The following is a 65236-nucleotide window of genomic DNA, read 5'->3' on the forward strand; positions in this document are numbered from 1 at the left end:
CATTAGCTGGATCCTCGTCAGGCGATTTCGGTGGTTCCTCTAGACCACGGAGAAGGAGAGGGAGAAGAGGAGGTATTCAGGTAAAGCTCAGGCTTTACTGGCGGCGGGGTTTGGCTGGTAAGCGACGTCGAGTGTGCGTTGTCTCCTGTGTTCAGAAAAGCTCCATGGAGGGGGACTTGTTTTCCACAGCCTTGTTTGGATACGCTGGGCCCGGCTCTTTGAGACCGTGCCACCTTAGGAGGGTTTATCCAGACTCTTCTTCGGGCTGGCATTTTCTTCCCTCGGTGAGCTGATTCTAGGAGCGTGACTGCTCGAACCCTGTGTATTTATGTCCCTTAACTCGAGCCTCTGCAGATAATGAGGCTTCTAGCTCACTGAATATGGCGCTTTTTAACGCTCGATCTCTGTCTAATAAATCATTCTTGTTGAATGGTTTTATATTATCTAAAAAACTGGATTTTTTTTATTCCTGACTGAGACCTGGCAGCGGGATGTAGACTACTCGTCACTTGTTGAACTCTGCCCGGATGGCTATACTTTTATTACCCGGCCTCGGTTATCTGGTTGGGCTGGTGGGCTTGCCGTGGCTTTCCAGGACCATTTCTCCTGCCGCTCCGTTAAAATTGGACATTTTCTTTCATTTGAGCTGCAGCTGCTTAAAATTGGTAACAAGGATCCTTTCTACTGTGCTGTGGTGTATCGTCCACCTAATAGGTTCTGATAGATCTAATAGGTTATTTTTATCAGAGCTCAGTGACTTCTTATCCGCTACTATGAAGCTGTCTAGGGTGCTCATAGTTGGGGACTTTTTTTTTTTTTGCCTGTCCCGTTTGGCTCTTTTGCCATCAGAATTATTGTCTAAAGGCAAAGAAAGATGCCCAACGGATTTACTTTACCAAATTGACCATCCCAGCCTTGCCGTAATGGTCCATTTGATTCACCTTTTATTGTTTATTTTATTTTCACTTGCTGAATACGGGACAGACTTGACTGGGGGAAAGAAGGGGAGAAAGAAAGAGGGAGAAAAAAAAGCTGAGAAGAGGGACGGGGGAGAAGGGCAAAAAACAAAAACCAACAGAATAAGCAGAGAGAAAGAAAAAAAAATGCATATATTGATCACTTGTTGAGACAACACGTTCTCACTCCCAACTCGTCAAACGTGTGACGCATGGCCAGGCTCCCTCTGCTTCACTTATAGACGCGCAGGGTACCCCCCTCGCGTCGGGAATTGACGTGAAGGGTCCTCCGATTGAAGAGATTGCCGCGGAAGTGCCTGTTGTCGGTATATTTAGACATTTTCCAAATCACATTGTAGTGACGTATACAGAACACAATAAATTATATAATGTAAACAACTACCTGAAAAACAGGTAGAACGATACTTTTGTATCGTTTATTGCATTTATGGAGGGAGTGGTGTATGCTGGGTAATGGCACAGCTAGCTACTGGGTGACTTTATTCACCCGCTTCGGCTGTTATCAGTCCATACAGTGGGCGTTATTAGCACAAATCAGTCCCATAGATATGGGCCATCTCCTGCTAGATTGTTCAGAATGTTGTTATCATCCATCCAGATGGAGGATCACTAACAGGAGCGTGGAAGACTCCAGAATCCACTCTGGCTGGAATCCGGTGGATATGCAGTGTGTACAGGTAAGACCATTTAAACGGACAGCATTTATAGAATGACTATTAAAAGTCAGCGAGTGTCAGTAATGTTAATGTGGTTATCTTAGTAATACACAGAGTGCTAATATAACAGCTTTAAGATGCATTTGTAGATATTATTACGTGTTTTACCGTCTTTATGGTGCTAGCTTAAAGTTACGGTGTAAACGTTAGCTTATATTGGAGGAAAGCTGTTACTGGTTAAACGATGTTAGCACAGAAATATTAGCTTCTGTCATGACTGATGAAGTTACTAGTTAATAAAGTTTTCAGTAAAGTGTTTAAACGCAGCCACAGACTGACAGCAAATATCTCGATTAGCTTCAGTGCATCTATAATACATATGTGCAAGTTTCAGTGCTTCGTTTAAACTGTATGATACTTATACTGACCCAGGGTCAGTGTAAAATACAATCCTAGCTGTGTGAACAAAGCCTGGCTCCTTTAATCCTGCATGACAAACCTCAGGATGCAGGTTATTATTACTCTTTCCTGCTGGCACACCTGTCACACCTGAGAGTCAGCTAGAAACTTACAGTGACGTGGACATCATGCAAAGACTGCCAGACTCTGTAATACTGCAAATGATCAGTGACTCAGGTTATCACTAAACTTTAAACGGCACCTTTGTGTCTCTGTGTGTGTGCTGAACATTTAGGATTGAGTCAGGCTGCATCAGCTGAAGCTGTTATTTGTATATATCAGTATTTTTTTAATTCAGGTGTGGGGAAAATACGTAAGACTGCAGTGAAGCGATGCACCAGATTAATCTCTGGCCAAAGGTATCGTACTTAAATCAGACTACTGATCCAGCCACATCAGCCTTTTGTGAGGTCTGTTTAAAGTTGACTAAAAGTGAACTCCAGGTTCCTGAGAGGTGGACTGTGAGCACAGAAACACATGTTCATACATACAGCTGCAGCAAACTTACATTAATTTTTAATAGATTTGTTACTCTGATGTCTGTCTCTGTGTTAGTCCTCTGACAGACTGGTGACCTGTCCAGGTGTGCTCTACCTATGACTACTGGGACAGGCTCTAGCCTTTTTTAATAGAAGTTTTCTGTTATTCTCATTTAAAGTATTTAAGTGCTTATGCATATGCTTAGTTGTGACACTGTTACTGTTCAGTGAAAGTTTCTAAAACTAGATGAACTTACTTCAGCGTCAGCAGTTTGAGAAAACAACTCCCTTTACAGGTGCTGATAAGGCCAAGGGCACAAAACAGCTTAACCATTGATCCGTTAGGTTTCATAGCGAGACACGTGAAGTGTGGTGCGATCAGTTTGTAACTTCCTCCCTCTTCCTTGGAATGCATAAAGGAGTAGGAGCACAACTTCTGTGGCAGCGCTGACATGACTGAACTGTGATGTTTGATGTGTGTTGGCGCAGTAATAAATAGCTTGATCACAGCTCTTTCTGTGTTGCAGACTTTATTTAAAAAATTCCACGACACCTCCCACCCTCCCACTGTGAACCTGAATTGAATATTCAGAAGACATTTGTTTAAATAGTTCTACAAATCTGAGCTGTTGGTGTGTCCGTGGATTGTGTGGTAATAATATTAGAGCTAGCAATCTTTCTTACTGAATCTCTACTATGAGTCATGTTACCTGAGATTAATTCTATGTTTACCTGTCAGCCTGGACAAATGTGCTGTGTGAAGGAAATTAAATTAAATCAGATCTGAACTGCGTACATTTAAGGAACCTGTTCATATTTAATTGAAATATGAACCAGTGATTTTTTTGATTGCTGATTCCAAGAGAGTCTTTGTGGAAATCCTGTTTGGCTTTTTGTTATTTTAATTCTCTTCTCTGTTTTCCAGAACAGTTCTCCACAGTCACTGTCCACATGGGTCAGTGGGACCAAGAAGCACTCTGCTAATGTGTGGACTCTGACCAGCAACATCCAGCAAGGCCCAGACAGCGTTTTCTATCTCCCAGCTGGAGTTTTTTGTTTGTCTGTGATGGGAGAGTCAGATTTTTGTTGAGCTTAACACTTGCAGAGGTACGTCAGTTTGCAGAGATCCCTCCCACCCTGGCTTTTATGTGCTAGATTTCTTATCTGAAACAGTAATATTTCAGTGACTGCTGCTTATACCACAGGTTAATACACGCTACTGATCCCTGATAGGAGAATCATCAATTTTGGCAACAAAGAAGCCTGGTGGATGTTTGTTTACAGTCTGATGATGGGACATCATGCTCTGCATCTTCAAAGTTTGCCTCCTCATTATTATTCATACCCAGTAATGTGAAGTATGCTTATATCTACTATAACTGAACCAACCTGGTGCTCTTCATTTATGGAGGCTGTTGAGTCTGAATGTTGGATGTTGTGTATCTCGTGTTCTCTGGGCTTTGTTGTCCTCAGTCTTTTCGCAGGATCAGAAAACAAAACCAGGAGGCGCGTAAATGTTTCTTCTCCATGATGTTTCTTCAAATGTTTCTTCTGGATGATGATAAGACTGTGACACGGGATGCCACCTTTGGTCTTGTGATGAAGCAAAGCTCAGGAAGAAGTGGGATTAAATGGTACCCACATGTGTGCTGCTGAGAAGGATGTACAGGGGCACCTGCAGCCAAATCCAAGCCTCAGGTTAGTTGTAGTTGCAGAACGCTATAGGACTGAGACAGCTGAGGCATCAAATGTTTGATTAAACGGATGAAAAAGAGAAGTTTCTTCCCTATAATTATCACTTCTTAAAATCTGTAGCAACTTCAAGTCTGTCAGCGTGCTGAGCATGCTCAGAATGTGACAATATATTTTTGTTCAATATTTAATTTCTTTCAGTTGCAATTGTTAAATGAAAAAAAATTAAAAATATATTCTTATAATTTAGCAAACTAATTTATCAAAACAAAATATACACATATCTGTATTAGTTTTAATAAATTAATTTGACACCTGTATTGAAAATACCATATTGTATTCATACAGAATCAGTTTGGTATCATTGTTTGTCTGCTCACCGATTGTTGAAACTAAGAGCTACTTTGATCTGTTAAGATCTAAAGTATCCAAAGTTGAGCTCTGATGTTTCTTCACCCTTGTGTGTGTGTGTGATATGTGATTTCGTACATGCTGGCAGAGCAGCAGTTTGTGCTCACAGATGGTGACGGTGTGGAGAGACGATGGTGTTTCCTCAGGAGAACCAGCAGAGTCACTTGCTAACTGATGTTCGTCTGCACTGCACAGAGGAAATCAACTGACCGAGGTTTGTCCAGTGACGTGTTATGAAATGTATATTTGTTTTATGCTTACAGTTATGTTTTTCTTGACAGAGGCTCTGCAGAGGTTAGACAAAGCAGAGAAAACGTGCTTTACATTTTACTGTGATTTATTGAGATATTTGTTGCCTGATGTTCAGCAGGAATGGAGAAATAGAATCAAAGGGAGATGTTTTTGTAATGATGTAAGTAAATCTTCAATATTATTTATTTGCTTGGTTATATTAGGAGTGTTTCTGAGTGAGGGGGAGAGGAGTCATCATCCAGGTAAAGTGACGTAGATCAGTGGATACACTTGTCTCCCCTTTAAAGGAGACGATCCAAGTCATCCTTAAATGTTAGTGCTTTCAAATACACAAACATTTTTAAAGGACAAAAATGAACATCCAACTTTGACTGTAATACAAAATAAATCTTTGCATGTGTGTTTTCAAACTCTCAGATGGGCAGCATATCAGTCTTGGACTGTCTAACCTGCAGCACTGAATGACCACCACACATGAGCATGTTCCTGCAACATTCAGCATCTGATCCTTCATCTGTGTGCTTCTGCTTTTGGTAAGTAGAGTTACCCAACTCCAGTAACTCTAAACACATGCCATCCATTTCTAACGGCCTGGTTATGTCACACAGTGGAAATTTGTGTTTTTATGTTTTATCAATCTGTGTATTGGTACATAGTGTTGATTTTATTGTGATATTTATATTGCATGGTTTTATCCTCATATTTATATTGTGTGTGTTAATGTTGTACCATATTCCTTTAATCCATTGTGGACTAAACAGACAATTGTAGGCACCTGTGAGGTGGGGGCGTTCCCCAAGGTGGCCTATCAGCCGCCAGGTTGACCTGTTAAAGGGGATAGTGAGCGCAGAGACAAAAAAAGCGACGCACGAAAGGTGAGCAGGAGAAAAAGGAACGCGTGCAAGCCCGCACGTGTGTGGAAGGAACTGCTGCCTGACTGTGGGGTGCCGCGAGTCGTTCGGCGATCCAGTCCCAACGGCAGGAACGGCAACAGTGGGTGGCGATGGCCGCAATTCACAACAGGGCAGGGATGCCCCTCTGCCTGCATCTGACGGTGAGACAAGGGAGGCCGTGTTCAGGTGTGGAGTGGGACGGGACTGTGCGGCGACGCGCTGTCAGGAGGAGACAGGTCTGCGATAGGAGCCTCCTCCCTGGTCTGCTGCTGGCGAGTTTTACCATACCGGAAGAGAAGTTCCTCTCCTGTCTCTTTCAGATAAGGACCATTCGCCCATGTGTGGCTGGACTGTGGGATTATGGGACTGTGGGAGGGTAATTTTAGCATATGGAAAACATTTTTTAGCCTTGTTTTAATAGTGTATAGTTATTTCTGCCGGCAGGGTTTTTAGCGGGTTGCAAACACTATTTTTATTGTATACGGGGAATTTTAACTTGTATTTGTGATTCTGGCTGTGTGTGGTTTTTTTTTTTTGTTTTTTTTTTTTTTATGGAAATAAATGGTGTGTTTGAAGCCAGCTAAGTTTCTATACTCTGAGCGCTGACCCACTCACTCCCCTTTTCGCTTGTATGTATACAGGCGTGGTGGTGAAGATTTAGGTCCACCAGTCTTAGCGGCTACAGTTACTTCCTGTCAGTTACTTCAGAAACCATGTGGTCACCTGACCTAACACTGTTTCTTCTTCTTCCCCTTAATGTTCAAGTGTCACATGTCAAACAGCTGGAGAGGAAACTACACCAGTGTACTGGGATGTTTCACCAACACGTGCCAGATGCTGTTCCTTCATGGTGACATCACCAGAGACAGCCCCACCCACCTCAGGACCTCGCCATTGATCATGATGATTATAATGATGACAGCGAGCGGAACTAAGACTGTAAAAATCCACGACCAGAATTTTTCTTTCTAATTATTAATGAATACTGAGAGCCTCTTTCTGTGTTTTGTCTGTTTTGGGGTTGGTTTTTTTTTTTTTTTTACCTCATTTGTTACTAACAAAGTTCACCAAACTCACACAGTTTACATTCTGTATGTTTCCATCTTTACCAGCCACACTCTAACTGCATTTAAGAAAATAATCCTTAGAAATTGTTGTTTTTCTCTTTTGTAATTGATGATAATTCAGTGAATATACTGCGCTGCTTCCTTTTATTGCGTCACACATTGCTTTAAGTTTTTCAGTGTCCAGTTAGTTCTTACTGCTGTTTGAATTCTCTGTATGTTTGACCCTGTAGACTGTTTGATGGACTGCTTGTCTTCCTGTTTGTTACCGCTGCCTGTTTTTGAATAAAGATTTGGATTTCTGACTTCAACACAGCCTCTGCGTGTCCTCCCTTTGTGTCCTCTTCCTCTGTGAATGTGTTGCATGTGTCACAGATTCATTTTATTAACAGCTTTCCCACAGTGAGTTGCATCAGCATTCATTCACAGCACATTTCAGAAGGATTCAGATTAATACAGTGATCCTACAGTCAGAATTATCCTGACAGACTGCCACTGTAAATGATCTTTCATCAGGTAAATTTTAAAGTTCAGTATTTCAAAGCAGGAGTTATGAAGAATCATACTGGCATTAGGACTAATAATATGTACTTACAAAGTCAAAGTTTTTAATTATGCTAGAATATTGGAAGACAATCAACTTTTAGTGTTTTCCGCATATTAATTCTGAAATAGAGACGGTGACCCTAACTGTACAGAAGCACTAAACAACTGACAATCTAACAGACATCATTGGCCTGAGCTGTCATGCACAGTGAGTCTGATCCTTTGAACTGTGAGAGTCTGACAAGCATGTTTCTGGTCAGTTTGGAAGAAATAATATCACAATGTTGATCTTTCTTTCCAATATTCCTTCTCTTTTACAACATAAACTGTGATCAAAGGTACTTATGTTCACAGCATGTAATAATACTGACAGTCCAGGGCATTGTGGTCTGTTGAGCTAGGGTTAGGGTTAGCAATTCAGACATATGTAATCAATATTAAATGTCTCTGACGTGGGCCACTGTCCGCAGTGTTGGGAAATCCATACCAGGCTGGAACGAGTCAAGGTAGGTGAGCATCCACGAGAAGACACAGCAGATGCATCCTACTAATACTGACAGGACCAGGAGACTCCAGAAACCGAGCATCTTCTCTTCAGTGCCATCCTCTCCTGTCACCCTCTCTGCCCGCAGCTCTTTGAGTATGGGGTAGATAAGGGCGCAGAGAAACCCTTATTACTAATTTGTATTATAATTCAATTTTCATGAAATATTCATATTCAGTATTGGTCCTTTTATATTAATAACCATGTATCCACCCAGGCTCATGGTGGGGCAGGGCTCTGTCCTGGGATGCTTGAGTACAAGGTAATGTACACCCTGACCAGGTATCCAGTCTGTCAGAATTGTTTTCAATATTTGGTTCAAAAACATGAGTGACAACAAAAATCCAACTAGGATTCTTGCATATGATGAATGAAGTCTGTCTTTGACTGTATTGTCCAGCTGATCCATCAAACCCCCAGCAGGTGAACCTTATTCATGACATAACACGGCAACAATGTAAAAAAATGAAACAGCAACAGTCTAAATGTAAAGTGCATTCTAAACTCCTCTTCAATAAATCATATGCAAAGAGTCATTCAGGACTGTAAAACGTGAACTACAGAACCCAGAGTCTTCATCATTAAATCTCTGGTTGCTTCATTTTTCTATCCTATATCAGATACTTTAAGGTTAGGTTAGGTAAACTTGCATTCTCATGGTGAGGCAAAGTGCTTTATGTGTGTGTGTGCGCGTGTCATGAACGGCTATAAAAGGCCTATAATTAAAGAACAAAGCGGGGTTTGAGTTCGAGTTGCGGCAGACTGTCACTACTTGTAAATGGAACGCAGCCTTCCTACGGCGGACAGCTAATAACAGGAATCGGACGCGGTCCACCCAAGTCCACAGCAACCACCATAGCAACCGCCTAGCATGACCTTAAAAACATATTCTGTCTTCATAACTATCAAAAACGTGAAATGATTTGCAAAGTGTTTAAGTGTTACAGCTGCAGAGAGCTATGACGGTATCTTTGGAAGCTGTTTACATAGCTAATAATATACGATGTAACCATGGAGACAGTCAGTCACGTGAGCTAGCGGTGCATGTTTACTACAGTGAATAAGGTGATTGCGTGCACAGCGTCCACACGCTGCAGAGGGTAAAGACATTACTTCAATATTGTTTTATATTGATATATATTTGCCTTCTGTTGACCATCACCTCAGGTTCACCATTACAGTTTCAGCATACAGATGCACACTGTCTAAATATCAACACATTCAAAAACTCATGTCTCAGAAATAAGCACAGCTGTTCATGTTTGTCATTAGAGTTTTATTTGTAAGAAAATTATGAACTTCATATTGTGTATCAAATAAAAGAACATTTCACAACTCTGAGTCAACAGAAACAGGTAACAGAAATGTCTCTAATGTAGACATGTACAGTGTAGTGTAAGCATTAAAAGATCATAAAGGAAACACTAACATTCATGTGAAACTAATTGTAATAAAAAATGAACAGGTGGTTTATAGATGTAAAAGAAAGAATCTGAAAACAACACTTTTTTGGTCTAAGTGATCAAAGTAGAAAACAGAACTGATGTTCAAGAACAAACCGTAGCTGCACTAATATTACACATCTCCATTGTTGTGGTGAACAGACATGTTGCTTTTAAAACCACATGCAGTGTGTGACCATGACTGTTCACTGAGACCATGAACGCCACTTCGCTGAAGCATTCTTCTTCTTCTTCTTCTTCTTCTTGCCATTAAAATGGAAGCAGAAGGAGCACGAGGTGCTTTGATCTACTGAAAGGAAAAAGCAGAACATCTGAGCTGAAAGCAGTCAGCTGAAATCATTAAGATAGAAACAATCATTCAATGCAGTGTCTCACGTATCTTAGCCTGTTACAACTGTTGATACAAGCTAAATACGGTTAACACACAGTGTCAGGGAGCTCCAGTGTGGGAACTAGTGGCTTTAGGTTTGTAGTCATTTAACTTTCATCCATTCATTCATTTAATTCAGGAGGAAGAAATGTCAGGTTGGTGCAGGCTGGTTACATGCATTTGGTCCCATGCTGTCTTTAACTAAATGACTTGGTTCACTTTATGGCTGGGCTGTATGTGGGGTTATATCATGTTATTTGGGCAGGAGTACCTGTCCCCTGTTAGACTTAGAAAGTTTCTCCATAAGTAGAGTTTCTAACTCTTATAGCACATCTGTGGCTGACAGCTTTGCTCTTTTTACCCCACACTGGTTGTGAGTGTGTAAATACCACTAGTACCACTAGGGTTGCAGTTAACTTGGGAGGAAGGGGTGGGTCTGCCAGGACTAGATGTATAACAATTATCTGGGATACATAAATTTCATAATGCATGCATATATCTCTATAAACCTGGCCTGAGGGCTGCCATTTTTACATTCAGTTATTTCTCTGTTGGAACTAAATAATGAATGTGTTACAGTTAAAGTGAAACACTGGTCAGTGTAAATGGCTCATTGGGACACAGAAACCTTTAAATTAAACCCTATCACCTGATATCGAGTGTCAAACAATATCAAAGCTGTAAAAGCTGTTTACAGTCAGAATTTATAAAACTATGATTGTAAATAAATTCAAACAAGTGAGCTTTTCTCTTTGTGCTGAATATCAACACTGTGATTTCTTAGACTGTAAGCTTTACTTTAGCGCAACCACTTGTAGAAGCTGCCACTCCAAATGTCTTTTGATAACAAGAAAAAAATACCTTTTCAGTACACGGCCTGAAGTTCTTCTCTGACATCTTCTGCCATCGGCTTTGTCTGCTGGTTTGAAGACAATAGACCACAAAAAAGATGATTTAGTCACTTTGTCTGCATCATGCAGCTTGAATGTGTCGTGTAACAATGTTGAATAGCCGTTGTTATCCCTCTGCTGTGTCAGTAGGATTGTACTGTACAGCATCTCATTGATATGTGAGGAATGCTAATGTAACACGATAACAGACTTACATCATTAAAACATAAAGGACAGGAGATATTTAGATATTTTTATATTTATATTACATTTTATAGCTGACGGATATTACTAAATAGATAGAATTTACTAAATAGCTGGATGAACATGAAAAATATGTCCATAATCACAAATGACCATGAGAGCCAGTAGAATTAATTCAACTGGACACTCAAAAGACGTCCTTAAATGCTCTTTAAGTGGCAGAACAAATGAACAAACAGTTAATTGCTTACTTGAGATGAAATCTGCTCAGCTACTTTGAAAACAGCTTCTAACTGGTTCCTCCTTTAACAGGATGACTGCTCAGGGGTAAGGCCATCATGCAGTCCAGCAACCTTTATGGTTCTGCTTTGATTCACCAGGAACTATTAGGGAAACCTTCCAGCGCCTCCTGTGAAAGACACAGGCATAAACACACAAACATTTATTAACATGTTCCACAGTCTTCCAGTTTGATTTTCTCATCCTGTGGACAACAACGTACATGGATGCAGGTTTATTGTTAACTTTTGTAAGGTTTATTTAGTGAACATATCCAGCTACAGCTCCACTGTGATCCTGAACTGGATAAGCACTTAAGAAAATGTGTCAATAAATGGACGTACATCAACTTACTATATTTATCCAAACAGACGGGACCAATAATGCTTCACTGAGTTAGAGACTTTAACAGTCTCTTCTATGTAAGAATGTCTCGTGCTGATATACCTGCAAACTTGACAACAAAGGTTTTTCAGACTACATGTAGCTGTCCTCTATGTCAGCTCACACATTTACATTCATGTCACACTTATTTCTGCTTTCCCATTTTATAATTATTACTTACATTTTGATTAGATACCTTGAGTTTGTAAATGATCAGATTACATAATTGGAATACAATGTATCCAATTCAGGGTTGCGGGAGGATGAAGCCTATCCCAGCTGATACAGGACAAAGACAGGCTGCCAGTTTATTGCAGGGCTAACACAATATGTGTAACAGAAAATCCACTTAAATGTTTGATATTTCTTATAATAATCATAATTATGACTATTATTTAAAGGTTTCTTTATAAATACATTTTGATTTTTTATAACCTCTAAAATATAAACCTGAGCTGTTTCAGATTCTGACCTCTGACCTCAGTGACCTGGCTGTGTCCTCACTGCAGCTCCCTCTTGGAAGTACGTCTGCTTCTTGTCTTCCCCCAGTGATGACCGCCTGCCCTTAATATCACGTACTGTACCTGAGGAACAAAAAAGGACAAACACTTGCCTTCATTTAAGAAGTACATTCATACAGAGGTAATCTATGGAAACACACTAGTTCAACCTTTGGGAGGAATCAGTTCCTGTGAAACATTTCTGTAAATGAACATCATGTGGAGAATGAATGAAATGAGTTCTTCAGGTGACTCAGCAGTCCCACACTGACAAATGAAATCTAGTTAAACTATTAAGCATCTTTGCTCTTCTGAAATCTGTGTTAAACAACAACAAACATAAATTAGTAACAAAAATACAGCTGAGTAGAGGCTTTACAAACCACCAGCAGCCATAATGCTAAATATTAATCTTCAAATGTTTCTGAGCAGTCTTCAAGCTGCTTTTAACACATTAAAGTCCCACAGTCAATGCAGCCTGACTCAAACCTAGATGTTCAGCACACAGAGACACAGAGGTACCGTTTAAAGTTTAGTGATAACCTGAGTCACTGATCATTTGCAGTATTACAGAATCTGGCAGTCTTTGCATGATGTCCACATCACTGTAAGTTTCTAGCTGACTCTCAGGTGTGACAGGTGTGCCAGCAGGAAAGAGTAATAATAACCTGCATCCTGAGGTTTGTCATGCAGGATTAAATTTACAGTGGCTTTGTTCACACAGCTAGGATTGTATTTTACACTGACCCTGGGTCAGTATAAGTATCATACAGTTTAAACGAAGCACTGAAACTTGCACATATTTATTACAGATGCACTGAAGCTAATCAAGATATTTGCTGTCAATCTGTGGCTGCGATTAAACACTTTACTGGAAACTTTATTAACTAGTAACTTCATCAGTCATGACAGAAGCTAATATTTCTGTGCTAACATCGTTTAACCAGTAACAGCTTTCCTCCAATATAAGCTAACGTTTACACCGTAACTTTAAGCTAGCACCATAAAGACGGTAAAACACGTAATAATATCTACAAATGCATCTTAAAGCTGTTATATTAGCACTCTGTGTATTACTAAGATAACCACATTAACATTATTGACACTCGCTGACTTTTAATAGTCATTCTATAAATGCTGTCCGTTTAAATGGTCTTACCTGTACACACTGCATATCCACCGGATTCCAGCCAGAGTGGATTCTGGAGTCTTCCACGCTCCTGTTAGTGATCCTCCATCTGGATGGATGATAACAACCTCCTGAACAATCTAGCAGGAGATGGCCCATATCTATGGGACTGATTTGTGCTAATAACGCCCACTGTATGGACTGATAACAGCCGAAGCGGGTGAATAAAGTCACCCAGTAGCTAGCTGTGCCATTACCCAGCATACACCACTCCCTCCATAAATGCAATAAACGATACAAAAGTATCGTTCTACCTGTTTTTCAGGTAGTTGTTTACATTATATAATTTATTGTGTTCTGTATACGTCACTACAATGTGATTTGGAAAATGTCTAAATATACCGACAACAGGCACTTCCGCGGCAATCTCTTCAATCGGAGGACCCTTCACGTCAATTCCCGACGCGAGGGGGGTACCCTGCGCGTCCATAAGTGAAGCAGAGGGAGCCTGGCCATGCGTCACACGTTTGACGAGTTGGGAGTGAGAACGTGTTGGACTGGACTTGTTACTGGGAGGTGGAGTGGAGAGGGGAAGGAGTTGATGTAGCAGTCGCATACAAGAATATCAGCAGAAAAGGATGGGGTAATGAATGCTGGTTTGGACATAATGCCAAATCTTGGTCATTAGATTGTAACAACAACAGTTATACATTTCGGTACAACAACATTGAAACTCCTGTCTCAGGTCCTTGTTCCTCCAGAGTAGGAGTGTACCTGGATCACAGAGCAGGTATTTTGTCCTTCTACAGCGTCTCTGAAACCATGACTCTCCTCCACAGAGTCCAGACCACATTCACTCAGCCGCTCTATGCTGGACTTTGGCTTCAAAATTATGGAGACACAGCTGAGTTGATTAAAGTGAAATAGACTGAAGTCTTTCATATTGTGGGTTTAAATCTGTATTTTAGTTTCATTTTATTTTCTCTCCATCATTTCTGCACAGAGATCAGCTGTCAGTCAAACATTATGGGTGGTACCTCCACAACTTCTAGTTGTTCTCTTGATGTTTCTGAGTTTTTAAAGGAGATCTTTCCTGTGACTGTTTATGGAGGCTATCACTGCTCATCATCATTTTGATTTACTAAAATATTTCTCCACATGAAAATGTAAACTTCTCTATCCTCTAAATGTTTCTGGAATATTTGTATTGAACAATGTCGACATTTCTCTTTATGAGTATGGCAGACCATGTGTGTGTGTTTGTGTTTGTTTTTGTCAAAATCATCAAACAAATGAGGAAAAACTGTGATTTTAATGAATGAATTCATATATTGTGTTGATGTTTTATTGTGTGAATAAACTGGAAGGTTTGACTATAAATCAAACTTTGAACAAAGTCTTTTCTTCTGTCTTCATTCCAGGATCTCACTCAAATCTGATGCAGAAAATATGAAACTAATCTGGGAGAATAACTGAAGCAGTTTTCCTCCTGAAGCATCACAAAGTTCAGAGTTCATGTTTAGAGCAGAAGATTCAGCAGTCGCTCTGTGACCTTTCAACTTTCTTCACTAAAACAGCTTCATTACAGAGAAATAAGTCACATTTTCTTGATGTTCTTAAGTCCTTTCAGATGTTTTTAATGGTCCTTGAATGCAGCATCAGTGTCGCAGGTTTAAAAGGTCACTTTCTGTTGTGTTCAAAGATTTCCTTCAGATATGGTCTTTAATCAGTAAAGCCAGTGATACAGCAGTGTCATTAGCTGTGTTATTGGCACCAGGCTGTGTTTATGTATGTATTTAATTCTGTCTGAGGATGTCTTCAGCATGAAATGATCATTTGCTCAGCTGCTGTGTCTCAAACGACTCCTACAGTCTTTGCTTATGTGACCAACTTTTAAACAACCAAAACAAATTCCCCTTTCCTTGATAAAAGTCAGCTTATCTCGATGCATTTTAGCTTTAAACTGCTTACAATTCTCTAGTAAATGATTGCTGTGTGAACAAAACAAACAACTATGCAGAACAGTGGAATTTGTTCTGCTTCCAGTTGATTGAGTTTTGACTCCTGGAACCGTACTGACATTAGTGGCAAAACTACTTCCCTTTTTTCTTTGCTTGGTGGAACTTGAAACTTTAAAGCTGCTTCCAGATTGTGAGTCTTGGATGTTGCCAAACACTGGATCTTATGCTACTTTCACCTGTTTTATTATGAAGGCAACCACATCAGTGAACACTGCTCTGTGACCATTTTGTTCCTGCAGTTCATAGGCAACAACTCTCCATTTTTCCCTCAATTTGTATGGAAGTTTCATAACAATCATTCTCATATTTGAGGGCAAATCCAACTCCTTCATATAAACAACTTGCTGTGTTAGATTCGAACATCCTTGAAGAAAAAGAGAGAATGACTGTAGACCTTTCACATCCTCACTTTTAATAGGTGCCCAACTCACAATCCTCTCCATCTATGCAGAGGCAATTTTATTTCCGTTCCCAAAATGTTCTTCAAGAAGATATTTGTCTGTGGAATAGCCCTGCTCAGGAGGTAAATGCTGACAACTATGCACCAAGTCTTTAGGCTGCCCCCTAGTGAACTGCTCTAAAAAATGCAAACAGTCGCTCCAGTTATCAGTTTTAGCTTCCACTCCATTTTCAAAGGCATTCACAAATGATCTGTACTGTAAAGGGTCTCCATCAAACATAGGGATGTTTCTAGCTGGAAGGACAGAAGATAAGTTTTGTTTTACAAGCAAAGTAGTGATGTCATTTTGTTTTTGCATAATATTGACAATCTCCTTCGTGCAATTCTCAGTCAAAGTAGGAGACTGAGGCTGTGTTTGCTGCGTCACTTGAGCTGAATCATCAACTTTTACCATCACCTCATCCACCTGATGTTGGTTTTGACTTTGTCTAGGTATGATTACTTGTGATTCAGATGCAGAATTTGTACCAGAGTAATCTCTTTCTGCCGGAACAAATGTATCAGCACAAGGATTTAAATTAGGCGCTTCTTGTACGTGCCCTCTTTCAAAATAAGAGTTCATTCCATCAGAACGCTCAGAGCTACAAACTGAGTTTATTTTTAAGACACGAAGCTTTGCCTTAGTTGCTGCCAACTCTGTTTCCAAGGATAATTTCTCCTTTTCTTTTCTCAGTTTTTCCTCTTGCGCTTCAATAGAATGTTTTTCTTTAATGCAGCGAGTCGCTCCATGAGCGCTGCCTTGTCAGCCGCAGCTTTAATGCGTGCGGAAGATGTTGATGAAATTCGACTTTGCTGTGACAATGTTTTCGAAGGTGGCTTTACACTTGAGATATTAGAGACACTGTCTTCAGGATTTATTTCATCCAAACTTTCAACAGCTTGATCATTAAGAGCAGTATTGCTTTGTTCAGTATACGGCTCGCCTGCTTGCTGCAACCAAACCTTTACTTTGTCCATAAAAACAGAGAATGCTGTCACCTTAGACTGAAAATGTGCGCTTTGCCTTTTCACTTCATCTTCTGGCAGTGGCAAACTTAAAAAGGATTCTTGCAAAGCGTTTGCATCTTGATAGCATTTAATAAACTTCCCAAATTCAGAAGACACTTCCTTAACCTTCTCATGTGAGGTCATTAAATTTTCGCCATGTACTTAGATGCTTGCTTACACATTGAACTCCGCTTTTCTTGCCATGTCTTTATATACAAATCCAAACCTTTTGGCGTAAATTTGATGCTTCTTTTCTCTGCTTGCATCTGAGTGTCATCCTCTTGTTTACTCTCTTGTTTACTCTTAATATCCGACATTTTTATTGTCCTCTTGGATTATTTCAAACATTATAAAGATGCACAGCACACTGAGAATCCATAGCATAAAGCGCAAACATGATTGCAGTGAACAAACATTTCCACAGAGGGCGTTGGCATGTTTCAATTAGTGATCCTATTATGCACAAATTTCGTACATCAAAACTCAGTTCATCAGTCTTTGTAGTGAAATAATGTCTTTAAACTCCAATAGCTTCACCGTTTTCCTTTACGGCTTAAACAATATTATCACTCACCAGCTTTGATGAACGAGTGACATGTTGATCCAGGCTTCAACATCAAATCCGTCTGGAGTACTTACAGACGATCCAGTAACTTTTATTCGAGTTCGACGGTGATCCTTGAAATCCATATATCCAACATATCCATTAATGAAGGATTATTCCTTTGTCCACGGGCAGGTTTTTTACTTTTTGTAGTGGCAATTCCTTTTGTTTGACAAACCAAACATCCCACAGTTAAAGGTCCACAAGCCACTGCTGCACTGAGATAATATTTCGTACGCAGGCAAAAGAAGTCCACTGTCCAAACTTTAAAGTTGCGTTTTTATGGTTTATTTTATCCAGTTTGGCAAGCAATAACAAGATCCATTTTTAGTTACTTCCTGCTGCTTCTCCTGCTCTAGTAAAAAACCATAGGCTCACCCCAGTGCATGCTGGTCCTATACCAGTGTCTTTATTTATAGAAACAAAATGGCCCTACAGCTTTTACTGACTAATTTAACAAGGTAACATCAAACAAACAAAACATTGAAAGAAATATTAACCTACAAATAAACTTGTAAATAAACCCCAAAATATAAGTAAACTAACAACAAACTTTAACTAATTTCAAAATAATAAAAAATAAGAACAAATAGCTCCAACAGAAGTTATTGCTGCAGACTGAAGGTTCTGTAAACTACTCAGTCATAGAATGATTACGATATTGAACTAAAACAAATGCCTGAATCCTAAATTATGGATATCCTATTGTGGTGATCTGAAATGTAACACTAAATGTGATTAAAACACTAAAACTCTGGACTCCGGGGCTGAACGACCGCGGGGATCACCAGCCCGAGGAAAACACAAAATACACATGACTCCGTGAGAAAGACAATTCATTCTTGAATGAAGACGTTGATCAGACACATTTAAAATGTAGCCAATTGTGTTTATTATTAAATTATTAAGGAAATAGAAAAGCGGGGGAATAGAAAAGGGGGGAGGGGTGGGGGGTAAAGAAGAGGGTAAAGGAAAGGGATAGAAAGGAGGAAAGAGATAGAGGAGAGAGAACCCCAACTATGCCCTCTGAGCAAGCACTGGGTGCGACAGTGGATAGGAACAACTCCCTTTAAAGGAAGAAACCTATGACAGAACCAGGCTCTAGAGGGGGCAGTCAACTGTCGGGACTGGTTGGGGGGTGAGGGTGAAAGAGAAAGGGGGGGTGGGGGGGGAGATGGGACAGGTGTTAGGAGTTAAGGTGAAAATTACGATGCAACGGTGGAGGAGGAAGACGGGGTGACATCAGCAGAAGGAAAAGTAGAAAAAGTAGAAAAAGCAGGAGTGCTCTTTCTCCAGAAGAAGCGGAAGCGTTTTTTCTTCTTTTCCATCATCTTTTCCACGAGCACTTTTTTCTCTAGGATGAGGGTTCGTAACTCATCAATTGTTTGTGTATTTTCCTTCTCGAGTTTCCTGCATGTTGTCTCCACTTCTTCTAATTTGGCTTGTTTTTCTTCGAGCCTTTCTTTCAGTTCTTTACATTTGGCCTCCTGCATAAGCTTTGCCTCGTGCATCTCTGTATAACTGTGTTGTAATTTGTTGTGTGCGTCTTGTAGCTGCTGACTTCTCTCGAGTTCTTGAAGTGTACACTGCAGGTCTTTGCTTGTTTTCTCTAGTTGCTGCTTTAACATCTGCACCTCAGTGTTTTTGCACTTCAAGTTGTTGGAAAGTTTCTCCAGTTCTGTGTTTTTTCTCAGCATGTCACTGAGCTTACTCTGCATCTCTGAGCATTGTTTTTGCACTTTTTTCTTTTCCCCCTCCAGCTCAGTTGTTTTGGAGTTCAGTTTGTTATAACGGTCTTGCAGTTGTTGGTTTTTCCTCTCAAAGTTCTGGAGAATTTGTTTATCTTTTTTCTGCTTTATTTCCCGTTGTTCTTTGTCTTGAAGCAGCTCTTGATATTTGTGCAGCGTTTCATCAAGCTTTACCTGCTGCGCTCCGTATTTTTCCTGCATGCCTCTCTGGTTTATGTCCAGTTTTTCTTTCTCTTCAAGGATTTCTTTATTTTTTTGCAGAGCTTCATCAAGCATTACTTGCAAACCTTGGTTGTGTTTCTTGATGTTCTGCAGCTCACAATCCAGATCTTTCTGTTTCGTGTCATGCTGTTCTTTGTCTTGTAGGAAATCCTTATTTCTTTGCACTGTTTTATCAAGCTTTATTTTCAGCGCGGTGTATTTTTCCTCCACGCCTTCAAGCTTGGAGTCCGTTTCTTTCTGTTTAATTTCTAGTTGCTTTTTTTCTTGAAGCAACTCTTTATTTTTGTTCAGTGTTTTTTCAAGCTTTGCCTGAAGTCCTTTGTGCTTTTCCTCCATGCCTTGCAGTTTGCGCTGCTTTATGTCCATTTGTTCTTTTTCTTGGAGGAGTTCTTGATTTTTTTGCAGAGCTTCATCAAGCTTTATTTGCAAGGCTTCCTTGTGTTTCTCGCTGTCCTGAAGCTTGCAATCCATATCTTCCTTTTTCATGGTCTGTTGCGCTTTCTTTTGAAGAAACTCAACCCTTCCTTTCAGCACTTTTTGATTTATCTCAGTGCCTTGGAGTTTTATGACCAGTTGTTTCTTCTCTTGGAGGAGTTCTTGATTTTTTTGCAGAGCTTCATCCAGCTTTACTTGCAGCTCCTGAATCTTTTTTTCCCTCTCTTTCTCGTTTTTCTTCTGTTGGAGGATTTCTTCTGTTGGTTTTTCTTGTACTTTATTAAGCTTTGCTTGGAGCTCAAAGTTCCTCCCCCGCATATCTAGGAGTTCCATTTCTTTCTCCTTTTGAATATCCTCCTTATCAAGAAGCTGTTTGAACAGTCTATCTACTTCGGCGGTCCTTCTCTCACAGTGCTCTCTCAGTTTGATAATCTCCGCTCGTTGTTTAAAAAAACTTTCCCAGATGTAACTGGTGTACTCTGACTGGGGCGGGTGTCGCGTATTGTGATTGCTCATGAGATTTTGCTCATGCATTTCTTCCGAGCACATCTTCTGCAGTTGAGTATCGTCTTCTCGATTGCAAAGAGGAGCGCTGGGCTTTACGTTTTCTCTTTTTTTCTGTTTTCTTGGAGACATGTTGGAATCTGTTAACAGTGACTCTGAAAAGGATCCAAAAAAAAGGCTTCTCTGGCGAACGTTTAAATGCTGCACACATAAATGCTGCGAATAACGGACTGAAAGTTCTTGCGTCTCACCCCTATTTAAGGGTTTTAGGATCAAAGGATCAAAGGATCACAGTGGTGGTAAGATTCTAAATGTGTGTGACATCACGATTCTGTAAGCCAATGAGGTGGTCACATGACATTTGTGAGAGGGCATTCTTTACTTGGACAAATTATCAATAAGCTTTCAATACCAGTAACCATGGTGACAGTATAATTGTTTATTGTGTTGAACAATAAACAATTATATTGACAATTATGTGTGTCCAGTATGTTGGCTGATTTTCTTTTACTTTTTGCATATGAAAATAAAAGCTGGGCTGATTTTAACACCATTACAAGAAGTGTTGTTAATTATTCTTTTTGAATCATAATCAGGTTACCACAAATTGTTTTTTAATTTAGTAGAACTTGAAATGTTTGTCAGTGGGTAAACAATTCATAATGCAAAGTCAGAAACATCAAGTTATTCTTAGTACTGCATACTTGCAATACATAAGTTGTCCTAACAGTCATGTAGGGCATCCGTAGTTCAGGGGGTCGGGAAGCTCATCTTGTAACTGGATGTAATATTAGCAGACAGAGGGTTTGATGTTGCAGAATCTTTGGAGTTGTACCATGCTGAATTGAAGAGCCCAACTTTCACCAAAGGAAAGAACTAACTGGCCCCTAGATTGCCCAATCAAATCTCTTAATGCCACCAGCCCTCCCCTACCTTCACTGTGTGCTCAGCTTGTAGAAAAGAGTTGAGTGTGGAAGAAATGGCAAAAATGTGGAGCTGAAAAGCTAAGAGAGAAAAAGAAATTATATATAAACCAACGTGTCAAATTAATGGACATGTTAGTTATTGGAGTTCTGGCTGCATTTTATATATCTATATTGTGTCCTTTTTATAATAAATAATAAAAAACATTATTTATCCTCACTGTATGAACATTGTTGGAGTCCTTGAAGTCTCGTCATGTTGAAGTTACTCATGTGATGTGATGTTGTTATAATGATCCAGCTGGTGTGCAGCCATCATATTAGAGTTCTCTTTCTTCTTCTGATTTTATACAATTTTTCTGTGATGGTGTCACATTTACAGTGGTCGCAACAATTGCACCTATAGGACCCTGAAAAACTGGTGCACAGACTTCAGAGTCTAATAAGTGTCACCACTGTAACCACTGCATAATGCAAACCATGACACGAGTTTAGTCTTGGTGTGAAACTCATTTTGGTTCATAGACACCAATCTGACCTTAAGTGGAACAGACCCATAAAACTAATGCGTAATAAATCTGTTAATAAATAAATCCAAATTCTCCCATCATCATTCTTTGGTAGGAAGTCATAAATAGGAGTTAAATTCAGACTCGCACAGGCTCACCTCTGCACGACTGGCTTCTCCTGTAACCCTGCATGTTTCTAAGGTTTGTTTTCTTTCTTTTTTTGTTGTTGTTCTTGTGCTTTTTGTCCTCGGGTGAGGTTTGAAGTGTCTGTGTGGTGCAGCTGGTCTGGTCTGTCCAGGCTGCACCACACAGACACTTCCAATCACCACACATCAAAGTACAAAGCGTATGACGTCATCACATTCTGTGTTAGGAAGTCATATTTAGAAGTTAAATTCATTGTTCATCATACTCAAGAAATCTTTCTGTTATCTTGATTAACTTATCCCAACATTGTCAATCAGACTAAGTGATCACATGACGCTAGTTATCAACTCTATAAGGTAACCCAGGGTTTCCCATTTTAGCTACTAGCCTGTTTACATGAAAGGGGTGGCGTTGGGGGCATCTGACCAATCACATACAGAGCAGCAGAACAGCTGACTTTACAAAGAAAGATAAAACTATAAACATGAAAAGGTTAAACACTTGTATTAATAAAGTTCAAATAGGAACTAAAAGTTCTTTTGCTGAGCTCTGTTGATGTTTACCAGTCTGGGAGAAAATACAAGCATAAATACAAAAATGGCCGTGGATATACTGGGAAAAGCATGTCGAATGATGAGCAGTGATACAGGAGACCAAGAGGAATTGCTCAGATAAGATTAAATGCTTTCATGGACGAGGACATGCTAGGGACAAGCGTTGCAGACAAAAGAAAAAAACGAGATTAATGTTTATAGAGGAATTCAAAATGTTGTGAAATTGTTCTGCAGACAAATGGGAAAAGTCAAAGAATGAAGTTGAATTTAAGAATCTAAACTGATTAGACTACTGATGCTCATCAATGGAAAGATCCTCCCACTATCCATGGCACAGCAGTCCAAAGGGATCTTTCAGGTACTTGTTGTAAAGCAGTTTTCCAGAGAACTGATTGGTAGCTAAGTGGTGATTTCATACTTGTTGATCCGTAATCTCAAACACAACCTGCTCTGAAGCAGGTTTGCTCTACAGTTTAAGTCACTATGGTGATATACTCCAGTAAGAAGTGAGCTACCTTCATAGTACCTCTGTACTCATACCTGTGTGTATCTTTGGCATTGCTTGTAGATATGTTTTAAAATGCAGCTGCAGTGCATTTTAAAACCTTAAGGAAGCTGTTATTGATATGGTGTAGATTAGCCAACAGATTTCTTTTTTTTTTACCTGATGGACACAATGCAGTGTAGTAGCCCTGCCCCTCGTTATGGTTTGTTCTTCATCATTCACTCACTGTGCGTCGACATGCTGGATGTCTCCACAAACAGTTCTCTGCATGCAGAGGCAGTTTTTCTTCATTTGGAGCTTTGTGGGAGCTGAGTTCTGTTTACAGAGATGTTAATGGTCCTGTATGTGACCTGTCAGATTTTATTTATTAAACAGACCACCTTGCAGTGTAGCTTCCACGTTAGCTGAGGTTTGTTTTATTATTTGTTTTTGCTTGTTTTTTATTATTCTTGCTGATGATTTGTATTATCTAAATGTAAGGTTCATTCATATCAGTTTGCTTATTTAATTTAAATACAGGTTTTTTTTTTTGCCTTTATCTTTGTCTCCATAACTGATAGTCTCTTATATCAGATTCTGCTCATAAGGTTACTTTAACATTTGAGGCCACGTTATGATTGGTTTAGGTGGCAGCACAAGCAGCTTCACTTGCATAAAATATACATATTTTTTAAATAACATCTGAAGTAATTTAATGAGGAATGAGTCATCCAGTTCAGCTCTGGTATTATGATAATATAATATGTGCTTCAGTCTTAAACAAGCACAGAATTTAATGAGCTGCTTCTTCCCGACTCCCTGATTTCTGCACAGCTGGATTATTGTACCAAAGAAACTGTTTCTGTAATATTTCTGTGAAATATAGTAATCCACTAAAACCCAGTGAGTGTTGGTTAGCTAAGATTTGTTTTTGTTCTTGATGGAATCGAAACACTCAGAAACGTCATTAATATTCGCTTGTCCTGCTGCAGACTTTTCTATCCAATCTAACAGTGAGAGCGAGCATGTGGTGCCCCACCCACTGGCTACAGGCCACATATTTCTGCAGATAAAGGCACCACCGTATTTGCCTTTATTCCGATGAAATGTCCTCTAAAGGACGCCCACACAATTGATGAGAAGTCAGAGACCAGATGCCGATATTGTAATTCCATTAGAAAAAAGGCTGCACTTAAGTAGGGAAGATATGTGTAGGGTTTTTAAGGCCATTGCAGTCCCAAATGGAGGCAAATGGGGTATGTGAAGTTCAATATCTGTGGGCTGAGCACCCTGATACCACAACTCAAGATTTCTGTTTCTGCGTTATCAAAGGTAGCCGGTCAGAATATTCTGGATAATCCTTCATAATTGATCAGAATTTGCCAAATAGACTTAACATGGTGTTAAGTCTGTCACATCATTTATGAAAGTCAAAGGTTAAAGTGTGATTTTCATCAAGAAGAACTTGAAAAGAGAAACTACATGACTATGACTTGACATTAGGCACAGACAGGAATGCTCAAGCGGTATTAGCTGTTTGAAGGTACATTAGGAAAATGTTGAACGTAATGCACAACAAGCACCTTATTTCCTCCACAGAAGGCTGATAATTAACCTTTAACCTCCGTCACTGTGATGTGTGAATACTTCTGCTACTTTACGAACTATTGTAATCATAAAACACTTTTAAAATCTGTATACTCCAATGATTTAAAAACAATAATACAGCAAACATTTAAAACAAATCTCATGACCAAGGGCGCTGCTGGCTTCAGGACCATGCAATAATCCATGTGTGGTTTGTATTTGTATTATAATACAGTCTGTGAGAAAGCCTTTTTTTTTATATTATTGAGAATATTGATCAACTAATTGTGATGGTGATGGTGCTCATCCGTCTTTTATCAGTCACTGCATTTTAACACAGTTTGCTCACCGTACATTCCAGTTTCTGGTCGCTGAAACCAGTCAGACCTGAGCTCCTGGGGGCCTCCCTCAGGTGAATGTTGTTTTTTAAACTTCGTACCGCTTACGAAACTTCCCCAGCAGAACAATTGGTTTCAGGTTTATTCCTGTAAAGAGTTTGTACATGATAGATAGTTGTTTTTTTTAAAATATAGAATAGAATAGAATAGAATGCCTTTATTGTCACTATACAGTTGTACAATGACATACAGAGCATCTCCTACTCAGTGTAAACATGCTGGGGGGGGGGGGTACAGTTCTGCAGCGCTATGTACATATGGACAGTATTAACATAGGGAAAAACATATATATATATAAAATGTACAATATACAATATACAAGCCGTAAGTAATATGTAATAAATAGTGTTATGTATATACAGTTGAGTTATTGCACATAGAATTGGTATTAGATTAGATTAGATTAGATTAGATTAGATTAGATTAGATTAGATGAAACTTTATTAATCCCTTGGGTGGGTTCCCCCGGGAAATTCAGTTTCCAGTAGCAAAGCACTGAAAGAAGTTGCATGTTACAGATACATTAAGGGGAATGAGAGTAAGGATATAACCATAAATACACCATATATACACATATACACATACAGGGAGTGCAGAATTATTAGGCAAGTTGTATTTTTGAGGAATAATTTTATTATTGAACAACAACCATGTTCTCAATGAACCCAAAAAACTCATTAATATCAAAGCTGAATGTTTTTGGAAGTAGTTTTTAGTTTGTTTTTAGTTTTAGCTATTTTAGGGGGATATCTGTGTGTGCAGGTGACTATTACTGTGTATAATTATTAGGCAACTTAACAAAAAACAAATATATACCCATTTCAATTATTTATTTTCACCAGTGAAACCAATATAACATCTCCACATTCACAAATATACATTTCTGACATTCAAAAACAAAACAAAAACAAATCAGCGACCAATATAGCCACCTTTCTTTGCAAGGACACTCAAAAGCCTGCCATCCATGGATTCTGTCAGTGTTTTGATCTGTTCACCATCAACATTGCGTGCAGCAGCAACCACAGCCTCCCAGACACTGTTCAGAGAGGTGTACTGTTTTCCCTCCTTGTAAATCTCACATTTGATGATGGACCACAGGTTCTCAATGGGGTTCAGATCAGGTGAACAAGGTGGCCATGTCATTAGTTTTTCTTCTTTTATACCCTTTCTTGCCAGCCACGCTGTGGAGTACTTGGACGCGTGTGATGGAGCATTGTCCTGCATGAAAATCATGTTTTTCTTGAAGGATGCAGACTTCTTCCTGTACCACTGCTTGAAGAAGGTGTCTTCCAGAAACTGGCAGTAGGACTGGGAGTTGAGCTTGACTCCATCCTCAACCTGAAAAGGCCCCACAAGCTCATCTTTGATGATACCAGCCCAAACCAGTACTCCACCTCCACCTTGCTGGCGTCTGAGTCGGACTGGAGCTCTCTGCCTTTACCAATCCAGCCACGGGCCCATCCATCTGGCCCATCAAGACTCACTCTCATTTCATCAGTCCATAAAACCTTAGAAAAATCAGTCTTGAGATATTTCTTGGCCCAGTCTTGACGTTTCAGCTTGTGTGTCTTGTTCAGTGGTGGTCGTCTTTCAGCCTTTCTTACCTTGGCCATGTCTCTGAGTATTGCACACCTTGTGCTTTTGGGCACTCCAGTGATGTTGCAGCTCTGAAATATGGCCAAACTGGTGGCAAGTGGCATCTTGGCAGCTGCACGCTTGACTTTTCTCAGTTCATGGGCAGTTATTTTGCGCCTTGGTTTTTCCACACGCTTCTTGTGACCCTGTTGACTATTTTGAATGAAACGCTTGATTGTTCAATGATCACGCTTCAGAAGCTTTGCAGTTTTGAGACTGCTGCATCCCTCTGCAAGATATCTCACTATTTTTGACTTTTCTGAGCCTGTCAAGTCCTTCTTTTGACCCATTTTGCCAAAGGAAAGGAAGTTGCCTAATAATTATGCACACCTGATATAGGGTGTTGATGTCATTAGACCACACCCCTTCTCATTACAGAGATGCACATCACCTAATATGCTTAATTGGTAGTAGGCTTTCGAGCCTATACAGCTTGGAGTAAGACAACATGCATGAAGAGGATGATGTGGACAAAATACTCATTTGCCTAATAATTCTGCACTCCCTGTAGATAGATACAGAATATACAATATGGATAAATACAATTGCTCATTTGAGTGAGTATATTGCACAGTGATTATTGCACAGTCAAATATAAGAAAAAAGACAAAACAAAAACAAAAAACAAATATTGCAAATATTGCACAGTGTAGAGAAGCACCTACAGCTCAGTTGTTCCCGCCCTCCCTTGTCCCCCTGTTTCTCCTCCCTCTCCCCTCCAGTGAGGAGTTAAACAGTCTGATGGCGTGTGGGACAAAGGAGTTTTTAAGTCTGTTGGTTTTTGACTTTGGGAGAAGCAGCCTGTCGCTGAATAGGCTCCTCTGATTGTTTACGACCGTGTGCAGAGGATGCCCGGCATTGTTCATAATGTCCATCAGTTTCTTTAAGGTCCTCTTCTCTGCCACTGTCACCAGAGTGTCCAGCTTCATGCCGACCACAGAGCCCGCCTTCCTGATTAGTTTCTCCAGCCTGGATGAGTCCTTCTTTGCTGTGCTGCTCCCCCAGCACACCACAGCATAGAAAAGGACTCCTGCGACCACTGACTGGTAAAACATCCTCAGGAGCTTCCTGCAGATGTTGAAAGACCTCAGCCTCCTGAGGAAGTACAGTCGGCTTTGGCCTTTTTTATACAGGTGCTGCGTGTTGCATGACCAGTCCAGTTTGTTGTCCACCCACAGCCCGAGGTACTTGTATGTGTTGACCACCTCCACCTCCTCTCCCTCTATCTGAACAGGCAGTGGACCTGGTCTGGACCTCCCGAAATCCACAACCAGTTCCTTGGTCTTTGAAGTGTTGAGTTGCAGGTGGTTTGTGTGACTCCATGTGACAAAGTTCCTCACCAGGCTCCTGTACTCCTCTTCCTGGTCATCCCAGATACACCCCATGATGTCTGTGTCGTCTGCAAACTTCTGAATATGGCATAATTCAGAGTTATAGCAGAAGTCAGAGGTGTACAGGGTGAAGAGAAGAGGAGACAGCACAGTTCCCTGTGATGCTCCTGTGCTGCTGACCACAGTGTCCGATGTGATGTCCTTCAGCCTGACGCACTGTGGTCTGTCAGTGAGGTAGTCGGAGATCCAAGCGACCAGGCAGGGGTCCACCTGCATCCTGTTTAGTTTCTCCTGAAGCATACAGGGCCAGATTGTATTAAAGGCACTGGAAAAGTCAAGAAACAGGATCCTGACCGTGCCTTTTCCCTTGTCCAGGTGTGAGTGGGCTCTGTGTAGGAGGTACAGGATGGCATCCTCCACACCGACATCTGCCTTGTAGGCGAACTGTAGTGGGTCCTGGGCATGTTGTACCTGTGGTCAGAGGAGGTTAAGGAAGAGCCGCTCTAAAGACTTCATAAGATGTGACGTCAGTGCCACTGGTCGGAAGTCATTCAGCTCATTGGGCCGGTTCTTTTTGGGGACCGGGACGATGCAGGATGTCTTCCATAGGGCGGGCACTCTCCCCAGTCGCAGGCTGAGGTTGAAGACTCGTTGTAGCGGCTCCCCAAGTTCAGCAGCACACGCCTTTAGCATCCTAGGACACACCTTGTCTGGGCCTGCTGCCTTTCTGGGGAGAAGCTTCCTCAGTTGTCTCCTGACCTGATCCACTGTGACACTGGGAGATGATTGGAAGGGGGGGAGAGAGGCTGTCGTGCTGTTTAGAGAGGGGTTGGAGAAGGAGGAGGGGGAGGATGTCATAGTGTCAGGGAGGGGGGGAAGCGAGGGAGGTAGGAGAGTAGGGAGAGGGCTCTGTAGTAAAGGTGAGGGTGAGGGTGGGGGGGTTGTGGGCTGGTCAAACCTGTTGAAGAAGTTGTTGAGTTCGTTTGCCTTCTCCACAGTCCCCCCCACTGTGCTGTTCTTGGTGTTTTGGCCTGTGATGGTTTTCACAGCATTCCAGACCTCCCTCATATTGTTCCTCTCCAACTTCTGCTCCACCTTCCTCCTGTAGGTGTCCTTTGCTTCCTTCAAGCAGCGTTTCACCTCCCGCTGTGCTGCTTTCATCTCCTCCTTCACTTTGCTCCTGGTATTGCACAGTGGTGGTCCATAGAGGAAGTGGGAAGTGGGGGGCTGTGTTATCTGTGCATGTGTGAGTTCAGGGTGGTTATCGCTTTGGGGAAGAAACTGTTTTTGAGTCTGTGGGTTTTTGTGTTGATGCACCTGTAGCGCTTCCCTGAGGGAAGCAGGCTGAACATGTTGAAGCCAGGGTGGGAGCTGTCCTTGATAATGTTTGCTGCTCTGCTGAGGCAGCGGGAGGAATAAATGTCCATCAGGGAGGGGAGAGGGCAGCCGATGATCTTTTGTGCTGTCTTGACCACACTCTGAAGCCTCACTCTATCTGCTTTGGTGCAGCTGCTGTACCATACCGTGATGCAGTAGGTTAGCAGGCTCTCAATGGACGAGCGGTAGAAGGTAAGCAGCAGGTTGGAGTTCAGCTTGTACTTCCTGAGGACTCTCAGGAAGTGCAGCCGCTGTTGGGCCTTCTTGATGACCGCTGAGATGTGGACCCTCTCCACACACTCCCCGTTGATGTAGAGGGGGGCCAAGTTGGTGCTGTGTCTCCTGAAGTCAACAATGAGCTCTTTGGTTTTCTTAGTGTTCACTGCCAGGTTGTTTTCTGAACACCATGCTGCCAGCTTCAGGACTTCCTCTCTGTACTCTGCCTCGTCTCCCTTCGAGATGAGTCCGACTACCGTGGTGTCATCAGCAAACTTGATGATGAGAGTGTTGTTGTGGGTCGAACTGCAGTCGTGGGTGTAGAGAGAATACAGGAGGGGGCTCAGCACACAGCCCTGTGGGGAGCCGGTGCTCAGTGTGCGAGTGGAGGAGAGATGAGGGCCGAGTCTTACAGTCTGGGGCCGGTTTGTGAGGAAATCCTTTATCCAGGCACATGTGAGAGGAGGGAGGCCAAGAGTGACCAGTTTGGTGATGAGGATGTCCGGGATGATTGTATTAAAGGCTGAGCTGTAGTCCACAAAGAGCATTCGGACGTAGCTTTGCCGCTGCTCTAGGTGACTCAGCACAGCGTGGAGGGCTGTGGCGATGGCGTCTTCTGTGGATCTGTTTGCACGGTATGCAAACTGGTGGGTGTCGAATTCTGGGGGGAGGTAATCCTTGATGTGCTGAAGGACTAGTCTCTCAAAGCATTTCATGATTACCGGTGTGAGGGCCACAGGGCGGTAATCATTCAGGCTGGAGATGGGAGACTTCTTCGGCACTGGGATGATTGTGGCTGATTTTAGACAGGATGGGATGGCTGCCTGATCCAGTGAGAGGTTGAAGAGTCTGGTGAAGATGAGGGTGAGCTGGTGTGCGCATGCTCTTAGTACCTTGCCAGGTACTCCATCTGGACCGGCCGCCTTCCTGGGGTTCACTGCTAGGAGCACACGTCTGACATCGTGCTCTGTTACAGTGAGTGGAGCGGTGCAGGAACCAGGTGAGGATGAGGATGGGAGCAGGGCTGAAGCAGATGAGTGTTGCTGTTGTGGTGTTTCAAAGCGGGCGAAGAAGCTGTTTATTTCCTCTGCCAGCTGCCCACTCGGGTTTTCTGTTTTCGCAGTGCTGCCTCTGTGGTTGATGATGTCTTGCATATCGGACACATAATCGGGAAAACACAAAAGGGAAACATTTGTCTTCTTTCTTTTTCATTTTCCCACCACTAGTTTATTACATCACAGCTTAAAACACTGATTCCAGTATTCAACGAGTTATACATCATTTCCATCCCTTCTTCTTACTGTGTTGAGCCATCAGAGATGCTTCATATTTCCATGTTTTACAGGATTGTCTGCCTGGAGTCTGTCGTCATTGTGCTTAAATAGTAGTTTTGACTTTTCATGTAAATGTCAGGATAGGCAGCATCTTCTTTAACTAGTTCAAGCTGCCAAAATTAATCCAGAAATAAATTTTAATCCTTATAAAAGGCTGAAAATAATTGTTCTGAATCCAAAACAGTTAGATGTAGTTTGTTAATTTCCCTCGTTTTGTTATTACCCTAGAGTAGCTTTGGTGTATCTTTTCTCTCTCAGTTAATATTTATTATAAACATCCATCATAACAGCATATATGCAATTACTGGCCACTTTGTTAGGTACACCTTGTTTATAGCAGGTATGACCCCTGTTGCTGACAGAACTGCGTCATGAAGTCATGTTCATTAATTGTTGACTTGAATCTGCCGTTCCACCTCATCCCAAAGATGCTCTATTGGAGTACAGTGAACTCATCTTCATGTTCAAGAAACCAGTTTGAGATGATTTGAGCTGGAAGCAGCCATCAAAAAATGGCTACAGTGTGGTTATAAAGTGATAGACATGGTCAGCATTAGCTGGGCTGTGGTGGTTAAACAATGCTAAGCTGGTACTAATTGGCTCAAAGTATGCCTAGAAAATATTCTCCACACTCTCACACCGCTATCAGCAACTTGAAATGTTAATACAAGGCAAGATGTTCATTCTTTTATGTCGTTTACACCAAATTCTAACCCTACCATTTGAATGTCACAGCAGTCATCAGACCAGCAACATCTTTTCAGTCTTCCGCTGTGTCCAGCTTTGGCAAGCCTGTTCAAACTGCTGCCTCAGTATTTGTTGCTCTAACTGCGGGAATTGGCACCAGCCTTGGTGTCTTTCAGAGGAACTGCTCCTGTTAGTTGTTTGCACTTCCATTCTGGATTAATTTTTCAGACCTGGAGGTTACTACTTGTAAATACGTTGGAGTCTCATACACATATTTAAATGAAAACTTGTTAGTTAACAGATTTGAAGCAGTGGAAATTGTAACCACTCAAAGACATTTAGAACAGCGACAGGTCCCCAGCTCTAATCTGTTTCTTTGTTTTGTAAGCTGGTGCAGACCCAGGACGTGCTGGAGACATTACATCTCACGGCGGGGCTGAGCACCCTGATACCACACCTTCACTTTGGAAGAGGTGGAGTAGGTGGCTGGGGAGAGGGTGGTGCTGGGATCCCATATGTTTAAATAAAATGTAAGTTAAAATTGCTTTGACTGCTGGCCCTTGCAACTCAGACGCTAATATATATGTGGATTTATCTTTTATTGTTGTTGTTGTTGTTGTTCCTGAGTAATTAAGCTCCGGTCTGACGCATTAGACTTCCAAGGGAAGCTGCAGCCGTCAGGGAGTGCCATTGCCATATGGGAGGTGTAATTTGGCTGTAATAATGTTTAAGTAGGGCAGTCTGTGTGAAAACAACATCCACATAAAAACCAGGATCCATTGCAGCGTGGCAAATGTAATTGGTTTTAATGTTGGTGCTAGCTGATTTATGTGGAAAATACTGGGTAAAGTTCAGGTTTGAATGACAGTCAATGTCCCGTATACTTTCTGGGTTGTTTTTTTTTGGACTGGCATTTTGTAAAGTTGAACAAGTAAATGAAAAGTATGTTAAGGATTAATAAAACAGTTGGAATAACTGCAAATGCTGAAATAATGTAATGATGCAACTGCTAGGAAGTTGAGGGTTAAATCGTTTTAGACACCATCTGCGGTGTAACTGTAATAGCTCTCTGGCATGTGAGAAGGAAGCGCCAAATGGTGAACGATATTAGTTTCAGGTGCACAGTACATACGATTGTGCTGAAGATACGTCCCATTACAAAGTGACTGAATGGTTCTTTAACAGATTTATTTTTCAGGTAATTAACAGTCATTTAAACCTGACTAAAGCCCTAAAATAGATGCATTTTGTGAACCAAAAAGACTAATTCATGTAAAACATGAAAGTCACAAGACTGTGAAACCACATCACCAGAGAAAACCTGCTGGGACCAGACTGTACAAATCACGTTTCCATCCTGCCTTTTTTTTCTGTGTATCAGAGCAGCTGACAGTTAAAGCAAAAGCACAACTGGTTTCAGTTCCTTAAAACAAAGACAGTGTAAACATGTTTAATGGTATGAGGTCCAAAAGTCATTGAAGCTAGATGATAACGGAAATCTTTTTCTGGGTCATGTGACAGTGATTTTTACAGGGTTTTTTTAGTAGAAAAGTCCAATTTAAGCTCAGTTATAAGTGAAAGAGCAATTTGAAGCTGCTCACTTCAGTACTGTAAAATAATGAGTTGCAGCTGTTGTAATCTCTTCATGCAGGAAATGGTAAGAAATGCAAACATTGATTAATTAACTCAAGAGTAAGTGAAAAGACTGATGGATCTGAGAGAAGTTTCGTTCGTTTACATGAAGAAAAAGATGTAATACAACGTTTTTTTCAGACATTGTGTTTCTGTTGGCTTCATCCGAACAATCACCATGTAGTAGAGAGTTTACTGCTGGATGTGAACAGGCTGGGATGACATCCGACACCTCAGGTGTTGGACTAGACTGTGGTGGTGACGGGAGAACTGAGCCAGAAGGTGAACGTTTTGATTTACTAGTCGATCTGCATTCCAGATCTCAGAAACGTTGAGTAGTGAAGAAATCACAGACGCAAGCAGCAGAAATGAGTTTCTCCTGAAGGGTTCAGTCTTTGAGATACGGTGAAGAGTTTGAGTGGCAACCATACAGAGAGCATCAACAACTTTGCATATATATGGTTGGTTTTGTGCATGACTAGTGGTTTGAATTTGATTTTGGGGGGGGGTTGTGTTGTGCTTGTTTTTTTGTTTGTTTTGTGTTTTGTTTTGTTTTGTTTTTAGCTCTGCTCTCAGAAACCAGAAACATAAACACTCTTAGCACTGCAAAGCCCAAAGATCTCTAAAAGCTTTGTATTATGAACAAATCGTTATAAAATCTAACTCAACAATGTAAATCCACAGCCTGATGGAGCTTATTCTTTACTATGTTGTTCAAAAAAAGAAGCAGACGATTGTCAGAATTTTTATTATGTCTACAAAGACTTAGATGCTTTAGAAAATCGCTGAGGTTTACTCCCTGAGAGGAGATTGCCATTTCTTTACCTTCTTCATCTTCTTTTCTACAGATGCAGTGATGCTTTTAACCTCCACACAGTGACTCCACATCACCAACACCAGCCTCGCTTCCAGCTCCAATGATCTTCCACCTCTGACTCTTTCCTAAAATTGACCAGTAGGTGGGGCCAGCCCTGCCCAGGTGGGGTGGCCAGCGATGGAAGGCCGACGTGGTGGAGGCAGCAGCAGCGGTAGCTACTCACAGATCCCTGTCAGAACAGGCATGGGGTCTGTCAACTCCCCGGCCGTTTCTGTGAGATTGGAGGCGTACGACATCGGAGAGAAGAAATGCATCTCGGATGTGAGGAGGACTTTCTGCCTCTTTGTCACCTTTGACCTCTTGTTCATCACCATGCTCTGGATCATAGAACTCAATGTAAGTCTGTGTTTGTAGTGGCTGTGACAGCAGTTTTGTTTTTTTATTAGATATCTGTAGTAATAAAGCTTTTACAGCAATGTAAAACCACACGAGATTAAGATATATCACCAGACAGTGAGCCTTTTTGACTGAGTCAGCCTACTCGGGAGAAATTTATTGGATGCATCTGCTGTCTTCTATGTATTTTGCTCAAGAAAAAACTAAAACTGAAGATGATTTTATTATTTCCCAGAGATTAAAGGGTTATTTAAAAGTAAAGTTAAACAAAGTCAGGAAAGATAAAACGCTAGTATTGAAGTTTTTAAAAAACTCCAAAGTAGGTGAAGCCGTTAAAAGGCCAGGCTCAGAGCCTTTGGTTTTGCTTTTTTGTGGAAAAACATTTATTGTTCTTTTAGAGCAGGGGTGTCAAACTCAAATACACAGTGGGCCAAAATTCAAAACTGGAACAAAGTCGCGGGCTAACGTTAATATTTATTGAAATATATTTATTCCTCCAGATATAAGAATGAATCTTTTCTTATGGACTCAAACACGTTTTGCTGAAAAACTGAATATGGAACAAGCAAAGCTTAATACTAAACAATATATATATTAGCTGTATAATACCAGTAGGCCAGCTCTGATAGTAATTTGGTATGTATTCGCGGGCCAAATGTAAGTAGGCTGCGGGCCAAATTTGGCCCACGGGCCAGAGTTTGACACCTATGTTCTACAGCGTCTCTGAAACCATGACTCTCCTCCACAGAGTCCAGACCACATTCACTCAGCCGCTCTATGCTGGACTGTTGGTGTACCTGCTGGATAGAGGTGAAAACACAAACCAAACAATGGCTCTTTCATCTGTTTCACAGCATGCACGGGAACTGGAAACTCGAAGGGAGGCAGAGGAGAGAGAGCGGAGGAAGCAGAGGGAGGTGCAGATGGAACTGGAAAGACAGCTGAAAGAGGCTGAGATGGTAAAAAAAAAGTTTTCCACTTGACACCAATTATGTACAGAGTCTTTTCTCCTTGACTTTGATCTTTGAGAACTGCAGCAAAATGTTGACTGTCATTATAAAATTCACACCTAGTCTTTAATGATTTGGAAAAATGGTTATGACAGACCAGGAAAAGGTGATTCAGGAATAGGTCAGTTTATACCGCTCTGTTGGTGCATCTGTTTATGTAGCTGTGTGTGTGCATAGATAAAAGACAGCATGCAGGCTGAGATGCAGGTGAAGGAAAAGGAGGCTGAACAACAGAAGAAGAGGATCAGGGAGCTGGAGCTGACACAGCAGCAGCTGGAAGTTGCCCTTAATATGGAGATCCAGGCTCAGCTGGAGGAGGAGAGAGCCAGACTGGAGCTTGAGCGGTAACAATGGATTTCTAACTTATTTTATTTGTGATGGAGATCTGATATATCCATGAGAAGTATTAACATTTTCAGTTGCTTCTTCCCTTTTTCCCCTCCTTCAGGTTGCTGCAGGCTGAAGATGAAAAGAGGAAACATTTCCAGCTCCTCCAGGAGCAGCAACGTACAATGCAAAACCTCAGCCCCATACAGGAGCTGTCAGATGGCAGTCCCGATGAGGACACCCCCTCAGCCCTCAACTCTGCCTCTCAGGAGCTCCAGGATCTGCAGGCATCTCGCCAAAGAAGCCACCAGCGTCTGGAGGTGAACAAGTTTGTTTTGACTGGCTTTGTGAGCAGCATCTTATTTAGTGCTCTTCTAAAACAACACTGATGAGGATGCCTGCATGATTTTTGTTTCCAGGAGGTTCAGGAGAGGCTGAGGAATGCCAGTCAACATGTACGGCACTGGAACATCCAGCTGAACCGACTGATGACCCCCATTACTCCTGCAGGTGCCGTATTCACTTTGCCTCTTTGCAGCACAGACTTCTGGAACAGAGTGTTAGTATAGTTAATAACAGTGTAGACCATATAATCTGTCAGATAATTGCATTAAAATGCTACAAAAGGCACCTACCCCCAAACATGTCAAGAGATTCATTCAGTGACTTGAATGAAAGAATCTGACTCACCTCAAGTTAATTAAAATGAAAACTAAATCTTATTATGATTTAAACACGGAAATCTTAAAACGAAAAATAACCGCATGCACAGTTGTTACAGGCTGCAAACATGTTTTATACTGCTTTGAAGTCTGGGACAGCATCATAAGAGGCATAACTGATCTCACCGTAGTCCCATGAAGACTCAAGATGAGTGTTTTCACGACTGCCATCTTGGTGTTTTGAAATCAGTCATGATGAATGAAGGGAAGAACTGTCTGTTAAGGTTCTCAGTCGTTCAGGTCATCGTAGTCTAAGGAGCTTGGAAAGAAAAGCATCTGGACTTCTTTAAGTTTCTTGAAGAGCGTTTCACCTCTCATTCAAGAAGCTTCTTCAGTTCTCTGAAGAAATTCTGAACTGAAGAAGCTTCTCAGATGAGAGGTGAAACATCTTCAAGAAACTTAAAGAAGTCCAGATGCTTTTCTTTCCAAGCTCCTTAGACTGTAGTTAAACTTCACACACTGGACTTGTCAGTCACACGTCCTTCGCCAGTAGGCATTCCCAGAATGATCTTTCCCCTTCTGACGCTTAGAATGACCAAATATGTGCAAAATGGACAATTCAACATGCCACCATGTCAGTCTTTTATTAAATATGACATGAAACAAATGACTGAGCCATTAAATTTGTCACAAAGGTGTTCACCTAATTCCAGGCAAATGGAATAGACTTCTATGGGACCATAAGTCTTTTTGCACTTTGACATTTGTTTTACTTTTCAGATCTGTAACCTATAACTTTTATACTGTATGTGTTTTGATCATAGGAGTCTACGGGGACTTACTTACTTTTAGCACGTTTAGCAGTTGATGTTGGCTTCTTTTTCAGTACTGGAGCTTCCTGCTCATTGAAGACTTTTCTAAAAGGAAATGCTTAATCCAAAATGGCGTTTTAAGGGCTTGGATTAATGTCAATACAGCAAATATTCTTTCTTATGTTAAAAGAACATGGATCTCTGTCAGTGATAACTTCTGACTTTATAACTCAAATTTTAAGAGAGAGCTTCACTGCTAAGCTCTCATCTGTGTGGGTGTCACGGTTCGCTTGAGGACTCACACGCAGGACTCAGAGGCACAGTCAGTATTTATTACAGTTCCACCAGGTGTACATACAAACAGTGCAGGGGATAGTGCTATATACAAAGCGGTGACAGGGAAAAGGCTCCGGGGAAATCCAGGTAGGGAAAAGACACTTGCTCCTCTTCTGACTCTCTCTCCAAACACTCACACAAAAAGGGAATCCGCTCGGGGAATGCAGAGTCGGGTCCAGGGGATCTATGTACAGAAGGAAACACACGTTAGAGGTTTTGCACAGGGAAGCAAAAGAGAACTTGCTCAGAGCCGGGCTGCACTGACGCGAGTCACACACAACGATCCAGCGATGAGTAGAAGCCACTCCCTGGCTTAAATGCTGGCTGCACTGATGAGGCCCAGGTGTTTCCTCTTCAGAGGGGCGTGGGCCGAGGGCGTGAACCCACCATGAGTTCCGCCCTGGCGAGAGAGCGAGAGAGAGAGCAAGAGAGAGAGAGAGAGCAAGAGAGAGAACACTACTAGTCAGCGGCCTGCTGATCCCCTGGCCGTGACAGTGGGGTTCAAATCCCTTATTCAGATTAAGATTTTATGTGACATTACATTGGCAAAAATTAAATTTACTTGAATAATGTGAGTATTGGAGTAAGTACTTGAGTAATTTTTGAATAACTTTAATTTTGTAATGTGCATATTTTATGAATAATGATGTTTCAATACTTTAATCTACTGAATAAGTAAGAATTAGACTTAATAATCTTTTTACTTTAAAAAGGGAAATTGTGTACAATCTTTTATTCTCCAAAATGCACATAATAAAAATGTTTTGGGGAATGTATATGCTTTTTAAAAACCAATTGCTTCTTACCTGATGCATGCTATAACTTTCAGCAAAACTGAACTAAAATTTGTTAACAAGCTTACCAAATAAGAAATGTGTTGTGAATTTTCTTTGCAGAGCGACTGGAAAGCCGGCTGTTATCAAAGCCCACATGCCCTAAAAAGGAGGGCGCGCTGGCCAGTAATGAGTTCATCACTAAGTTTAAGATAAGAGTTGATCAGAATAGAGGCGATGATGAAAGTCTGGAGCATCAGTTGGAGGCTGCCAACCTGTCTGATGAATCGTTCGAGGCCCAGACAGAAGTCAACGGACAAATATGATCACAGACATTTTAAAAACGCGAGTTGAGAGTTAAGGGGGAAAAATATTGTAATAAGTATATATTTGAATTGCACACTAAGATATAAAGTGATGGCAGCGAGCACAGTGTTGCAGGATTTAATTAAAAACACATCTGACTAAGACCAACTGAAATTTAGAGTTGTGTATAATAAAGTTTAGTCATGATTAATAAAACAAATCTGTAATATTTTTCTTTCTCTTTTGTCCATTTGAATCTCGCTACAGCTTAAATAAAAGAAAAGAATGTGTTTTGAATAAATCAAACTCTATTCTCTCTTTTTCTTTCTTTCTTTTTTTCTTGGTGGGTTTTCTTTTGCAATCAAACGCAACATTATACAATTATATAGTATAGTAAGAAATATCCTTTAACTTAATTTAGTATTTGTTTTTTAATTTTTGTTTTTATTGTTTCCCCTTCAGTTTTGTGCTTATAACATGTTCTAATCTGACATATTATGCAGTAAATTATTTTTGCAATAACTTAACAGGCCATTGTGGGAGCCACCATTCACTTATCAAAGACATATTTGTATATTCTGTGGGCTGCTTTATGGTTGTGTCATTTAGAAACATAAGCCACAACAGACTTCCACCGGAGAGTACTTAAAAATGTATTTTTATGTAAAGATATTTTAATTAACTACTATATTAAGAGAGAACCTATTGTTACATGGATTAATTGTACAAACTGTAGAGAAATAAGTTTAAGCGTGCAACTTTTTATTCATTTTTAACTGTATTAATGTTTTTATGTTGATACAGCCGCCTCATATCTGTTTCCTCAGTGTTTTTTAAACCATGTACTCCATCTATGAGTAAGAACATGAATAAATTCCTTTCCAAATTTGTAGTTCTTTTTTCCAACTGTTTTTAGTATATATGTAACATTTCTTTACACACAAATGCAGGTATTCTTTTGCACCAAGACGTTAAAGAAATGCTAAGAAAAAATGAAAATACTACGTTGCAACCTGTGTGTGTGTGTGTGTATATATATCTGTATCTATATAGATATAGATATATATGTGTATTCGTACCCTTTTTTCATCATCTAGTTTCCTGTGCCAGATCTTCTACTGATCCACTGAGGCAGACATGTAAAAAAACATGAACTAAAGCATATTTCTGTATATAAACAGGACTTTAAATCTTTATCAACAGCTACTTTAGAGGAAATTCTTCAATAAACTGCAACCAAAGGCTCAACTCAGAGGACAAAATCCAACCTGTTATAAATAGTGTGACAGCAAACTTTCTCTTGTGTAAAGTTACAAATAGGAGTAATTATCCACAGGAGCTTTTATACATAATGAAGTTATAATTCGTCCTGTAGAAATTGTACATTTAAGCTATATAGTTCCCGCTGTGATAACTCTGCTACGAATGCCTCTTATTAACTTTTATGCTTTTACAACCCACTATGAGCAAACACTCAGCAACAGTGGGAAGGAAAAACTCCCTTCTTGAAGGAAAAAACCTCTGGTAGAACCAGGAAATCTGTCTAAACTAGTTGGGGGTTAGAGCAACAGATGCAAGTCTTCAGATCATTTGCAGTGTGACTGTCTTTGTGCACACTTTAACCTGATTCAGTTTTCTTATTTGTCAAAATGCACCATGGGTAAAAAAAAAACAAAACAAAAAAACAAAACAAAATAGTAATGAAGGAGAATCCTCAGCAAAGATGAATTAAACAAGTTTTATTTTGATCAAATTTTACTTTAAGTCAAACACATCTTTATTTGATGACATTAAAGTCATCAAATAAAGACAGTTTTGATGGAGCTCCTGACCCAGCCCAAGCTCTCTATGAAGACGAGGAAAAACTCCCCAGGGGGCCAGATCGATGGGAAGAAACCTCGGGAAAGCCCATTCAAAGAGAGATCCCCTTTCCTGGGATGGCTGGAGGGGTTACAGGAACTCCAAAAAAGCTAAATTTTTATTTATTTATTTTTTAAGATTGACCCATTCTATCTATTCCTGTCCAACAGAAAAAAGAAAGGAAGTTACTACAATGTATCATACTTATATGATAAGGTGTGAATTGTGTGTTTGTGTGTGTTATCTTAGCCAGGGGTGAAGCTGGAGCTCCTCCAGTGTTGGGCGCTTCTCCGGGACTGTAGTTAAACATGCGTCCAAGAAATTCCGGCATTCTTGAAAGAAAGAAAAGATCAAAAAGATGAAGATGATAGTTCTAGTGATCCAAGGCATCAGTGAATCTGGAAGTGTGAAGTTTTCTTACCTGTGGACAGACGCTTTTTGATGCTCAGTTTCTTTGTGAGGAACCTCTCGGTACTAAAGTCCCGTGCATGAAGCGCTTCATACAACACCACTCCCATTTGCCACACCGTGGTGGGTCCACACCTGTAGCAGCTCCTCCTGTACCACTCGGGAGGGGTGTGAAGAGGCGTGCCTAACAAACAGACACAATTGCAATTTCTTCTAAAACAAAAGACACAAATTGTTACATCTGTGAAAAGCAGGAGCAGAATATGTTACCATAGAAGATGCGATACAGAGATCGCTGCTTAACAAAGCAGCTCAGTCCAAAGTCAATGATGCGAACTCGAGGCACATCTGAGCCGGTCTCAATCAGAATGTTTTCTCCCTTGATGTCCCGATGAAAGATGTGTTTATCCTCAAGTTCCTTTACAGCATCAACTAGTTGCTTCAGAATGACCTGGAAAAGATGAAAAACACAATAATGAGTTAATGCTTTTCTGCCTTGATTGAATGCTGTACAGTCTAAGGCTCTCCCAGTCAACCTACCTTGGCCTTGTCCTCTGATAAAGTTCTTCCATTTTCTGCTTTGTATTTTTGCAGGTCCACAGCGGGGACAGGTCTCTCCAGCACCAGGATCAGCTCTTTGCCAAGGTCGAACCACTCCAGCAAGGACACAGGTGCAGATATTCCCACTGACCCTTCTGCTTCACCTGCAAGTTTAACCATAATGGCCACTTCCACTGAGAGCTTCTTCCCGCTTTCATCCTGAAATATTACAACAAAGTGGATGATGAGGAACGCCGCATTCAATCCAGTAATGTAAAACTAATTCAAGTGTTGGACGCTTACCGCCACTTTGCAGTAGACTTTATTTTTGGGAATGTGTTTGATGGCAACCTAGAAGACACAGAGCATTGGTGAGCATTTCCTCAGTATGACATAATGAAAGGTGGAAACACAGCAGACGTCTCAGTTTACGATATTATCCATTATCTGCGTTACTGCCTGTCTTACTACCATCATCTGAACACTTACTGGAAAACGATCTTCTATCCGGTAGCCAGCAAACACTGCTCCGCAGCCTCCTTCTCCGAGCTGGTGCTCCTCCACATATCTGGCTTGGAATTCACCTGAACAGACAAAACAACAAATCTTGTTTTATTACAGCTGTGACACAAATTACTCTCCTCTGTAGCCTAAATGTTCCTTTTGCCCTTCCCCTGAATATAAAACCCAAGCTGCTTGCTACTTACGTTTTTGGTCTGCCACTGATTTTTTGTCCTGGTCCACATTCCTTTTTTTTTTCTTGGGTGACTCTCTGTTGTCTCCCGCGGCCTTTCTTTTGCCATTTTTTGCGCACACCTGTTTGTTGTTCAAGTCTGGAGATGTGGAAAACACCAAAAGCACATCAGCTCACTGGATGATAGACACAAACACTAAACACTAATATCTTAAACCTAGCAACCACACTTAATCTACCCCCTTATTCAACTAATTAGCCTACCTTTACCAGAGTCCAACGAGGAGGATGCTTGCTCCTTGTCACCGCTCATATGGTCGAGAAGTTTAGCCTTCTTTGCTTTCTTTGTTGTGCCCTCTTCATCTTGCACAACCTTGCGCTTCACTCCTCTGACCACATCTGAGCTGGTGGAAGGACCAGCCTGCTCAGCGACCCTCCTCCTTTTTATTGGGGTCTTCTTTTCAGGACTGGCCTTTCTTTTAGCAGTCCTGCTCTTACAATCTATAAACGACAACAACACAGTGGTGAAAAAGAGTCCCCGACATCAGGACTGGAAGCAGTTTGGCAAAGAATTTGAAATTGCTTTTGCTTAAATTATCACAAGTTTATTCTTGGGATAAAAAAACTGACCAGTGCGAATTGATACTAGGTTTACTAAGTCTTAGATCTTGATGACACTTGTTGGTCTGTTTTTACTGTTGAGTCCAAGAATAAACTTATTACATTATTTTACCAAAAGACCGGTAACCTTTCTTTGATTAGACATCTTGTATTAAAGCTATTTTCAATCAAACATATGATTCAATTGCTCCAAAAATGATTCACACAGTGTCAACATTTCTAGGATTTGGATTTTACCAGGATTTGATTTTATTATTTTACTTACCTTGATCTCCTGAATCTTTCTTATCGGCTGGAGTGGTAATTTTTCTTGTTTCCTTTTTCATTGTAATTTCGGAGAACTTTTAAACTCGAAAATGTAAACCGTAATGAGTTAATATTGAGTTAATATTCCTTCAAATGTGCGCCCTTCAAATGCTTGACTTTTCTAACTGAATTCTGTTAGTGAGCTTTATAAGTAAACTCTGGAAACTACGGCAACACAACATAGAATCTTGCCTTTCAGTGACTTCACTGACTGCCAGTAGTTCAAAGTAGTTTACAGAAAAACACTGGCAGACAAAGCCATGATATTTCATATAATTCAATCATTTCACATCAATTAAACAGTTTCTTTCATTATCTTTCATCATTTGTATAAAGACCTCATGTATGGATGACAGTATGAAGATTTGTGGTTGACCACACACTAATAAACACAGTGTCAGCTACATTGTCATCTGATTTAAAGTATTTATTATGTACATTTAACTGTCATGGTACTGAGTCTGTGACCCAGTGTTTTGTGTTTGTTCATTTATATTCATTGATTATTCTTATGTATGTTTTTGGTTCTCTTTATTGTTTTCTTCTTGTGTTATATTCTTAGGCTTTAGGTTTCTGTTACTTTGCCTTGCCCCTGTGTCCCACGTGTCATGTCTAGTCACTCTTGTTTCCATGTTCCCCAATTTCTCCCCAGTCAGTCATGTCTCTGTGTCAACTCTGTGTCTTTGTAAAAGTCTCTTGTTTGCTGTTTTACTTTGATAGTCTTGTGTGCTATGTTAGTGTTTTCATGTCTGTGAAGGTTCTCAGTCATCTAGGTCATCGTAGTCTAAGGAGTTTGGAAAGAAAGCGTCTGGACTTGAAGTTGCTTGAAGATGTTTCACCTTCTCGGATGAAAAGAACTTAAACTTTGCTTGAACGTCTTCAAGCAACTTAAAGAAGTCCAGACGTTTTCTTTCTAAGCTCCTTAGACTATGTTAGTGTTTTCAGTTTTCCTTCCCCATGGTCTTGTTGTTTGTGATTTCTCGCAGCTGTGCTCTCATCCTGTGTCTTATTCCCTCATTTATCCCTCTGTGTATTTAAGCCCATTGTTTTCCTCTGTTTGCTGTTGGGTTGTCTGTGTATCATCCATGACAATTAAATTAAATAGCAAATGCAACTACAATTTCAATGAGATTCATTCCTGGCATTCTACTGCGGTGGCTGAAAGTAGACACCAAGCATTATCACTGTAACTGATGTAAATATTGGACTTGGAGGGGATTCATCTGATAGACTGATGCAAACATTACTGTGAGGAAAATTTTGAATCTCCCAATTTTCTTTTTTTCTGAAAGAAAGAAAGTTGGTTACTGTATCACATTTGTATGGAAAGATGTGAATTCAGTATGCGTGTGTGTTTGTGTCAGAGAGGAGTTTATCTGAGCCAGGGGTAAAGCAGGAGGTCCTCCAGCATTGGGCACTTCTCCAGGACTTTGTTAAAACTTGTTTTCAAGACGTCTGAAATGAAAGAAGGACAAGAGATATCAAGATGATAATTCCAGTGATCCAAGCGATCACATTGATTTTCTGCAAAATTTTCTTTTTGAGAGTCATTCGGCTGGGCAGGGGGTATAACACATCTGCAATGCAGCAACATCTGCTCTCTGGGCCTGTGTGAGAGTGTTATCTCAATGGCGGGAATGAGGATGTTGGAATTTGGCATCTCAGGCACCAACTCATCTCTTTCCTTAACTGGGCTCACCAGAGATTGGTTTCAGCCTCTCTCCATGCTTTAAGGAGGTTGAGTTGATAAATCTGACTGGCCCCTCCCCTGTCTGACCATATCTCTTCATAGTCAACACCAATGTTCTCACCGTGTGACCATGAACGGTCCTTACCACTTGGCAAGTAATTTCGAGCTAGAAGAAGGGAGTAAGACAAGCACTTTATGTCCCTGTTAAAATACAATTACATTTTATCAAATATCACTAAGCAGTCCTTACCTTTAAATACAGCCTGGTTTCTTTCTCTTTCTTTCTATATCTCTGAGTGAAGTTAGCTCTCACTCTTTCTCTTCCTGTGAAATACAGCAAGTGGAGCTTTAGCTAGCAACACACTGTGACACAGTTAGTGTTTGTTGAGGTGATAGAAATGCTGCATTTGAAATTACCTGACACAACATTTTACTCCCTTTTATGTTCACTCCTTTTTTTCTGAAGTACTGCAAATTATGGGCACGTGGGGTTGTTCTGGTGTTGTGCTAAAAATAAATAAATCAAAACTACGGTACATGGTTTGCTCTTTCATCTCTACTGATTAAAACGCGACTGCCTTTCATGTGTCACTGTCACTTTTTTTCTTTAGGTCACGAGCAGTTGTCTAAGCATTTCACTGTATATCGTACTGTGTATGACTGTGTACGTGACAAATAAAATTTGAATTTGAATTTGACCTGCAGAAAACGGTTCACTGTCAGCCGGCGGTGTTTGTCACCTCCCTGGCTGCTGTGGAGAGACTCAACCAAGAAAACCCCAAAGTAAGTGCCAGATAAATGTCTGGAAAAAGGACAATAACTGCAGGTCCTGCCTTCTTAAATGTGGCCATTTTATCTTTTTAATAAAAATAAAAAAATACTGCTACAGTAATATTAATTTATATTTAAAATGTGCGCACATTATGTATGAAGGTGTGGATGAATGATGCTTGTTGTAAGAAAGCATTTTGAGCGCCCAGTAGAAGAGCATCTTTCAAATGCAAAGTTTCTCATTTCAGCTTTAATTACTGCACCTGATTAAGGCGATAGAGTAAATAAGGCTTCCAACAGTGGTTATTTCTTATTATCACATCTTGTTTTTATTGTTTTTATCAGTAGATTGTTGTTTCACTCCCACCAAAAACACCACGTAAATAATCTTCTGATTCTGAATGACCATTTAAAAAAATAAACAAATTGTTCTGAGTTAATTTCAGTTACGGATGTATCAGTGATATAAATGATATATCGGTCATAATCGGGAGGCTGTTACATTTTTATTTTTATTTTTTTTGACTTGTTTCCTGCTGTACACAGGCCATTGAGATGTGTGTCGCTGCTGCAGGTTTCAGTGTCGGAGAATTTGCTGCTCTTGTCTTTTCTGGGGCGATGAACTTTGCAGAAGGTAGAAAGACTTCTTTTTTGGGTTTTTTTGTGCATTTGTAAAAGGTGTTTTAATCACAACTTTGGTTAATATTCTGTATTTACTCCTTATGCTGCATAAGGAGTAAATGCAGCTCAACTCCCAGTCCTACTGGGACTGGACTCAACTCCCAGTCCTACTGCCAGTTTCTGGAAGACACCTTCTTCAAGCAGTGGTACAGGAAGAAGTCTGCATCCTTCAAGAAAAACATGATTTTCATGCAGGACAATGCTCCATCACACGCGTCCAAGTACTCCACAGCGTGGCTGGCAAGAAAGGGTATAAAAGAAGAAAAACTAATGACATGGCCACCTTGTTCACCTGATCTGAACCCCATTGAGAACCTGTGGTCCATCATCAAATGTGAGATTTACAAGGAGGGAAAACAGTACACCTCTCTGAACGGTGTCTGGGAGGCTGTGGTTGCTTCTGCACGCAATGTTGATGGTGAACAGATCAAAACACTGACAGAATCCATGGATGGCAGGCTTTTGAGTGTCCTTGCAAAGAAAGGTGGCTATATTGGTCGCTGATTTGTTTTTGTTTTTGAATGTCAGAAATGTATATTTGTGAATGTGGAGATGTTATATTGGTTTCACTGGTAAAAATAAATAATTGAAATGGGTATATATTTGTTTTTTGTTAAGTTGCCTAATAATTATGCACAGTAATAGTCACCTGCACACACAGATATCCCCCTAAAATAGCTAAAACTAAAAACAAACTAAAAACTACTTCCAAAAACATTCAGCTTTGATATTAATGAGTTTTTTGGGTTCATTGAGAACATGGTTGTTGTTCAATAATAAAATTATTCCTCAAAAATACAACTTTCCTAATAATTCTGCACTCCCTATATGCAGGAACAGTTGTCATAACTGTTACAACCACCAGATGGCGAAAGAGTCCCACTGCAACTTTAAACCATGAAGGATGTGTCTTGATGTTTGCTTGTGATAAATCTGCTTTATGTGAGTCTTTTTCAGAGAGTAACAGTAATATGTCTGATTATATGTCTTTAATCAGTAAAGTCTCACTTTGCTAGAAATAAATAAATAATAAAATTGTAAACATGCAGCTGTATGTTAGAAGTCAAAGGGTCCTTAAGTCTTCTGTAAATTGACGGGGATCAAATGAAGGACACAAGTATCTGTTCTTACTCTAATAAATGCTGCTTTAATATCCAACAGACTATTTTCCTTCCTCATCAGCAGTAAACAGCTCGACTGCGTCTGTGCATTTGTGTCCTCCATACTTGTTTACACAGACATCTCAGGCTTGATGCCACGATGCAGTGTAGAAACCTGACAACCCTCTGACTCATGTTCAAATGTTCAAGGACATTTCTCAGGATCATGTATGACCCCTTTTTGACATTTGGACTTTCATTAATAATATTTGTGTTTCTGAGTCATTTTTGTGGAGACTTCTGTCCAACATAGTGTCCAAATGAAGCCTGAAGCTTTTCTTCACCCTCTTGTCAGATGGTCAGCAACAAAACTCTGTTCCAACCAATGTCTGATAAGAGATGAGACATAGCAGCTGAGCAAATGATCATTTCATGCTGAAGACATCCTCAGACAGAATTAAATACATACATAAACACAGCCTGGTGCCAATAACACAGCTAATGACACTGCTGTATCACTGGCTTTACTGATTAAAGACCATATCTGAAGGAAATCTTTGAACACAACAGAAAGTGACCTTTTAAACCTGCGACACTGATGCTGCATTCAAGGACCATTAAACACATTTTAAAGGACTTAAGAACATGAAGAAAATGTGACTTGTTTCTCTGTAATGAAGCTGTTTTAGTGAAGAAAGTTGAAAGGTCACAGAGCGACTGCTGAATCTTCTGCTCTAAACATGAACTCTGAACTTTGTGATGCTTCAGGAGGAAAACTGCTTCAGTTATTCTCTCAGATTAGTTTCATATTTTCTGCATCAGATTTGAGTGAGATCCTGGAATGAAGAGAGAAGAAAAGACTTTGTTCAAAGTTTGATTTATAGTCAAACCTTCCAGTTTATTCACACAATAAAACATCAACACAATATATGAATTCATTCATTAAAATCACAGTTTTTCCTCATTTGTTTGATGATTTTGACAAAAACAAACACAAACACACACACACGGTCTGCCATACTCATGAAGAGAAATGTCGACATTTTTCAATACAAATATTCCAGAAACATTTAGAGGATAGAGAAGTTTACATTTTCATGTGGAGAAATATTTTAGTAAATCAAAATGATGATGAGCAGTGATAGCCTCCATAAACAGTCACAGGAAAGATCTCCTTTAAAAACTCAGAAACATCAAGAGAACAACTAGAAGATGTGGAGGTACCACCCATAATGTTTGACTGACAGCTGATCTCTGTGCAGAAATGATGGAGAGAAAATAAAATGAAACTAAAATACAGATTTAAACCCACAATATGAAAGACTTCAGTCTACTTCAGTTTCGTCAACTCAGCAGAGTTTTCAACCCACATCCCAGAAGAGATTATAAATACATTATTGTAAAGCCTCAGTCCAGCATAGAGCGGCTGAGTGAATGTGGTCTGGACTCTGTGGAGGAGAGTCATGGTTTCAGAGACGCTGTAGAAGGACAAAATACCTGCTCTGTGATCCAGGTACACTCCTACTCTGGAGGAACGAGGACCTGAGACACGAGTTTGGATGTTGTTGTACCAAAATGTATAACTGTTGTTGTGATAATCTAATGCCCAAGATTTTTCATTACGTCCAAATCCACATTCATTACCCCGTCCTCCTCTGCTGATATTCTTGTATGAGACTGCTACATAAACTCCTCTCCCTCTCCACTCCACCTCCCAGTAACAACGTCCAGTCAGACTCTCTCTACTCAGGACCTGAGACCTTTCAGTGAATCTGTCTGGATGATCAGAATAAGACTGTTGTTCCATCCTTGTTGCTTTTCTGTTCCCCTTTGACAATAGTTACAACACAATAGTTACTTTTCAAGCAATTAATTATTTTTAGAATATTGTAACTCAGTTACTAACTCAGTTACTTTTTTGAAGAAGTAACTAGTAACTATAATTAATTACTTTTTCAAACTTGCCCAACACTGGGTAACAGTAAATAATAAATGCTGAATCTTTTTAAGCAGTACACAAAATCGATAATGCTTGATATGTTGAGGCAGCAGCCACCCAAGATAGTGTGAGTCTGTAAGTACCTGCGTGCACACGTGAGTGTGTGAGCGCTGATATTCATAAGGTTTCTCCATGCAAGTGTCTGATAGTACGTATTCTGTCTCACGGGTATTTCTGAGGCATGTTTTTTATAAGTTTGTTATATGACAGGTCAGAGTCATTTGTTCTGTAAGTAATGGGATCAACGTTTCAATGAATGGGTCTATTCCTGATCTTCTAATGGCAAACCTGCCATCTAGTGGGTTAACGGGGAAGCGCCAAGTGAGGGGATGAGCAGGAGTTTTTCTCCCAGCGCTCGACAGGGAAGGTCCATTTCTGTGTCTCTGAGAGTTCCTGCATCTGTTGCTCTTGAAAAGGCATCTGTAAGTGTCATCATCTGTAAGTGTCATCATCTGTAAGTGCCATGGGCCTGGCTCTGCCAACCAGGGATGATGTGTTGTTTTTGGGTTTGATGAATATTTATTAGTTTCATTTGTCTTCTGGAATGCTTTTGGTTGTTGGTTGGTGTGATCTTCTCCTGGTCCCTCGTTTCCCTGTGTACGAGTTGGAGTGAGTGTGTGTTTGTGCTTGTGCTGTGATATGTTGGTTTTTCTGCCACACCAGGCCTGGAGAGTCTCCCGTCTTTGAGCCAGCCACACCTGGGATTAATCACTCACATGTTGCCGATGTGCCTAATCAAGGAGCCCTACTTAACAGAGCAGTGGAGCAGCAGTCGGCGTGGGATTGTTATGCTAGGATCATATTTAGTTCTTCTGCTCTATGGTCGTGGTTTCTGTTATCTCCTGTGGAAGTTTTTTGTTGGACGGTGGATAGGACTGTATTAAATGTGGCGTCTCTCGTTCCTAGGTCAAATGCAGAAACGTGTGGAAGGAGCAGCACACTGTGTACATAGGCACCAAGGAGGACAAAACTTCACCACATATCAAGGAGAGGAATCACGGCCTGGGAATTGGGAACACTGTGGATTGTTGGCACTGTTTCATAGCTTCTTGTAAATAAACACACTTTTTCCATTCAGAACGTTTCGCATTTGGGTCCTCCTTCAACCAACCCTGACACTGTGGCGAAATGATTGATCTGACGTGGTTTGACGTGGGGTCACCCAGCAGCCATGGTGCAGAAGCCTGAAAGCCAATGATGGCGCATAGAAGCAGAACTGAGTCGTACATGTAGACAGACAGCGAGGTGGAATTATTCCTCAATATCACACTGGAACATAAAACAGCAAAAACACAAGAAAACGTGGACTGGGAGACTTGTCAGGGGAAATACGCCGACATTCACCATCTTTTTTTAGAGCCATACCCGTTTGAAATGTCACAAGAATTTTCTCATCGCAAGGAGGACATAACCAGGGCCATCATCACCACCAAGCTGAAGGCTAAAAATGGGGAAATATAGGCAAGCGTAGACTCCGGTCGAAAACGCCAGTTGGCAGAGTGGTCCTACTGTACTTCCAGCTGTGTGAACAGATATGGGGTGGCTCGCCACCGATGACTGCCATTCAGTCAGCTATAGAAACAGCAGATGTTGACACAGCTTCTCATCATTTGGATTCTGCATCCACTTCATCTGCACCTGACATCTCGACTGTGGAAGTGTCAGATGTGTCTGATCAACCACAGTCTGAGGACAGCGATTTGTCCACTTCTGTGGTGAAGGAGCGAAGACATCATGTAAGTATGGCGTAAATATCGCTTTTTAAAAGTGATTATGATAATAAGGTTAGCCCACCATACATGTATAAATGAATGTCCTACTTTATTTCAGTAGCTCAATTATAGATGCCTTTATCACCTTTAAGTTTGACCTGGTAAAGACGCAGCTCAGCTTCATTTCTTTAACTACTGTGTAGCTTAACCTATGCAAAGTCATCATAATGACAGATTAATATTCATCTGAATCTGCAGTATAACTGTGTTGGTGTTGAGTCCCTCCCTCAAAAATGTTGTAGAGTTGAACGTATACGGAAAGAGAACACTTAAAATATTTAAGTACAACACTTCAGTAAATAATAATCTTGGTATTCCACCACTGATCTATTTTAACATTTATTGTGGTTAATTTGTTTTTCATTATTTTATTCTACCACAGACAGGACAGCCTTAAAAGAAGACTTTCAACTGAGACACAGCTGCTGAATGTTGCAGAGGTGGACACACAGATGAAGAAAAGAATTCAGGATATAATGGAGACATCTGAGAGGCGAGTTTCTGAACATTGCAGTAAATTATCAGTCAGTCTTGATCGACTTACAAGTTCAATTGCAGATGGATTTTTAATGCTAAGACGAGTCATCCACCACCACAGCCTTTCAACCTGCCACCATACCATGGTGGGCACATGTGGTGTACACACTGTACCTGGCACATTTCCACCCAAGATATTATAATAACTGAGCGGCCAAGCAGCACACCTAGCCCAACCTTACCTCTGCAGGGAACAGGGCAGTTTTCCTTCACGTGAGCACGAGCAGGATGATATTTGAAATAATCTGCATCATTACTTATGCTGGGAAATAAATAACTTATGTTGGAGGCTGTTTGGGCCGCATCTGTACGTTTTATTTATCATTTGAATTTATTTTCATTATGCTCCATGTTAAAACAGTGAAAATGTTGTTTTTTTTGTTTCTTTTTTTGCATTTTAAGATTTCCTACTTCTGAGAAGTTTGTTTCTTTTTTTCAAAGGCAGCTACTTTTGTGTAAGTTTTCAAGTGGCTTCTTCTTTAAAAATGTTAACTAAAGACAGTATTTTGGATTTTGTCTCACTGGCTCTCTCCAGAGTTTATTCAGTAAAGAAATGAACTGAATTTTTTTACATGGGTGACAAAATGCATACAACATGTTAATAAAAGGTCTTATTCTCTGTAAACAACATTTAACTTAAGGTAAGGAGCCACTTGCTTTTTGAACATGTTCAGGATCACAGTGCACAGATTGTGAAGTGTCACACTCCCTGACTTCTAGTTTCTGTAGATATGACGGTGTCCTACAATAGAAGAGAAATCCTTTTTATGGATCGAGGAATTCAGTAAGGACTCTCCTGACCCTCTTCCCTTCTGATGTCATGCAGTCAGCTCTGTGGTAAGTCTGTGTGGCTGCTTGTCCTTGTCCTGCTGAATTACTTCAGTGACTATATTCTCATCCATCATGTCCTTGTTGGCCTCACAGTAGTTATGGAGCACAAAACAGGCATATACGGAGTATATGGGGACAAGGAGAAGTTCATTTAGATTAATGTCCATTGACCTTTGCAATGCTCCAAGCCGTGCTTTCAGTCTGCCAAAAGCACATTCAATGACCATTCGAGCTCGACATAAGCATAGTCCAACATACTGTTCCTGAGCAGTGCTTCCCCCGTTTGCGTGCTCTTTCATTAGGTAAGGAAGAAATGGGTATGCTGGATCCCCAATAAGAAAAACTGGAATCACCTCATATTCCACAATTTTTTTTTTTTTTTTGGAAGAAGGAATCATGCCACTTTTCAAATGTGTGTTCAGCATGGAATTTGCAAAAATAGGTGCGTCGTGTACACTGCCTGGTTATTTCACCACGACATTAATAAATTAACTACCTGTAGTCACTGTTGGCTTGCATGTTAATAGAAAACCTCCCCTTCCTGTTAATATAGTCCATAGAATTTGTGGATGGTTGCTTTTTTTCCACATGGGTCCCATCCACAGCACCAATACACTGAAGAATTCCATAGGCTCGGTAAAACCCGCTACAAGTTCCTCGACTTTGGACTCTGTGAGTGGTAACTGTATAAACACAGGGCCCAAGTGAACAGTAACTGCCGTACATACTTGTCTTACTATTTTTGACACCACTTGCCTTGATAGACCGAAAGCGTTTGCAGTCCTTCGTAACCTCCCCTCATCAGCTAAATAATAAAGTGTGCATTCACCTTTTTTTACAACACTAACGGGCAAACTCATTTTGTTTGTTTGGCCTTCGATGTGTGGATGAAGTGGCTGACAGAGAGCCAAAAGTGACGAGCTCGACATGCAAAAATGTTCTCTCGCCATTCTTCTGGAAGAACCGTCTCGCTTTCAAAATTGTCCCACCAAGCGGTGGTCCGACCCGGTCTAGTCCAAAACCGACGACGTGGTTGGCGTCGGGATTTAGGTTGTGAGAGTGTCTGTGTAGAATTTAGAAGCCACGTCCAGAGTTCACTGTGACAACTGTCTTTTGAAATGGAGGGACAGTAACTGTGTGTATATGTAAGCCTGTTAAAACTTCAGAGAGTAAAATTATCAGTAACTTTTGTCTAAGTCCGCCATTGTACAAATTCATCTTCCCGAAACAATAACGTGGCGCACAGCGTGATGTCAAAAAAAGGCGCACACATTTAACGTTGCGTTTCCTCAGTTTTTCTCGTCCACACCTAAACGCTAAAACTGAGTTTTTGAAAATCTCCACTCTGGCAGGACTTTTTAAAAATCTCCTTTTTCAGTGACCCAAAACGCAGTTTAGTGTGGACAAAAGGCCCAAACGCACAGAAAAATCGGTGTTTTCAAAAATACCCATGTACGTGTGGACGTAGCCTGTGATATTTGGCAGGCAACACCCAGGAATTTCAAACACTTCAGTAAAATATATGGAGTTATAATGAAGAAACTTTGTACTTAATATCACAATATTTTGTAATCTTACTTCCTTCTGACACTTTTGGAATAAGACATGGGAACAACTGTCTCCAATAAATCAGACTAATTACCAAGTAACTTATTCATAATGGAAACTCCAATTTAAGAATTTAAAAGATGACATCATCAAAACCAAACAAACAGTCCATTTAAATTACTAACGTTTTTGTAAGTGTGTAAGAAATCTTCTAAAAAACCCTTTTTGACATATAAATGGAAATATAAGTGCAGACATTTTCTTTGCAAAATGATAAATAAAGTCTGTGTGATAAAGGAAGGTCTGTGAAGTGTAAGAGAAACAACACACAAATACATCAAAACAAATCTTTAACAAACATTTCGAGCTTACAGAAGTTTACAGTTTCATGTAAACTTCAGTCGTGGCCTTTATGTTCATCCACAGAGCAGAGATAACTGATACTCTGCTGATCAGTACAGCAGAACATCTTCATCACCTCATCATAACAGGACTTGAAAGCTTCAGTTTTTGTTAAGTGAAATTATTATACGTGTTGAAGCCCTTACTCTTCATGTCACAGGGGGAACTTTGGTTGAGACTTTACGGTACAACTTGTTGTGACATCATTACTATGTTTGTTATGGGCTCTCACCATGATGGTGGGGCGCTGTATGTAGATGAAGATGGACTCTGCTCTTTATGTTAAATAAATATGCCCAAAGGCTAAAGAGTAGTGATGGGCAAAGCCAGGCTTCAAAACAATCTGACACCATCTCCACAGCGACACCTGCTGGACAATTTGGTTATCGCCACATCTTGATGATGCTGTTCTGTGAAACAGTGACACAGACGAGCCGTGCACAATTAAAACAAAGCTACTTATTATATCAGACAGTCAATAACTGCGATCAACACATTATTTTGGAGAAATTCTCACAGAACGAAGGAAAGAAAAATGATGAGACTGTTAAAGACAGCAATCTGAATGTAGTGATCAGTGTGCTTCAGCAAAGATCTCCATCTGTTAACATTCGTGTTGCTCACAATAAATCTATTTATAAAGTAACACATACAGAGAAAAGACTGCAGTGTTTACTATAATAACCACACAGGTTTACGGCTGTTTTTGGGCTCAAAGTTTGGATGTGTTTGGTTGACTTTTAAGTTTTCTGGGAGTTCGTGTCAATCATCAGGTTTTTTCTACACCTGTCAAGCAAAGCTAGAAGCTGGCATAGTGTTAGCTTTGATTTTTAATCAACTTAATATTTATATATTTTAATGAAAAGACTAAATGTGTTGTCTTTCTTTATAAAAAGTTAACATTCATCACATTTTCTGACCAATCGTAACACTCCATTTCACACACATCTTTAAATCATCCTCTGCTGAGCAGCCTGTGAAGCATGAAGAAACCTTCCTGAACTTTCCCTGCTGTGGATTTTCCATTTTCTAACATCATGTTTTGCTGTCAGTCTGGAGTTTTGGTTATAATGAACCTGCATTACTTCAGTTGTTTTTGAGTTATTCACAAAGAAGCATCAGTGTGAATAAAAAAAGGAAAAAACTCTGTTGTGAAAAGAAGAAACAGCTCACGTGTAATTAATGAAAGTGTTTTTCTAGCTTTTCTTTTTTACAGTATAAATATATTCTTCACGGTGACACAGTGAGTAACAGATTATAGTGAGGATGATGTCACTTAATACTGAAAATAACATTTTCTGTTGAAAGTAGAAAAAAGATCGAGTCAGAGCTGAAATTCCCGCCTGTTTTATTTTCTCACTGTATTACCCTTCAAGGACCTGCAGCTCAGTAAAGCGTCCCTCCGACAGCCAAACCCATCTGTTCTCTGATTGGATAGTTAAATTTGTGATTGACATGACATTGACCAATCAGCTGAAAGGAAGAAAAATCGGGTCAAAATTCGTACTTGTAAGTTGAAACTTGAGTGCAGAGTTTCACACGTGTTTTTTTGCTTTGTATCTGTAACCAGATCTTAACAAACAGAATTTGTAACTTGTGTAAATATTTTTACGCGCACACAAATTCTTATCTACAGATGCACAAATATATGCATTCTGATTTACAAGTACAAAATATTTATGACCACAATTTGAGCCCATACAGGAGGAGGCTCCACCTCTACACACACACACACACACACAGGAAAGAAAGAAATAAAGAGTAAAAGGTGGAGAGAAAGATAAAATGGTAGCTTGGCACATGAGGACAAGAAGACCACAACAGCTTCTGTTCCACTGCTATACATATACTGTACTTATTGATGAAAACTTCCCACAGGACCTTCAGTCATTTCTGACAGGAAGTTTATGTCCATCCTTTAATACTTATGGATGAGGTAACATCCAGGCAGCAGTCACATGCAGGTTTGTGCTCTACTTGCATAAGGTGATCTCTGCACATCCAGAATATGCTCACCTCATGGACCTGAAACTTTCCTGTCCATAATGCTCTCCAAGGCACATGATCTCACATGTGAGGTAAACCTAAGCAGCTCCTTAGACTACCATGAGTTGGATGACAGAGGCAACCTTCCAATTACAAGATGAACTGCCAACTCTTGAGCCACGATAATGTTCATAAATCCACTACACTTTTTGTCAATGTATGTATGCATGTCTTTTCTGTTCTCATTCCTGGAGCTACTAAAAAGCAGAGGTGGCAAAAGTGCAGACGTTCTGTATTTAAGTAGAAGTACAGATACTCGTGTTACTCAACTAAGAGTAAAAAAGTTCATGCTCTGAAATAAAGCTTCTGTGTAAGTTCAATAACAAAGATCTATGGTCTCACATCTGTCCAGGTGCTGCCGGCTGAATCTAAGCTTTATCACTTCCACTGTCAAGCTGTTTGTGTCATCACTGGTCTGGTCCAATCACATTCTCCCGGCCTTCTCCAGGCCAATCACCATTCATGCTGCGTACTTTAAATCTCACTGTGCATCTGTCATTCTCCTTCATAGACGCCTTTGTGCAAAGCACCTCCTGCCCAGTTCCACCTCTCATCACTCAAGCTTCATTCAAGTCACCTTCATCTCCATCACCAGCATCTAGGCTCTGAGGGGTCCTGCTCTAATCTGTTTCACAGCTGGAGCTCCGTTCTGCAGAGAGACAGACCACCAAACACCTTTGTACATTCTGTTCATCAATAAATCATCTTCATTCTTTCTGACGATCTCTCCTTATTCAAATGTACTTAAAGTAAAAAAGTAAAAAGTTGCTCCTTAAAGGAAAATTCTACCATCGATTTTTATGTAAAGGTAACTGAACCTGGTGCTATATTAATATTATAATAATTCTTAATTCTTATCATTTTATAACACAAAATGATCTATGACACAATGCACTTTATGATAAAGGCTTTATTCAGCCTAAAAACATGGCAGAATGTAAAACGTGGACAAACTGAGCTGAGGTGCTTTAACCTCCTCTACATCCCTGTTAGCAGGATGAAGGCGCCCTCTTGTGTTGTGCATCACTTTCAGATTTCACTTGTTAACCTGCAGGAAGACAAAACTTCACTGAGCCTTCAGCAGCTTCAACATCATCAGTAAAGACAGATTTAAATATGTGTAATATCACACTGTGTCAGTTTGTTCACAGGAGTCACAACCTGTAACACTGATGCTGCATTCAAGGACCATTACAAACATCTGAAAGGACTTATAACATCAAGAAAATGTGACTTGTTTCTCTGTAATGAAGCTGTTTTAGTGAAGAAAGTTGAAAGGTCACAGAGCGACTGCTGAATCTTCTGCTCTAAACATGAACTCTGAACTTTGTGATGCTTCAGGAGGAAAACTGCTTCAGTTATTCTCTCAGATTAGTTTCATATTTTCTGCATCAGATTTGAGTGAGATCCTGGAATGAAGACAGAAGAAAAGACTTTGTTCAAAGTTTGATTTCTAGTCAAACCTTCCAGTTTATTCACACAATAAAACATCAACACAATATATGAATTCATTCATTAAAATCACAGTTTTTCCTCATTTGTTTGATGATTTTGACAAAAACAAACACAAACACACACACATGGTCTGCCATACTCATAAAGAGATATGTCGACATTTTTCAATACAAATATTCCAGAAACATTTAGAGGATAGAGAAGTTTACATTTTCATGTGGAGAAATATTTTAGTAAATCAAAATGATGATGAGCAGTGATAGCCTCCATAAACAGTCACAGGAAAGATCTCCTTTAAAAACTCAGAAACATCAAGAGAACAACTAGAAGATGTGGAGGTACCACCCATAATGTTTGACTGACAGCTGATCTCTGTGCAGAAATGATGGAGAGAAAATAAAATGAAACTAAAATACAGATTTAAACCCACAATATGAAAGACTTCAGTCTACTTCAGTTTCGTCAACTCAGCAGTGGCTCCACAATCGTAACCAGAACCAGAACCAAAACCAGAGCCAGAACCAAAACCAGAGCCAGAAGCAAAACCAGAACCAGAACCAGAACCAAAACCAGAACCAGAACCAAAACCAGAGCTGGAAGCAAAACCAGAACGAGAACCAAAACTAGAACCAAAACCAGAGCTGGAAGCAAAACCAGAACGAGAACCAGAACGAGAACCAAAACTAGAACCAAAACCAGAGCCAGAAGCAAAACCAGAACGAGAACCAAAACCAGAACCAAAACCAGAGCTGGAAGCAAAACCAGAACAAGAACCAGAACGAGAACCAAAACTAGAACCAAAACCAGAGCCAGAAGCAAAACCAGAACCAAAAGCAGAGCCAGAAGCAAAACCAGAACCAGAACCATGATCATGGTAAAACCAAAGTCCAGCATAGAGCGGCTGAGTGAATGTGGTCTGGACTCTGTGGAGGAGAGTCATGGTTTCAGAGACGCTGTAGAAGGACAAAATACCTGCTCTGTGATCCAGGTACACTCCTACTCTGGAGGAACGAGGACCTGAGACAGGAGTTTGGATGTTGTTGTACCGAAATGTATAACTGTTGTTGTTACAATCTAATGACCAAGATTTCTTATTATGTCCAAATTTAGATTCACTCCCTGTTCTGCTGATATTCTTGTATGCGACTGCTACATAAATTCCTCTCCCTCTCCACTCCACCTCCCAGTAACAACGTCCAGTCAGACTCTCTCTACTCAGGACCTGCTGCCATCCAGTGAGTCTGTCTGGATGATCAGAATAAGACTGTTGTTGATTCATTAATGTTGCTTTTCTGTTCCCCTCTGATAATAACAGCTGTTTGTTTGCTGTGTTTGGATCCAGTGTGATTTCACATGAATATTTTAAGAATCCAGCTCTGGTCTTTGGCTCTGGTTGTGACAGTAAAACATCCACTTCAGTGACTGTCAGTGAGATGTTTGTCCATTCCTCTCTCAGAATGTCCTGTAGTTTATCTCTGACCTCTGACACAGCTGCTGTCACATCCTCAAAGTAGCTCAGAGGACGGATATTGATGCTGGATGAGTCTGTAGACTCACTGAGTGCTGACAGTGAGGGGTAGTTGTGTAGAAACTGGTTGTGATCCTCTGTGTGTGAGAGCTGCTTCAGCTCAGCATCTTTCCTCTTCAGCTCAGTGATCTCCTGCTCCAGCTTCTCCTGAAGCTCTTTGACTCGACTCACTTCAGTTTCCTGCTGGGATCTGATCTGCTGCTTCACATCAGAGCTTCTTTTCTGGATGAGATGGATCAGCTCAGTGAAGATCTTCTCACTGTGCTCCACTGTTTGATCAGCAGACTGATTGATGGCCTCCACCTCCTGTTGAAGCAGCTTCACATCTTTCTCTCTGTCCTGGATTCTCTGCTGGATGTTTTGTCGACTCACCTCCAGCTCTCTCTGCCTCTCAGTCCTTTCTGCTGCAGCTGAGACTGTGTCGTGGCCTTTATGTTCATCCACAGAGCAGAGATAACAGATACTCTGCTGATCAGTACGGCAGAACATCTTCATCACCTCATCATGACGAGAGCAGATGTTCTCCTGGAGCTTCTTGGAGGGCTCCACCAGCTTGTGTTTCTTTAATGGAGCCACATCATAATGACGCTGAAGGTGTTTCTCACAGTAAGATGCCAGACAGAATAAACAGGACTTGATGGCTTTCATTTTTCTTCCAGTGCAGACATCACAGGCCACATCTTCAGGTCCAGCATAGCAGTGATCAGCAGGAGCAGCTTGGAGTCCAGTCTTCTTCAGCTCCTCCACTAAATCTGCTAACATGGTGTTTTTCTCCAGGACAGGCCTCGCTGTGAAAGTCCTCCGGCACTGAGGGCAGCTGTAGATTTTCTTCTTTTCCTCTTCATCCCAGAAGCTTTTAATACAGTTCATGCAGTAGCTGTGTCCACAGGGAATAGTCACCGGATCCTTCAGTAGATCCAAACAGACTGAACAGCAGAATTTTGTTTGATCCATTTGATTCATGTGCTGTGCCGTTTCACCGTCTCTCAGTGACTGTCAGACAGTTTCACTTTCTCTGAACAGAAACAACCTCTGTGCTCTGAAGGGAAACAGATCTCTGCTCTTGTTCACCTCCTACAGGAAATGAGGCTCACCAGCAACTGCATTTACACCATGTTGTTTAGACCCATCCTGATACAGACACATCTGTGAAGGGAGGCACTAAAGAAATATTTTTACAGAGCGACCAAGAGCCAATCACTTGATGCAGGGTGTGGTATGTTTGGTTACATCATGCAGTAACAAGTCTGACCCAGTTAAAGTTTAATAGTTTATCTTTACTTGGTGCTTTGAAATGTGACAGTCAACACTCAGTGAGTTCATTTTATATTTCAAAAAGTTCAGCAAAGTTTAGGATGCTGTGATGAATAAAAATAAATGACACTTTATATTTTGACATTTTCTAATCTTAGTTCATTCTCACACTTACAGAATGATGCATGGGAACAACTGACTCCACTGAATCAAACCTATGTTCAAATGAAATTACTGTACAAGACAGGCAGCAAGCTTGATTTCTTGATTATTTTTTTAAATAGTAAAATATATGTAAAACTATTTAAAAAACAAATACAGATAGTGTTCTAATTCTACATTCTTTAGTAATGTTTCCTTTGTACCACCATGGATTTCGAAACAATACATTAATATGTGCTTTAAATGCAGACACTCAAATTTAACTCAACATTCACACTGAAGATACACAGTAGACATAAGAATCAGTTTTCATGCCCTTTATTTTTTCTTTCATTTAAAATCTTTTTGGTAAAGATCATCATAATTACCCATTAACTTTCATGTACAGCTTAAATGTTTCACTACACTGTTGGCAGCAAACTAGAAGCTAAACGACTCTTCAGTCCAAGGGCGTAGATTTGGCATTAACGGAAGGGACATGTCCCCACCAATATCCAGCGATTATTGAATTGTCCCCACCAATAATTTGAAAGAAAAACAAACCCGATAGAAAGAAAAAAACGATCTGTCAACGTCTCATTCGCCTAGCGGTGCAGAAAGAGTTAAATTACGTTCTCTACTGGAGTCCTACGTCATGTGACAAATATGGCCAATGTGATTGGAGCTCTGTTTAGTTTTAGCAGCAGCAAGCCTGCGCTGCGAACCACTGGATGAGAGACTCACTGAAAAGGCAGCTGGTTTTATTACTCAATGATTTGTTGTTACAAAGATAAAAATTGGGAACAGGAAGAAGTAATGGTATTACTTCTCCCTTGTCACAAGAAGTCACCACAGCAGGTAGATGCCTTTCCTGAACCAAACCCAATGGGATAAGCGTCTCCTTCTGGGATCTTTCACCTGGTAGGCGAACCACTGTAAACCACGATACCAACTAAACCACTTGATAGTTTAGTTAAGAAAAAGTCTGTACAGATAAGGAACGTGCATTCTTCACCAGCTTTAAACCTTTGTTCACATGTAATGCCATATTCCACACTTTGCTATCAGTTGTGTACAAATCGGTGGCTACTCATGAGTTCCTCTGAACTTTCATACAACTGAGCTCAACAAACAATAACTGTCAGTCAGCAGAGGAAACTCATTTTTCCTCCAAAGTGATTTAGTGCATCAGAAATCTACGGTGTGTTTATTTTTGTTATTCAGTTCAGTTGTGCGTCAAGCTGACTGCTGTTAATCGTACCGATCAGGCACAAAAGTAAAAGCAGATAGGAATGATACTGTCAATCCGAAAGTCCACCACAAGCTGAAAGAAACAACTCGAAATGCTCTAAAACATAGGTGTCAAACTCTGGCCCGCGGGCCAAATTTGGCCCGCAGCCTACTTACATTTGGCCCGCGAAGCCATACCAAATTACTATCAGAGCTGGCCTACTGGTATTATACAGCTAATATATATATTGTTTAGTATTAAGCTTTGCTTGTTCCATATTCAGTTTTTCAGCAAAACGTGTTTGAGTCCATAAGAAAAGATTCATTCTTATATCTGGAGGAATAAATATATTTCAATAAATATTAACGTTAGCCCGCGACTTTGTTCCAGTTTAGAATTTTGGCCCACTGTGTATTTGAGTTTGACACCCCTGCTCTAAAAGAACAATAAATGTTTTTCCACAAAAAAGCAAAACCAAAGGCTCTGAGCCTGGCCTTTTAACGGCTTCACCTACTTTGGAGTTTTTTAAAAACTTCAATACTAGCGTTTTATCTTTCCTGACTTTGTTTAACTTTACTTTTAAATAACCCTTTAATCTCTGGGAAATAATAAAATCATCTTCAGTTTTAGTTTTTTCTTGAGCAAAATACATAGAAGACAGCAGATGCATCCAATAAATTTCTCCCGAGTAGGCTGACTCAGTCAAAAAGGCTCACTGTCTGGTGATATATCTTAATCTCGTGTGGTTTTACATTGCTGTAAAAACTTTATTACTACAGATATCTAATAAGAAAACAAAACTGCTGTCACAGCCACTACAAACACAGACTTACATTGAGTTCTATGATCCAGAGCATGGTGATGAACAAGAGGTCAAAGGTGACAAAGAGGCAGAAAGTCCTCCTCACATCCGAGATGCATTTCTTCTCTCCGATGTCGTACGCCTCCAATCTCACAGAAACGGCCGGGGAGTTGACAGACCCCATGCCTGTTCTGACAGGGATCTGTGAGTAGCTACCGCTGCTGCTGCCTCCACCACGTCGGCCTTCCATCGCTGGCCACCCCACCTGGGCAGGGCTGGCCCCACCTACTGGTCAATTTTAGGAAAGAGTCAGAGGTGGAAGATCATTGGAGCTGGAAGCGAGGCTGGTGTTGGTGATGTGGAGTCACTGTGTGGAGGTTAAAAGCATCACTGCATCTGTAGAAAAGAAGATGAAGAAGGTAAAGAAATGGCAATCTCCTCTCAGGGAGTAAACCTCAGCGATTTTCTAAAGCATCTAAGTCTTTGTAGACATAATAAAAATTCTGACAATCGTCTGCTTTTTTTTTTGAACAACATAGTAAAGCAGAATAAGCTCCATCAGGCTGTGGATTTACATTGTTGAGTTAGATTTTATAACGATTTGTTCATAATACAAATATGGCAATGGCACTCCCTGACGGCTGCAGCTTCCCTTGGAAGTCTAATGCATCAGACTGGAGCTTAATTACTCAGGAACAAAAACAACAACAACAAAAAAAGATAAATCCACATATATATTAGCGTCTGAGTTGCAAGGGCCAGCAGTCAAAGCAATTTTAAATGACATTTTATTTAAACATATGGGATCCCAGCTCCACCCTCTCCCCAGCCACCTACTCCACCTCTTCCAAAGTGAAGGTGTGGTATCAGGGTGCTCAGCCCCGCCGTGAGATGTAATGTCTCCAGCATGTCCTGGGTCTGCACCAGCTTACAAAACAAAGAAACAGATTAGAGCTGGGGACCTGTCGCTGTTCTAAATGTCTTTGAGTGGTTACAATTTCCACTGTTTCAAATCTGTTAACTAACAAGTTTTCATTTAAATATGTGTATGAGACTCCAACGTATTTACAAGTAGTAACCTCCAGGTCTGAAAAATTAATCCAGAATGGAAGTGCAAACAACTAACAGGAGCAGTTCCTCTGAAAGACACCAAGGCTGGTGCCAATTCCCGCAGTTAGAGCAACAAATACTGAGGCAGCAGTTTGAACAGGCTTGCCAAAGCTGGACACAGCGGAAGACTGAAAAGATGTTGCTGGTCTGATGACTGCTGTGACATTCAAATGGTAGGGTCAGAATTTGGTGTAAACGACATAAAAGAATGAACATCTTGCCTTGTATTAACATTTCAAGTTGCTGATAGCGGTGTGAGAGTGTGGAGAATATTTTCTAGGCATACTTTGAGCCAATTAGTACCAGCTTAGCATTGTTTAACCACCACAGCCCAGCTAATGCTGACCATGTCTATCACTTTATAACCACACTGTAGCCATTTTTTGATGGCTGCTTCCAGCTCAAATCATCTCAAACTGGTTTCTTGAACATGAAGATGAGTTCACTGTACTCCAATAGAGCATCTTTGGGATGAGGTGGAACGGCAGATTCAAGTCAACAATTAATGAACATGACTTCATGACGCAGTTCTGTCAGCAACAGGGGTCATACCTGCTATAAACAAGGTGTACCTAACAAAGTGGCCAGTAATTGCATATATGCTGTTATGATGGATGTTTATAATAAATATTAACTGAGAGAGAAAAGATACACCAAAGCTACTCTAGGGTAATAACAAAACGAGGGAAATTAACAAACTACATCTAACTGTTTTGGATTCAGAACAATTATTTTCAGCCTTTTATAAGGATTAAAATTTATTTCTGGATTAATTTTGGCAGCTTGAACTAGTTAAAGAAGATGCTGCCTATCCTGACATTTACATGAAAAGTCAAAACTACTATTTAAGCACAATGACGACAGACTCCAGGCAGACAATCCTGTAAAACATGGAAATATGAAGCATCTCTGATGGCTCAACACAGTAAGAAGAAGGGATGGAAATGATGTATAACTCGTTGAATACTGGAATCAGTGTTTTAAGCTGTGATGTAATAAACTAGTGGTGGGAAAATGAAAAAGAAAGAAGACAAATGTTTCCCTTTTGTGTTTTCCCGATTATGTGTCCGATATGCAAGACATCATCAACCACAGAGGCAGCACTGCGAAAACAGAAAACCCGAGTGGGCAGCTGGCAGAGGAAATAAACAGCTTCTTCGCCCGCTTTGAAACACCACAACAGCAACACTCATCTGCTTCAGCCCTGCTCCCATCCTCATCCTCACCTGGTTCCTGCACCGCTCCACTCACTGTAACAGAGCACGATGTCAGACGTGTGCTCCTAGCAGTGAACCCCAGGAAGGCGGCCGGTCCAGATGGAGTACCTGGCAAGGTACTAAGAGCATGCGCACACCAGCTCACCCTCATCTTCACCAGACTCTTCAACCTCTCACTGGATCAGGCAGCCATCCCATCCTGTCTAAAATCAGCCACAATCATCCCAGTGCCGAAGAAGTCTCCCATCTCCAGCCTGAATGAT

General features: G+C 40.5%; 3 protein-coding genes and 2 long non-coding RNA genes across 16 annotated transcripts in view; 2 read left to right on the forward strand and 3 right to left on the reverse strand.

Annotated features, from left to right (window-relative positions):
- LOC146368843 (uncharacterized) overlaps positions 1 to 6810 on the forward strand; it is a 6862-nt gene extending 52 nt beyond the window's left edge. Inside the window, exons 1-6 of one of the 11 annotated variants that reach the window (XR_014797509.1) lie at positions 1 to 80; positions 1576 to 1654; positions 3497 to 3678; positions 3777 to 4269; positions 4768 to 4888; positions 5130 to 5616. The exon at positions 1 to 80 is cut by the window's left edge and continues 52 nt beyond it. This is a non-coding gene — a long non-coding RNA (uncharacterized LOC146368843). Of the gene's footprint in view, positions 81 to 101; positions 118 to 267; positions 285 to 1214; positions 1283 to 1310; positions 1655 to 3496; positions 3679 to 3776; positions 4270 to 4767; positions 4889 to 5129; positions 5619 to 5687; positions 6346 to 6584 lie in introns of those variants that run through there. The other 10 variants (XR_014797508.1, XR_014797514.1, XR_014797510.1 and 7 more) reach the window with 10 other exon arrangements.
- A 3450-nt stretch (positions 6811 to 10260) lies between these two features.
- On the reverse strand, positions 10261 to 13894 carry LOC146368844 (uncharacterized). Of its 2 annotated transcripts, XR_014797518.1 has the most exons (4): positions 13223 to 13892; positions 12036 to 12147; positions 11152 to 11309; positions 10261 to 10725 (listed from the first exon to the last, which is right to left on the reverse strand). It is a non-coding gene; the product is annotated as an uncharacterized LOC146368844 (long non-coding RNA). The 2 variants fall into 2 exon arrangements; XR_014797517.1 differs by having other exon boundaries at positions 11152 to 12147; positions 13223 to 13894.
- A 21107-nt stretch (positions 13895 to 35001) lies between these two features.
- Positions 35002 to 38601, forward strand: LOC146368845 (uncharacterized). The gene is made up of 5 exons (XM_084911216.1): positions 35002 to 35162; positions 35391 to 35557; positions 35662 to 35860; positions 35960 to 36050; positions 38247 to 38601. The coding sequence occupies exons 1-5, from the start codon at positions 35034 to 35036 to the stop codon at positions 38447 to 38449; spliced, it is 789 nt and encodes a 262-aa protein (XP_084767342.1). The 5' UTR covers positions 35002 to 35033; the 3' UTR covers positions 38450 to 38601.
- Positions 38602 to 40232: 1631 nt separating this feature from the next.
- LOC146368846 (serine/threonine-protein kinase pim-2-like) lies at positions 40233 to 43096 on the reverse strand. Its single transcript, XM_084912890.1, has 9 exons — positions 42818 to 43096; positions 42196 to 42432; positions 41945 to 42070; positions 41727 to 41821; positions 41541 to 41588; positions 41238 to 41456; positions 40968 to 41148; positions 40711 to 40881; positions 40233 to 40621 (listed from the first exon to the last, which is right to left on the reverse strand). The coding sequence occupies exons 1-9, from the start codon at positions 42876 to 42878 to the stop codon at positions 40530 to 40532; spliced, it is 1230 nt and encodes a 409-aa protein (XP_084769016.1). The 5' UTR covers positions 42879 to 43096; the 3' UTR covers positions 40233 to 40529.
- A 14092-nt stretch (positions 43097 to 57188) lies between these two features.
- On the reverse strand, positions 57189 to 60381 carry LOC146368847 (tripartite motif-containing protein 16-like). Its single transcript, XM_084911333.1, has one exon. The coding sequence runs from the start codon at positions 60179 to 60181 to the stop codon at positions 58139 to 58141; it is 2043 nt and encodes a 680-aa protein (XP_084767459.1). The 5' UTR covers positions 60182 to 60381; the 3' UTR covers positions 57189 to 58138.
- Between the last annotated feature and the right edge of the window lie 4855 nt (positions 60382 to 65236).

The sequence above is a fragment of the Perissodus microlepis genome, chromosome 18 (assembly GCF_051167445.1).
Source record: "Perissodus microlepis isolate ML-2025 ecotype Zambia chromosome 18, ASM5116744v1, whole genome shotgun sequence".
NCBI classification, from domain to species: domain Eukaryota; kingdom Metazoa; phylum Chordata; class Actinopteri; order Cichliformes; family Cichlidae; genus Perissodus; species Perissodus microlepis.

Bases quoted from the DNA above. Each gene is read 5' to 3' on its own strand.
- LOC146368845 (XM_084911216.1), top strand. From the start codon at position 35,034: ATGGCTCTTTCATCTGTTTCACAGCATGCACGGGAACTGGAAACTCGA. The intron at 35,861-35,959 runs GTGAACAAGTTT...TTTTGTTTCCAG, and splicing joins GAAGCCACCAGCGTCTGGAG to GAGGTTCAGGAGAGGCTGAG. The intron at 36,051-38,246 runs GTGCCGTATTCA...TTTTCTTTGCAG, and splicing joins GACCCCCATTACTCCTGCAG to AGCGACTGGAAAGCCGGCTG.
- LOC146368846 (XM_084912890.1), bottom strand. From the start codon at position 42,878: ATGAAAAAGGAAACAAGAAAAATTACCACTCCAGCCGATAAGAAAGAT. The intron at 41,822-41,944 runs GTAAGTAGCAAG...TTGTCTGTTCAG, and splicing joins ATCAGTGGCAGACCAAAAAC to GTGAATTCCAAGCCAGATAT. The intron at 40,882-40,967 runs GTAACATATTCT...TCTGTTTGTTAG, and splicing joins TCTGTATCGCATCTTCTATG to GCACGCCTCTTCACACCCCT.
- LOC146368847 (XM_084911333.1), bottom strand. From the start codon at position 60,181: ATGAATCAAATGGATCAAACAAAATTCTGCTGTTCAGTCTGTTTGGAT.